Genomic DNA, 72089 nt, shown 5'->3' on the forward strand with positions numbered 1-72089 from the left:
TTTTACAGTGTAGCGGATCTTTTCCAGCTGAGTATAGTACATGACATCCTTAACCCATTGCCCATATACAGGTGGAAGTGGCTCTTTCCATTTCAATAATATCATTCTACGGGCCAAAAGAGTGCAGAAGGCCAGAAGATCAGAGTGTGATTTGGAAAGACTGGCATCACAAGGCGTCACTCCAAAAATAGCTATAAACGGGCAGGGTGCAATTGGAACACCACATATGTTGGATATGGTTTCAAATATGCTTTTCCAAAAGCTACCCAGTTTTGGACACGCCCAGAACATGTGAAATAGGGAAGCAGGCTCTCGTTTGCACCGGTCACATGTGGGGTCAAACCCATCCTTGATTTTGCTCAGTCTAGTTTTAGACCAATGGAGACGGTGAACAACTTTGAACTGAATCACCACATGTTTAAGGCAAATAGATGACGAAGAAATTCTATTGATTATCTTATGCCAAGTCTCATCTGCATTGGCCAAGATCACTTCCCCATCGTTCCCTAAGTGATTGCAATGTGGACAGCCTAAAATTACTTAACAGCTCATAAACATCACTTATAACCCGCTTAGCATTTGGTTTAAAATCAAAAATATCATCCAAAAGGGATGGAGGTGGACAGGACGGAAAGCAGTCAGTATTAGAAGCAACAAAATTCCTGAGTTGTAGATACCTGAAAAAGTGTGACTGAGGGATCTTGAACTTGTTCACCAGCTGTTCAAATGAGGAAAAGATATTGTCCGTGAAAAGAGCAGTCATTGACGTTATTCCAAGCTTTGTCCATATGTTAAATGCCTTGTCCGTTAAGGATGGGGAGAACATGCAATGTCTATGCGGTGGTGCATTAAGAGAGAGTTCAGTCTGTTTAAAGTGCCTTCTGAGCTGATACCATAATTTCAGTGAGTGGACAACAAGAGGATTCGTGGTGAAGCTGGAGATCGGTCCCGCCAGAGGTAATCTGGCACACAGCAAAGACACCAGGGAGGATTGACTCACCGACAGCCGCTCCAGTGTTACCCATGATGATGATAAATTATCATGGTCTTTTATCCAGTCCAATAATGCCCTTATATTAGCTGCCCAGTGATAAAACAAAAAATTTGGGAGCCTCTTACGCTCTGCGGTCTTTGTAATACACTCTGTTATAGGTGGTTTTTTGTTCCAAATGAAGGAGGAGATTGACTATTTAGATTATTAAAAAATGACTTAGTTAAAAAAAATTGGAAGACACTGAAAAAGATATAGAAATTTAGGAAATATAGTCATCTTAATGATATTTAATCTACCACCCAGCGAAAGAGGCAAGGACTCCCACTTTCCAAAATCCTCCTTTAGCTTAGACAATAAAGGAAGATAATTAGTTTTATACAAGTTTTTATGGTTCTGCGTAATCCAAATGCCTAAGTATTTAAACTTGTTATAGCTGAGTTTGAAAGGTGCTAGAATAGACGAAAGTTCCCCGGTTATTGTACCTAAAGGCATTGCCTCGCTTTTCCCGAAATTCACCTTATATCCGGAAATTGTCCCGAATTCCTTAAGTACATCTAAAGGATGAGAGGCTATTTGAAGGGTTGGAAATAAACAAGAGCATGTCGTCGGCATAAAGAGAGACTTTATGCTCGACGTATTCCCTCAACCTCAACACAGTGTCTCAGAGCAATAGCTAGCGGTTCAATTGCGATGGCAAAAAGGAGAGGTGACAAAGGGCACCCCTGTCGTGTGCCACGCTGAAGCTGAAAAAAGGGGGACAGACTATTGTTGGTCCAAATGGCCGCTACAGGGTCACAGTACAATACTTTTATCCAGGATACAAAATTACTCCCGAGGCCAAATTTTTCAAGCGTATGGAAAAGAAAGTCCCATCTCACCCGATCAAACGCTTTCTCAGCATCAAGCGAAATAACAGTTTCCAACCTTTGACATGGCTATAGATTATATTTAATAAACGTCTAATATTAAAAAACGAGTACCTGTTTTTGATAAAGCCTGTCTGATCGGGTGAGATAATGGGGGGAAGATGTTTCTCTAAACGGCGGGCCAACACTTTAGCAAGGATTTTGGTGTCCGTGTTCAGCAAAGATATTGGACGGTATGAGCCACAATCTAAATGATCCTTATCCTTTTTTAGAATTAGGGAGATCACTGCTTGACGTATTGTTGGAGGTAAGGATTGTGAGAGGAAAGATTCTTCAAAAGTCGATTTTAACAATGGATTCAATTGGTTAGAAAGCTTCTTAAAATCAGAAGGATACCCGTCGGGGCCAGGTGATTTTCCAGACTGCAGGACCCCTTTGTTTTTTAAATACATAAAATAATTTCAAAATTAAGAAAATATGTTCTTTTTTCAATCAACTGAAGATTTAGCAACTTTATTAAAAATCAGGAGCTTGAAATCGAATTTTTAAAAGGTTTCACTCCAGATGTTCAGTATAAGTGCTGTTGGCGGCAGTTCCAAGTTTTACCCACATGAATTTGGGAAATTTATACAAAATTGTTCTATCAGACTGAACAGAATGCATCTGTGGACTACGATGTATTGTTTCTCCACGGATGTTTTATAAAGTTACGCTTGGCTTTTCCTGATCCATTCAGGGACAGAGACTTTTCGCTGAGCCAACTAGCATTGTCTGTATGTATTAGTTTACTGTTATGCTTAACAGAGAATTTTTGGCCAACAAGTGCTGGTAATGGCAATTTAAAAAACTGAAACCTTATCTTACCTGATTTCAAGTTGACTGACATCCCCATTCAAGACCAACTTCTCATGCACCTCTGGACTGGCTTCACATCAGCTGCTTTTTTTAGATCACTCAGTAGAAGTCTCTTTATATCCACTTGTGCTTGTACCTCCATCATTCATGCTAGATGTACATAGAGGTTTAAAACAACAATCCTTCTACTTTCATTTCCATTTTCAGTGTTCTACAGTTCAAGCCCTGTGTGCCAAATGCTCTTCCTTAGGTCTCCTCATGACATAACAGCAGAACTTCTGCTCTCAGTCCTCAATTGACACACTGCCTTTGGGCTTGGAGATTATGGGCTCTTAGATTGAAAACTGCTGCTGAAAACTGCTGGGTCATAAGCAACAACCCAGTGGTTATCACTAGTGATGACTGTACATGAAAAGGTTGAACATGTGCCTTCTGAACAGCAGGGGATGAGTGGAGCAGTTGGTTTGGGGAACAGTACTACCGGCACAATTGTGGTCCAGCTGAGGCCCCAGCAGCTATCTCAGTAGCCACCCTAGTTTTGTTTCATAAGAACAAACAATCTTCCAGATTCAGTTTTACAACTTCCAGTATGACTGTTATGTACAGATTACTTAAAGTGGCTACTGTCTACTGCACTCTAGCCCCGAGCCTCTATTGGTCAGGCTTATAAAGTGCTTGTAACATCTGGCAGGTTGTCTAAACTCTACAGGGGAATTCAGTTAGAGAGACCATTACATTGTTGGTCACCTTTCTGACCGACAGTTTGAATTTTCCATTTGGCTTGTCAGCCAACATAGGAGCTGTTGATTCTATATTTATTCCTTTTTTCTCCCATGATTGAAACCACTGTGCTGCTGATACTGTTCAAAGCTTTAGAAAAAGATATAAACCCTTGACCTGCTGTTTCCCAGCTCAATTTGATGGCAGAGGTCACAGAGTTTCTTTCACCAATTTAAATAAACTCACCAGTTTTTCCAATGCAACAGATGCCCAGACAAATGTTATATTTAACTAGTAATTTAGTAATTTAATTACTGACCTTGAATTGCTTATACTCATGCAGTCAATGCTGTGGTAGCGTTATTAGTGGTTATTTTGTCTGTGTGTGAGTTAATCCTACTGTCTTTCCAGTTTTAATATACTGCAAATGACTGAAGGCAAACCTTTGAACGTCAGACAAGTTTTACCATGATTGCAAGTACGTGATTTTGGTTTCTCTTTTTCTGGATTTTATTTTTGAGTAACTGTATGTGTAAATAGTTGCCTATGTATTGTAGACAATTCATATTGAAAAAATACTCATATAAGATCAGAATTTCCGGGTGGATACTACATTCAAACTCTCTCTGGCCGTACACCTTATATGCAAAGTATATGCTGTCGAAGATGAAGGTCACTAAGTAAGCATGTCATGTACAAAAGACATGTAAAGCCTATCAAAAGATGAGTAAAGTAAAATTTAAATGAGATTAATGAGATGCACAGTGGCACGCTTATGCACCCTTGTGTAACATTTAATCGTTATTTTTAATGTAATGTGGAATTGTGAACAGATGAAATCACTTAAATACATTTTGACACATGGATCACTTTTATGTTAGAAATCCATGACATTCACCACATGTTCAAAAGTCTTGATATATTTGTGACAGGGATTAGCTGCATCAGCTATCAGCTGCCATAAAGGGTAACTTTCAGCTTTCAATATTCTGCTCTTGTCTCTTCTTTTCACTTTTCTTTTTTTCCCACACATTTTCTGATACAGAGCACTGAAAATAACTAAAAGGCATCACAGACCATTATGGACCCACCCAATGTGACTTTTCCCCCTTGTTTTTTTCTGTGACTTTCATTTTGCGTTCCGACCTTGCTTTGTAAACCAGGGTTGAAACTCCTTTTGTACTTGCACTGTATGTTGTGCTCCAAAACCCCCTAAAATATAACCTGTTTTTACTCAGGTTTGAATATTCCAGCTGTCTAGTACAAAGTTCATGTAATTTCCAGTTGTGCCCATAAGTAACTGTCCACAGAAATCACTGCGAGGTAGTGAGTAGATGTCCTGTACCGGCCTTCTGCACATTCTACCGAGGCAGCTGTCTTACTTGAAGCAAAGGGAGTAAACTGTCTCAGCATGCTGCAGTCTTATAAAATTTACATATATATATATATATATATATAATATATATTAATATATAAATATATATATATATATATATATATATATATAATATATATATATATATATATATATATTATATTATATATATATAATATTAATTATATATATATATATTAGGTTTTTGTTTTAGTGGAGATTAGAAACTGAGTTGATTAGAAACTGAGTTGATCTGATAAGGGAGACAGGTGTAGGTGTACTCTTGTGCATGGCCACGTGCATATCAGACTTGGATGGTGTTGAAAATGAATCAGGATACTAAGTTCAACCTCATAAGATTGCCATGGTGACTTGCAAGGAAAGTGACCAGGGTTCTGATTCACACATAAGGGCAACATGTTTAGATGCTGTCAAATTAACGGAAAGGAGAGCATGTGGAAAAGTTATCTTGGGCACAGATATTTTCCAGAGGTGAAGGAAATGTCTCCCAGGCTGCTAATTGTATTCTCACAGTTATGCTGGAGGAGAGCGCAAGATGACCACCAGAATCAGTAGGATTCAACAGAGGAAAGACAATACAACATTTTCTAGCACTCCATTCATTAATCGTTATTCATTATCAATAACCAAACTGGTGGATCAACTGTCCGCCCAACGGGGTGATGATGTCTCGATTCTGACAAGATTAAAACTGTTAATCTCACAGATACTTTTGCATAGGATTCCATAGTTAACTAGGTTTTTTTCATGCAGAAACTTTGTGATATATTGTTGTTTCCACCATCCTTCACCATGCCCTGTTTAGATCAGCTTTACTCAGATTGCGTCTATCTTTCAGCCTACCCCGAGGAGCTTGTCTGCAATCATATCCTGCTAGTTTTTTGTTTGTTTCTTAATTTTATGTATGTTTTTCTTTTTTTTACGTACTGCCACAGAAAGGCCAAGAAGGTGAGGCCAAAATACAATTGAACAAATGGAAAAAAGAATACAATAGAGCACATGTTGCCTAATGATCTATTGAGTGAGGAAATAGTGCAAAAGGACGTCCATGGTCTTATCATATTTTATTTTATTAAAAGCAGTATTTTAGTGTGATTTGGTATCTTTTACTGTTATCGAAGGCTTACAGACTATGGAGTGTAATCATCTGATAGTCTATCTAGAATTGAATCAGTTTCAGCTGGTCACACTAAAGACTCTGTTGTTGTACATAAAGTACTTTCAGGCTGTGCCTCTCATCCCTTCTTCCCATGGAGAAACTCTGAGAGTGGCATGGAACATTAACACCTCCATTGCGGTGTTGTTCCCACTCTTCACTCAGCAGTGTGAAACCAGATGGATAGCTTCTCATTGGGAGAGTTTTGCATCGTTGCTGTTTTTTGCTTCAGGATCCCATAAACAGTAAGTGAGGAGAGTAAAAAGACAATAAACATGCTTCTGTCATTCACATACATTTAAAATAAAAACGTTGCTGGTGTTTGTGTGAGTTTCAGAAACTCCTGGCTGTATCACTTCTTGATGTTTAAAAGCACTAATCAATGCATATTTTTATATAGAGTGAAAAGGCAATAAGGTGGTTCTAGGGGGGTAATGATTAGCCACATGGACTCCACTCTCCTCCTCACTAGTTCTTGCCCAGTCCACTTGAACTACTGTTCTTTTGTCAGTTTTCATTATAAACCAGGTAACTAGCACCTACAGCACACCTTCCTAGACCCTGTAAATTATTTGTTTCTCTAAAATGTGTTTAAAATAGAACAAAAGATTTGAATCTTATATCGATAAAGCTGTCTAGAACAACGAGTGTCTACCAGTGACAAAATTTGAAGAAAAGTTTTCTAATAATTTTTTCCTAAAGTTAAGAATAAATCTGTTTAATGATAAGAATTATTAACAAAGCAACTTCTCCCTCAAAAGAGGTCATAATGTGGAAAACTGTTATCAGTAAAGAGGACTTTTAAGAGGCTGAAGTGTCTGTTTAACATAAAAATAGAACAAAGAAAATGGTAGAAATATAAATAGGTGTCAGAAGTATTCAGATGCTAATGAAATGCCATAGGTTAGATGGTGCTTGGATCATTTCTGTGGCTAATCTTAATGGAGGTGCAAACAGCTCTTTTCTTAAGCAAAAAGTCTGTAAAGCTTGAGGTAAAAGTGATCACAACAGTAAGATTTTTGGTAACTGGAAAAATAGAACTGTCATGGTCCTGGGTCTTAGATCCAGATTTTTGAAGTTTTTGGACTTTAAAATTCTGTTTGTCCTCAAATATTTTCTATTTGATTCTTACTTTCCTTATTGTTTACATTTTTTACTTATTTCATTACTTTTTTTTAGTCTTAATTTCAGTTACTGTCTGTATTCATTGAGTTCATGAGTTCTGTGTTGCCTTTCTGCCTTGGATTAGGTTTTCCTTCTTGGCATGCATGTGTCCTTAACCTGCAGACAATGACAATGACAATAACAATAGAGCTTTATGACTTAGATCTGCTGGGGATATCAATTAGCAGACTGCTCACATATTCACAGCATTTTCACACTCGCACATTGTGGCACAGTTCATTAAAACAGGGCATTCATGGGAATTTGGACCCTCACTGGTGTTATTGGTGTACTATAGATAAAAAGCTAAGCCATTGCCTTCACCCACTACCCTCATCTCATTTAACAGCAGATAGATTAGGCAGGGAAATTACCCGAAGTGGAGGGGAGACCAAAACTGCATTAGCAGGTTTGTTTCTTTGTTTCTAAAATATGGTTTACAATTCATTCAACTGAGATTTTCATTACCTCCATTAAAATAAAGTGTTAGTGGTAATTATGCCTCTTTTTATTGGAGACTAAATTCAGTGATTAGGTGAACAGTATTTATTTAATTGTCCAGGAAAATTATACTTGAGGGTTTTTTCTTTTTTTGGAAAAAAAATGACCATATGCTTGATTTACCTGCAGCTGCAGAATAAAGAGATGTAGATACATATTATATATACATTATATATACATACATAAGTATGCATATTTGCATATTTAGAGCCCAGAGAAGCATGTTTTAGCTTCCGGATTATATTAAGAAATTACCCTTCAAAACCTTTTAATTGCACCTCTGGGTAAATACAACTCGAGTTTTAGCTTTGCACACCCTAGAACACCTTCATCTCAGCTCTTATGTGTTCTTATACACAGCTTTTTATAAGATAGGTCTCCCAGCAACAGTATAGGGAGCAAATCTTGAACCCTGAGAAGCCCCACCCTTTCAGGCTTATCACTGGTTCTGATGGAAGTGATGATTTGCTTCCCTGCCTGCTTGATCTCATATCATGGTAGTAGCTGTGGGCAGCATAATAATAATAATAATAATAATAATAACATTTTTATAAATGCTCTGCAGAAATGTGAGTGGGAGAGAGTTGGACCGTCCTGAAATTACTGTGGGCTTGTATTTATATGCCAACACAGAGCACATGTTGTAAAATGAGGTGTGAAAGCCAAAAGTTGCATACCCTTGTAAAGTAACGTGCACTTGCACTGAGTAACATCCCTCTCAAATCCATGCAAATATATTGGATTCGTTTGAGTTGTAAGATGGGAAAATACCCGCTGCTGCAGCTCTGCATGCTATATGTTAGCAGACATTCTCAGCTTATCATGTATGCTGCTCTTCTGAGCTCTTACTGGGCAATAACATATCTGTTTTAGATTTCTCTCTTTTATTTATGCTCCAGCTGTCACAGGGACTTGTCATTTTTAATATTATATAATGCAACTATATTTAAACTGGAATGTAGAGTACAGAATAGTATAGAAATCACTGCACACATACAAATCAGAGAAATCCAATGAGAGCTATTCCTTTGTGCTTTGTGCAGTTTGAAAAGACAATCTCTGAAATCTCCCAGACAGATGTGCTTGGATAGAATTTAATGCAGCTGTGCTTTAGTTTACATGCAGTCAGCAGCATCTCTGGATGTGTCTTCACATTGCACAATGTACTAGAGATACACATTCAGAGGACCTCTCCGTAGTTACATGCTCAAACTCTTGTGCATAATGAGTCAATGTAACATACATTTGAAATTATTTTCATCATTAAGTGTAATATAAAAGAATGCATGTGAAGTGTGTATACACAGGCATGCACACACACTCAGACTGTGATTGATGAAAGCAGTCTCCCCCCCATGACCAAAGACAGCTCATGCAAGCCCATGAGTGTAATCAGTAGTTAAAGGTCAGCATTCGACGCTACACCCACACTCACACATGCGCGCATATAAAAGTATATTAAGTAAGATAAATAAACAGCATTGTCTTACTCTTACTTTGTTTTCTATTTCTACATCATAAGTACTTGAAGATGGGATTCTTGCATTTTTCTTACCATGAAAGCAACATGGTTCATTTTTCATGGTGTGATTGACTATTTGACCTCTAGTGGTGAACGACAGTTGGATGAATTGCCATTGATTTTTTTTTTTTTTTTTTGAAAAAGCTGATAATCTGCCCATTACGGCTTCAAATGTTTCACTTATGCTATGAAATACTTGTGCTTCTGGACTGACCAAATATTTAATGCAGGCATTTATTATTAGATGATGTACAAAAAACTGTACATCATCTAATAATAGATGGATGTAATTTTCATGGGGAGTCATTTTACAAAATAGTTACGAGACTGATCTCCTTGAGTTTGATGTCTGATGTTTAGGGCACTTTCAATAACAGAAATGTCTGCAGTTTAGTCTCTGGCAGAGGGCCTGTGTTGCATATTATACTCCTGTCACTCCCCTTTCCTTTCTGATGTTGTTTTTATCTTCATTCTCTGCTAAATAAAGGGAAAATAACTACAAAACAAAAACAAAAAAAGATTGCTTGTCATTGATACTTCGGTCAGTATAAATCATAAAGGCATCTAAAATGCAGAATGTGTGGCAAAGGGAAAAGATTTTTTTATACGAGAAGCTTAGTATGGTCAGTCACTGGCAAATAATCAATCTAAAGGGCAAAAAAAGCAATTGAAATGCACAAATATAACTTGTAATTACTCATTTTTGGCTTTGCAATCGATCACTAGAGGACGGAACAGGAAGTCTTAAACTAGATATTCCCTGTCTGCTTTCTGTGCAGTTTCTGGATATACCCGAAGCCCTGAGACCTCTTCCCCAGAGACTGACTAAGAAGATTAAATAATGGGATCCTAGACTGGCATGATTTCAGTGTATTACCTCCAAAACTGATGACAGACAGATTATTCTCAGCTTTAAAAATCATTCATTATATTGTACTTCTTTAAAATGACCAGTAAACCCTGTGAGAACTGTTAACATAGCTATAGATTCAGTTTCCGTTTTTTGTTTTTTTAACTTCTGGAAGTTTCTGCACGTGCAAGTGTGTGGTTGTATAGTCGTGGGTGTTTGCTTGGCTGCATGCTCGTCTTGATGTGTTAACGGTGAATAGCAGCTCCGTATCAGGCACAGCAGTGAATCCCCTCTCCTTTGTGGGCCTGTTTTCATGTTGTTTTTCTCAGCAGGAAATGCAATATTGCCAGTGCCTAGGGCTGCAGGGCTTCTAATGCAGTTACTATTGTCTTTTCTCTTATCCACCCACATGTCTCTATCTCTCCATCTCATTCTGTCCTGGTTCATTCTTGTCTCCCAGGGTTCTCACTCGTCGTTACGCAATTAAAGTAGAAACCCTCATAGTCACATCTCCATATTTTGCCTTCTCACCTTTATTTTCTTCTTGCATTTGCCTTCTGTTGCTCTAAATCAATTTCACTTTCTGTATTAGTTCAGATCACTCTCAGATAATTTTGTTTTGTTCATTTCATGGTATCATAGGAAACATGCGTAGCCTGTGTAAAAACATTGAATTTGTGCAGATCTACACTGAAAGGAAAGCATAGAGAAGCTGGGATAAAATGAAATTTATTAGGCGGAAAAGAAGCCATTTTCTGAGAAAGGAGAAGCACATGTGGGAAAAGATGAAATGGACAGAGAGCTTGTCTGTGTTTAATGTTGTTAGAACACCACCATCAGACTCTCTTATCATCCCTTTGGTGTCCCTATCAATCACAGAGTAGACCATCAGCCACCCCTATACATAATGCAGGGAAACAGAGTTGTCACTCAAAGCAGTCACACATGCATCACCATCCATGTGCTCTGTCCATCCATATCAGACACACACATGCACCCACACACACAAGAGTCACAAGGTTAACAATGGTGTGGCACAAACAGGCTCAGGAAAAGCTGCTTCCTCACTCTGTCTGCATCCTGATTTGCTAATTTATGGCCTGAGCTCACCTGGATAGCTCACATTATGCACCTCAGCAGCTTGCAACATTATCACATCTGTCCGTTTGGTCCTACAGTATGGATCAGCAGAGCGTGTGATAAGTCAGGGTGAGTGACAACAAGACTGACGGCAAGGAAAGTTGCAAAGTAGGGAGGAACTGGGTGTGGAATATTTGTATTCCTTCTTCATCCATGAGCTGTTTTAAATGGGCACAGATCATCAGAGCATGTGATAGGGAAAGGCCAGAGAAAAGAAAGTGAGAGAGAAAGAGGGAGAGCGATAAACTGAAAGGTGGGCGTAGCAGACATATAAAGGGCGATCTCTCTAAGGTCCTGTACAGGAAGAGAGACACCACAGCAAGTGAATTAGCTCAAATTTAGTGATGACAAAAGGGCACCCATCTGAACAGAGACAGAAGGATCATCCTTCTCCTAATATTAGCCTGTTGATCTTATGGGAAATAGAATGGCAAGAGAGGGGCCGGAGATTAGAAAGTTAGAGAAAACGCAGCCTCTTCAGTTTCATACGTGGAAATAGATCAGCAGATTAGTCATGTTGAGATATAAATGGTATTTCAGTTACAAAAGACTAAGAGGCATATTGGGTGGAAAGGAATGAACTGAAATGCTTATCCCACACTTCTATGTGTGATATAAAGTTAAGGCATGAGGAACAAAGAAGATACTATGACACTGGCAGTTAAGAATACCAGGGTGTGTGTAAACTGTGTCAACACTTTCTTATTCTTTTCCATAGTGTTGCCCATTATAGTGGGGCAAGCACAGCCTCAGGCTCTGAATCAGAGGCACAGTACTGTATACAACTGGAGGGAAATACTCCATTTGTCTTCACCGTTCAGGAGAGAATGTATGAAACAACAGCACATTAGAGAGACAGTGTTTTAGTAAGCCACGGTGTACTGGAACTGCTGTAGCAGTGCAGGTGGCCAGTTCACCTGCATAAGACACTTTTTATTTTTGTTCTTGTGTTTTTTCTACTTCATTTGTTTACATACGCTGACATATATTTTGAAATATTAACAAAGATTACCCAAGAATTCAGCAATCAGTCAAACACAAACAATAAATGACAAAAATAACACACCATCAGTAAATGTACGACAAAACATAAAAGTACAACATGAAAGTCCACAGTAGAATAAGAAAACACGACAATAAATAAACTGGTTCTTCACAGGAAAGTCATGTGCTGTGCCGATGCTAGCTGGAGAGGACGGTCCAAAACTTGTGTACTTTATTTTTTTGCACCTTCTGTCTTCTAGATGGCCCTGCTCCTCGTCATTTCCCAACATGCATCTCTCTTCCATTCTCTTAAAGAAGAATGCTTTGGCACTGTCCCTACTACTGAAATGTAGGAATAGTGCTGCCCAAGGTCTCATTGTGCATGTAAACCTGGGTCATAAGGTTCACTCTGATGTCTGATCTTTGCATTACATACTAAAATCTTGTATTTTATTATCTTTGTCTATATGATTGGAGCAGAAAAACATGATCAACTTGTCCAATTTTTCAATTTTATTTATACAGTTGTTAACATAGATTTATGCAGTGTGGTTGTGCGAAATGCTATGGCATCATTGTGACGTTGTAGGACATCATATAATAAAAGCACATGAAGTCTGTACTTGTTTGGTCAGAAACATGCACATGAGTAGTTTTGGAGAGCATTTTGTAGGTCATTGGCAGTGCTCCTCTTCCTTCTCAGACAAAATAGCAAATATGCGTCCTGCTGGCAGCCTTTCTATGGCCCTGACCACCTCTCTGTGTGTAATGGCCCATCTTCTGGTATTTCCTCCCAACTCTTGACACTGTGCTGAGAGACAAAGAAAACCTTCTAGTGTCAGCAGGCATAGACATGCCTTCCTGTAGGAGCTAGACTACCTGTGCAACTTCAATAGATTACAGATACAGTCTCACGCTGCCTGAAAAGAGGTTAGTGTTTCCACCCTTTTCCCTATTTAGCCAAGATGGCAACCACTGTGATGAGAGGTTTATAGTAGTCGGCACTTAACCACTCGTGTTGCTCTTCATGTAGCCATTATTGTTCGTATTAATGCACTTACACACTCAAAACAGTGAGCGTTAGTATAGAAGTATGCAATGAGAGACACAGCAGTAATGCGTACAGTGAGCAGAGCAAGTTCTCAGATTCTTATTCAGTCCCAAAAGGTCTAAATGAGATATTAACCATGAGAATCAGGTTCACAAGAATACTTAAATTAAAATTAACATCCCACAGCAATTCACCATGTTTTGCAGTAGCATAATGAAGTAAGTCAAGAATATGGGAGAGAAGAGGAGACAGAAGCTTGTTACCACTATGGGTTTATAATGAAACCCAGATGTTTGCTGCCAAATACATCCCCAAACACACTAAACAAGTATGCCATCCAGGATTAGTTTACTTTTTTTTTTTTTACTAAGAAAATAAATATATGAACCTGAGGTCATTATAGAGTCACAGCTTAACTGTTATCATTTAGTACTCAGAACCATCCAGTATAAGCTTTACAATTGTATGTTAATGTTTTCTAAGAAGAAAAGTTAAGAAATAGAAAATTCATATAGGTGCATTTGAGGAAGAACTAACAGGGAATGTTAAATGATGTCTCTTTAGAAATGTTGATGACATTATTCAAATATGTTTTTATCCCTTTTTAATGAACAGGATGTGCCACTGTGATATATCATCAGCATCTGTTTTAACTCACTGCTTTCTCTGTGGGTTTTGTCCAAATACTCCTTCAGGAGATATATGCAGGATATTACTGGAAGGGATAATTTGTCACGAGAAAACTGTTGACAATGTCAGGACTCTTATCTGCTGTGTCCATTTTATTTTAATTTGTTACGACAAGGCTGTTCTCATTCCCAGGGTATCAAATACTGTCATTTTCTCAAAGCTGCTGTCATCTCACAGGCACATGCGATATTTTCTTTAGTGTCATTATCATGACACACCAGGTAATAGCAATACTGAGTTGAGACTCTTAAAGGATCCATTAGCATTGAATTTAAATGCTTAGTTTTTCAAGGCGTATAATGTTATCAAGTAGTTTTGACCCAAACCACAAACTTTTCCTAAACTTTCTCAAGTTTTTGGTGCCAAAATCTAATCAACAAATAAAAGAAAAAGAAAGAAGGAAGTGAAAACCAAAGAAAACAAAGCTTCCAGACAGGACTGTGGTCTTCTTGTTGAAAAACATACTCATCCTCCCATCAGCCACTGCCCCCAGTGCAAACTCTGGGACTAGTTATAGGTGGGACATTATTTCATCACCCGTTATTGCCATATCCAGTGTGTTAAGTCACTGATGCCATCTCAGGGACGCCAGCAGCACCTGTCTCATAGATGCTGTAAATCATATTACAGCATCTATGTATCATATAAAGTCTGCTCATTTAAACTGAGAAGAATATAATTTAAATATAATAACATGACACAAACTTAGGGAAAAAATGTATGTACTAGTAATATGGGAATTACAATTGATTACAAAAATCTGATTAAACTTTCAGACCTAAAATTCTTTCCTGTCTCAATCACCCCCTCTTTTAGGAAGAGGAATCACTTCTATTCCTTGGAACATACTGTATGGGAGCACATGATAGCAAGCTGAATTAAATGCCTAGGCATTTAAGATCTTTCATCTTTGTTCCTTGTGTTTTCTTTTATGTTTGGAGATCCAGATTTTTAGATCTTATTTAGTTTCCCCTGCATATACTAGCTTGCATGGGCATTTCAACAGTACATTTAGCTTTTAATTTTGAATTTCTTTCAACTGTAGGGATGTGAAAACAGATTTCTTTTGATCTTAGCTCTATACGGAGGGCAAATTAAACATGGATAAATTCCCACCTGGTAAATCAGATAAAATATGTTGAGGGGAGCCTTATAGTAATCAGCTCTATTTGCCAAACATATGGTTCAGAATTTTTTCCCATTTATCGGCAAATATAGGATAGATATAGGATCTTTGAAAGAATGACCTAATAGAGGGTCAGTGTGCCACTTTTAATGATGCGTTTATTTAATTAGATAAATAGGAAAATGTGGTGAACACTGCTGGTGTAGGATGTTATTCAACTATTGTTGTCCTTATATGTAGGATAAATGTGAGCCACAGTATTGTTTTTTGATTTGGGTCATACTAACATGAGGTTTATGAAGAAAATATCTCCTTTTCCCATCTTGCCAAAAAGTGTTCTGTGTTGAAAATATTTAACCTCCAAGGACCTGGCGTACACATATGTGGGCATCACGTTTTGGGTTATTTAGACCAAAATACTTAATTTTGCTCTATGAGGGCCTGATATCCACTTACAAGGACATTATACTGCTAATGTTCTATCAAAATTTTAATCAAATATCCTCATATGTGGCTCTCCTTTTTCTTAGAAACAAAAATAAGGTAAAAAATAAATAAATAAATCTGGTAATTCTTTGTTTTTACATTCATCAGGTCCCAATCAGCCCAAATATCAAAGAGAAATTAAAAATGCATGCCGTGGAAGAGTTCGGTTCTCAGGGGGTTAATTTAAATCCATCAGTTTAATTTAAAGATAAAATGGTACGACTTATGCATCAGAGTAGTTAAATAGAAGTTACATGTGTACATTTTCTCCCTGATGACATCTGAACAACAGAAACTGCTAAAGAAAAGTAACAAAAGATTTTCAAGATAAAGGAAGAAAAAATCTTTAAACCTCACCACCCAGATTTCTGTGGTCATGATGGACGTTTCCTTGACTGTCATATTGTTCAACAGAATGGTTGAGATGGTTGAAGGCCAGGGTGCTGATTGTCACAGTACATTTAGAGCTTTATAAATTCCTTCAAATGTGATCCAGCTCTGGTTGTTTTTCACAAGTCACAATTCTTTCTCTATTTCTTTTTATATTGGTGTTGCACTGAAGATGCTGAGATTGAAAAGGAGGTAGACAGCCCAAACGCAAATAGATATAGATTATAATAGCTCTGATCCCAGCTGCAGGGGAATATTATTATTTTGATTCTTTTTTTTCATACTCATCTGGGTTATGGAGAAAAACCTATAAAGCTTCTATAAAATGAAGTTGAGCCAAAAAAAGCCATTTCTCATCTGATTCTCTGATTGATGCAAGTGTAGGTTTAAAAATGAGATAACAATCAGCTAATGGGTTTCACTGGTTCCCTCAAATATAGAATTGTTTTTACATGAAGAAGCAAATATTAATTTGCTTTTGTTTTACTTGATTTACTTAATTATTTTATTTCACACCTGGTAAATTAGATGTAGTGAAGGTTTTATTCAATGTGGAGATAAATATGTATTTTAGAAAAAACTAAATGTTTTGCAATAGTGAGACACAGAAGCACGCAGGTATATATGTCCTTGTATGTATTCACCTATGAGCATAGACATGAATGCTCAGTATAACTGGCATTGTGGACTTCTTGGTGGCCACATGCAATTACCATTTCCCCCAGTAACTGTGCAACTGCTCTGTGACATCTTAAATACTTAATGTGAAAGAAGGGCAGGTAGAGAATTGCAGAGCTGAATCATTTCCTTAATATTAGCCAGCCAGCTTATAGCACATTCATTTTTTTTCTGGCCATTTAAATACTTATAATCTAAAAGCTTTTTGCATCCAAAAAATAGGAATTGCTGACTGCTGAAAATACATATAAAAACAGTTTGCAAGTGCAGTGACATTCAGTTGAAAGAGACTGTGCAATGAATGTGGATATTGCTGTCAGAGGAACTGCTTCAAGGTTAGTGTTCTCCATGGGAAAATCAGCTGAAGTTTGCACTTAACTTGCGGTACCTACTATATGAGGCGAGCACTTCACAGACAACAGGCTATACATGTATAATGAAGTTGAGGAATTTTAAGGGTTTTCCCTCACACTTTGAATCTGTTTTTGATTCAGTGAGTCCATATTTAATATGCACAGGCCTTAGAATTTGACTGCGGCAGCAGCTTAATCCTTTGTTGTCATTTTTGTTTATTTGTTGATTGATTTTTGACAAACGCAAAATTTACACAAATATACACAAGGGAATTAGACACCGCATTGTTATACCAAGGCTTTGTTTTCCCAGCCACTGCATATAGAGACTGTTGACAAGAAAAAAATAACCTAAAGTGGATTAGTAAGCTGGTGGGCCACCAGAACAGTTGGTGCACTGTTTCATTGATTCTGAAAGTCTCTGGCAGGCTTCTGGAGAATGAAACACAATTTTCTATTATATGAAGATATTACTTCATATGGTGTTTGGATGACAGTGGTGGAGAGATATATGTAACAAATCCATCCTGAATCTCGCATCGAATCAAATATTTAAATGCAAAGAAGTATGTGTGTATATTAAAAGGATGGGCAGTTTGAATAATGCATGTTGGTAAAAAAAAAAAAATGTGCTGGATCGCTTTAGATTGTGTGCAAAAAAAAAAAAAATTGATTGTGTGCATTTATAATGTCGCAAGACTTTCACACATCCTTAGTAACACTGTTACTCGTGCATATGTCCCTTTAGGGCCAGACTGCATTGAATAGTGTTGTAAAGGGAAAGATGGCAGATGTCCCACCCCTACTTGGTTTTAGAAAGACTTTAACAGCAGGCAGGACTGCAAACGCCAAGGACTGGCTTCTTACTGATGTGCTAACATTATCCAGCTTTAGGAAGCTTTTCTATAAAATATTCCTTGAAGGTACTGACTGAAGTTATTTAATAAAAACAACAAGAGGGAAAAAAAAGATTTGTTTCTATGCAACAAATTCTAAAATGGCGTGTTCACAAAGGCATTAACTGTGTAAACCTTTTTCTCTCTCAAGCGAATTTGTCAAAGATCATGGCAGAACAGGGAATAAAAGGAAGACTGTAGGAATATTAAAACCATCTAAACCAGTAGACAGTACATCTATTTAACCAGTCAAACTTTAAAACACCCTATATGTAGGTCAGTGGACAATTGGAAAGTCAGGTTGTGAAATACACATATGACTGTGTGGCCACTACCAGCTCCACCACCATCATCAAGTTTGCTGACGACACCGTCGTGGTGGGCCTGATCTCTGACAACAACGAGACGGCCTACCTGAAGGAGATTAGGAATCTGGAGAACTGGTGCCAGAGGAACAACCTCCTTCTAAACGTCAGTAAGACAGAGGAGCTGATAGTGAACTTCAGCACTAAGCAGGAGAAGAACTACCAGACCCCCGTCATCAACGAGTGCCCAGTGGAGAGAGTGGACAGCTTCAAATACCTCGGAGTTCACATCACGCAGGACTTGTCATGGTCCTGTCACATCAACACCGTGGTGAAAAAGGCCCGACAGCGTCTCTACCACCTCAGATGCTTGAGAGACTTCCAACTGCCCTCCAAGGTGCTCAGGAACTTTTACTCCTGCACCACAGAGAGCATCCTGACGGGAAACATCTTAACCTGGTTCGGGAACAGCACCACGCAGGACAGACGAGCTCTACAGAGGGTTGTGCGGTCAGCTGAGCGCACCATCCGCTCCGAGCTCCCTGACCTGCACTCAATCTACAGCAGGCGGTGCTGGACCAAGGCCAGGAAGATCGTGAAGGACCTCAGCCATCCCAACAACAGACTGTTCTCTCTGTTGAGGTCAGGAAAGCGATTCCGCTCCCTGAAGACCAACACAGAGAGACTGAGGAGGAGCTTCTTCCCGCAGGCGATACGGTCTCTCAATCACACCACCACACAGTACTGACCCACACATATGGTTCTTACACTCACACTGGACATTCTGGACATTGTTTTCACTTCATCACTTAAATCACTTTAAGCATATTTGCACTGCACAAGACATAATGTGGATTGCACAACACTGGACATTATATTCTTCATTTCCATTTAATACTTGTACAGCTGCTGTTATTGTGTATATATTTATTTAGATTTCTCATACATTCATACATAGTTCTATACTGTGTATTGTGTATTTTGTTGTACAGTTATTTTATTTTCAACTTTAACTTATATATTTTATCTTATTCTTTCCCAGTTAAATTTACCCTTCATTCTAATTTGTGTTGTACAGTTATTTCATTTTTAACTTTAATTTTTATATTTTATTTTATTTTATTCCTTCCTAGTTAAATTTACCCTTTTTAATTTTCATATTTATTTCCTATCTTATTCATAACTTTTTCTTTCTTTTTTTTAGGTCACGAGCAGTTGTGTAAGCATTTCACTGCATATCGTACTGTGTATGACTGTGTATGTGACAAATAAAATTTGAATTTGAATTGAATTTGAATTTGAATACCAGTTATAAATAACAGATAACTCTCGATAAGATCAAATAAAATTCATTACAGGAAATAGGATATTTTTAAAACATCAATGCAAGGAACAAATAAAACACTTAGGAATTCAAATAATAAAAATAACATACAATACAACTTTTTTTTTTTTAAATCTCTGAAGGTACATTTTTAATTGAAACAGTTTGGACAACTATCAATTTAATAGGATCTTTAAAAGAGCTGTAACATGTCTTCCCCTTGTATCTGCATTGTGGGTCCATGAAATAGACTCTGAAGTAGTACCAAAGCTTTACAGCTCCTCTGTTTTTTTTCCCATCTGTTTACAAATTCACCATCCTCTTCTCTTTTTTCTCTTTTTCCACCATGGCATTTATCCAAGACCACATCCTCCCTTCTCTGCCTACTGTTTCTCCAATTTGCGATGCCAATACTCAGACACAGACTTTCCAGGGGTAATAACAAATTCTGGCAAAGCTACAGTCCACTTCAAGGACGTGTGTCCTAGCACCTCCTGCTCTGTTTTCCATTTATCAGAAGTCTTTCGTCAGCTGATACAAAGTGATAACCACACTCTGGTCCCACAGATTCTTACTGTATTTGGTTTATGCCTTGGTGGTGTATACTGTGTCAAACTGGAATGGAGGAGATAAAATTAGCTCATATATGACTGTTCTGCTTTTCTCCTATAAATTCCTGCATGAGCCAACAGAGTCTATTTTGTGATTTCATAAAGGCTAGGCTGACCACACACTTTGTTTGAGCTCTGACCAGTCCTTTAATTCAGATTGGCAATATAAGTGCCAGCCAAGAAAAAGACAGAGCTGTATATTCTTCCCAAACACTACTTGACCTGTGGTGTTCTGCTTTTTTGACATTAGTTCAGTACACTATCTGGTCAACCAGTGTCATGTCCCATCTTGTGGGAGAGGAGGAGCACAGAAGAGAAAGGAGAAAAAAGGACATTAAGACAAAGACACACATTAGCACATCACAAATAAATGGAGGCTGTCAAACACTTGGCAAACTGCCTCCTAAGGGCATTTCACGATTCATTACCTCTTTTCTGTCTGGATGAATACAACCCTCAAAAAATGATCATGGTATTCAAAATGTATGTAATATGAAACAAAAAACAACTGCATTAGTCTTCATAGTCAAAATCCTCATGAGCTCATAATCCTAATGAGCACAGGGACACACAACTCAAGGCCCCAATTAACACTTCTACCTTAAAATTAACCACATGGGTCTTAAGGCAGATTTATATTTTACGGGGTGTATCAAAAAGAACCATTCTATTTCAAAAGCCTATATTTTTAAAGTAATGGACATGAAATGGAAATTTTTAAAAACATGTTGGAATATAAAGTTTTTCATAGAAAGCGTAAAAGGTTCACAAATGCTCCAGACGCACGGCATAAATCAAACAATAGTCAAACCCCTCTCATAGTTTTGTGAGCTTGTCATGAGTTACTGCAGCCACTTCTGTTATGCTACTTACAGGCAACCACGTGAACCTTGTGAATCTACTCATCCTAACAGAATTTGTTTCGATCGTTACCAGTGAACAAAGTAAAGAGAGCATATGTCTGTGTGTCTGCTTATGCACAGCAGTAGGAACGTGGATTGGATAACCACATACCCTCAACATTTGACAGTGGCTGATTCCTGTTAGTTAATAAATTATTTAACCATTGATGATGTGATGAGAGTGCCCTATACAGCCATACTGGATACAACATGTCAATTAGCTCTTTGTGGGTGTCGTGTTTTGTTTCATTTTCTTTCGCCTCTCTATTATCACTATCTAATGAAAGCAGTAAATGCCCCAAAAGAATCACAAACAAAGAGATGAGCATAAAGCCAGGACTCAACATGATGCTTGCCAGTAGATAAAGGGTTACAGAAGAAATGACACTGTGTTACCTTCTGCTTGTAAACCTTTTATATGAGGATTAAGAGTCCACTATGTTCTCGTAATATGAAGGTCTGAAAGACCTACTGAGCAGCTGCTCCACAGAGCTGGAGATGGATGTGAACAAGTCACTGAGGTCAATTTTAAAAGTCAAGGCTCAGGTATCATTGCACTGCATTGCAAACATGCTATCACCTTCATTAGTGGCAGGAAATATCAATGACCTGCTCATCTGAAGCCGTAAATCCTTTCAGTATGTTGCAATCAGGAATTGTTGTCTTGTCTTAATCCACCACCCAAAGCTGTCCTTTAAGCACTGAAAACCTCCAGGGAAGATCACTGACTCTTCAAAAGGAAACTTGCCAAGTACATGGTGCTAATCATTGAATGCAGAACAGGAAGTCTCAGAGCACAGAGCTTACCTACAGAGGCTGGATTCAGCAGCTTTGGTGCCTAATGTCTGTCTGACAAGCTGACAATTCATCTCGATGGGCATTAAGGAAGGGAAGAGAAGCAGAGGAGCCATTAGCAGCACCAGATGGTGGAGGTTTTATGATGATGTAACATCTGATTACTCTAGAAGCATAACTACTGGTAATAAATAAATCCAGTTCTAATGTATTTGATATCTAGCTTTCCCTATATTTTTAAAACTGTAATCCGCTTTGTCCATTTCTTCAAGTCTAATGCCCCTCTGAGACTGAGTTGGGAAAATATACTCCCTGCTCAGTCACCAGCTGGTGATAAGCTACTTAATTCAACTATAATGTCACCTGGGCGAAGAAAGAACCAGAGAGAAAACAAAAAATACAGCCTGGAATTAAATGAAAGTAGTAGAATTCAAGAAAGTGAGGTAGCCTACAGAGTTGAAAAGTGCACATTGAATTCTTGAGGTTCTCATTTTCTCTGTCTATGCTGGCCAAAAGTTAGCATATTTGAAAGAAGCTACCAACTAGCCTGCTGCGTTAGCGTGCACAAATTGTATGGGTGCAGATCATAGACACACATATCTGCTAATTTAGTGTGGTGTAGCGAGAAAACTAGAATTTCACTCACTACACTGAAGCAGACATTGATTAATCTGGACCCCAGAGGAGGACATACTGGTTGTCAGAGGTCCACTTCAGTGACTCCAATTAATAGAGATGATGCCTATCAGACTACCAGGCTACAACAAATGCACTTGTAACCCACTGCTGTAGGTAGACCTGTCAGTCAAAGCAGCCATGACCCTAACCCAAATGAAAGGGTTATAACCCCACCCCCCAATAGACCTGGGGGAAATGAATGCATGCAGGATGTAAGGGGGAACTATCCAAAGCGACCAAACCACTTTTGAACCAGGTGTTTTTAATGCCATAATCTTAACAGTGTAAGATGTGGGTTGACTTGCCACTAAAGGAAATGTTTTTGGCTCTTTTATCTTGGCTTAATTTTTCACCCCCAGAGATTTCCACTTTAAACACTTTAAACAGGTTAAACAGGAAGGTAGGATAACACTGTTTCCCTCATGGCACATTCAGAACTCATGAAAAATTAAAACAACGTGGTCACATCTACAGTATGTTTAATAATTTACAACCCACCTGTCAGCTGTACAGAGCAGTACTAAATTCAGTGTAGAAGATTTAAAATGTTTTTTATTTACTGCTATAGTCTGTAGTGACAAATATTAGATTATTTTATTTAAGGAGAAATGTGTCTTCCAAATAAAAACAACAAAAGACAAAAATGAAGAGATCTATTTTAGCAAGGAATACCAGTTTTCAGCACTGCCATGATCATATAATAATAGTTAATAATATTCATAAGGTATAAGAGTTTAAGCAAATACACCTACATTGCTTTTTACATTGCAAGGGACTAGAAAAGAGGAAATGAGGAAGATAGCCATAGGGGAGAGGAACATAAAAATTGGAAGACAATATTAAGACAGATGGAGAGAAATGGCCAAAATAACACAAGAGAGTGTGACACACGTAGTGAGACATGGAGAGTGTGGTGACTAATATGTCACCAAGATTGCCTTGGTGACATATTAGTTTAATCAAGCAAAGCTGTATGGGGAAACGGGGAATCATTCAACAGGGCTGTCGTCATTTAACTTAACTGATGTTGCCCTTTGCTCATTTCCATTCTCCACATGCCTCTGATATATTAAGGAGTACACCGAAGGCAACAGGAGCGAGATCTGACCAAAAATTACCAATGGTTCAAATCCTGCTTTGTAGTCTGCGGTAGCTTCAGTGTACTATATGCAAACGGCTGTTATCCCTCTCTGTGGATCTGTATTTGCAGATCTCTGCATATGCACGTGTGTGAGTGCCTTTCCCAGAAGTGGACTGCCTGCAGCTCATTGGCCACCTGGTCTTCTGTGTTAGCTTTAACCCAATAAGCAGAGAGAGGCTGACTGACAGCGACTCTCTAACCTTACCAGTCAATGCAGGCTGAAAAAAAAACCTTGGGTATATGAGTTTGTGTGTGTGTACTAGTGTGTGTAATAATGTGTCCACTAACTTGACATGGACTGTGCACTCCTCTCATTTCTTTTGCAGTGTGTGTTTTATTGTGCACTTGATGAATACTTCCATTCAATTCCACAACACTTTCAGTTTTTCAGCAACCTAAAGCACAGCCCCTTCTTTTCAACATGAATATATTAGGTTGACATAAGACAAGAACAAGGAGAAGAACAGTAATTCTTGTCATACTTGTCTTTTATGTTAACACTAGTGACAGCACAAAGCAGAGTGACAGCCTAAACAAATAATATGCATGCTTGCCCACTGCTTCTGTATATAAAGTTAAAGTTTTACTGCGAGTTTTGAAAGAACCACTTTAAGGAAAGTGGGAATGCATCTTGAAATATAGCTGAAATAATATAAATATAATAACTACATCAAATTTTTAAAATGGCAGCGTGATATATTCATGTATTCGATGGGCTTTTTAATATGGATTTGGCTAATAGCTTCAAAGGATAATAACTAGGTACGGTAATATGTGGATCTAGGTCCTTAACACACACCAAAGACCACTGATGTCATACAGAGTTGCTGTTTGAAGGACACAAGACAACTAATTTTCTATAGCACACACACATGTGTAGCCACAACACATTACATTAGATTTATAAGCAAGGAAACTGCTTTTTTTCCTTGGGTTAATGGCAGTCTATGTGCAGAGGGGAAATAGGGATGTCATAAATAATTGTTGCCATTTGTGTGTGTGTGTGTGTGTGTGTGTGTGTGCGCGCATGCAGTGAGAGATACAAAATGTAGAAATGTAATATAATAGATTTGTTTCTATGAACAAAGCGACATAAGGAGAGAGAGCTTTTGGTTACAGTTTCATCAGAGCAGGTAGAACAGACTCTTTTTCTGTCCCTGTCAGTCAGTTTATGGCCAGACCCTGGAGACACTCTGATATGCCGAACACACCCCTCTTTTCTAGTACATGTGCTATGTCACATGTCCGTATATTTTAATAATAAACTATGATTATTATTGTTTAATAATCTTACATTAATATAACACCTTTCTGGGAAATTTAAATATATGAAAAGACAAAAATAGAGAATTATGAACTCGGGACATAGGCAGTGGCAACAAGTGACAGCCAGTAAGATATTTAAGATCTCTAATGGGAGGCAATTACAAACAAATTGATGGTGGGGAGCAGTTGTGCAGACACTGAAGCTTGTGCTGGGCTTTGTTGGGTAGTCCATTAAGGGTCCAGATGAGAGGCATTGAAAGTGTGCATTCAGTCTGACAGGGATGAACAGACTCTTGCAGCGCTTTATGAGGTGATGGAAAACAGATTTGATGATGGACTGAGGTGTAATATGGAATAAGAGGGTGGAGTTTATGATCACAGACTTCAGAGGATGAGCAAACAGAGCAGATGTCCACTTTAAAAATATCACAAACCATGACATCACTGTTAATGCTGTTTATTTTTAATATACTGAACAGCATCTAGGTTTTGTGCAGAAAGTTGACTGCTGGGCTTTTTTTTTATCATCATAGACAAGAAACTGCAGGTTATGATGGCCAAAATCTGTCCAGCGGGGAGAATGTAGAAAGGGAGCAAATCATAAGGACAAGGACAAGGACTCAGGGGTAGGTTGGTATGTACTAACCAAAGCCGAACCAAATCAAGAGTATAGAACAATTGGTTTGCTGTGGTGACCAGCTCAGCACCAAAGCAAACAGTTACTGTGTGCATAGGAGAGAAGGAGGAGAGGCAACAGAGAAACCAATTCTTTGTGGTTTAGGTGTGCACATGTGTGTTTCTGTGATCATGACCGGGGGATGACTTTACTGAAGCAGCACCACTGATACACTGTTTTCACTTTGCAATAGCTTTGTTGAGCTATATTCTGAACAAGTAACATGTTGCAAGTCATATGAATTCTGTTTGCTTTTAACTAGTGTAGTAGTTGGCCTGTAGATTATAATCATAGTTGCTATGATCAACTACCATAATAACCATTTGCTGATTTTAATGTTAACCAGTAAGTTATAAAAACCCTGAAGCGACTAAGAAAGTAATCCCAATCCAGTTCTTTTGATACGATTTGTGCATATGGTGGATCATTGTTCTTTTCCCAGTCACATTACAGCATGCCCCTTGGGTGTTACTGCTGTAAAATATCATTCCTGTCAGTATGCAGTGGTTATATCTGCTAACACGAACCATCTTTTTATATGTACTGTATGCTATGGAAGAGTAGTTGGGTACATTAGGGGATTATGTAATGGGGATGTAGGTGTATGTTCACAGCTATACAGTGCCATGTAAATGAAGGCTCGAGCAGTGCAGTGTTGTTGCCTGCCTTATTAGTGCTTCCCACTATCCTCTCCTCCAAATCATATTAATCCAGCCTACACTCCTTCAATTAGAGACTATTGATTAGCTGACATTCTACAAAAAGGTACCATCTGTGATCATGTAATAATGAAGAGCCCAACAAGTGTAGCACTTTGATTTTATGCTATACTGAAAGCACTATCGTACATTTTTATGCATTATTCATTTTGTGAAGGAAGGGTACATCACAAAAGGGTTTTCTATTGGGCTGTACTGTGTGTAGGCTAGCCCATATTTGTTGCTCAGAAACACATCAAGTCACTGGAATATAAGCGTATTCTGACAGTGAAAGGTTGTAGTGAAGGAGTGGCCAGCTGAATAAAATATTCTCACTTCCATCTGATCTATTACAATTCATTTTAGCATTTACAAGTAAGGGGACATCCTAATTGGGATGGGAATCAAGAACCAGTTCTAGTAGTCAAAATTCTTGGAGTCGTTAGTCTGCCTGCCCTTTAGAGCCTGCTTATCGGTTCTCGCAATAATCATTTATTTTTATTGCACAAAAGTATGAGACCACGATGGTAGAGCAGAGACTGCTCCAGGACAGAAACAACTGCATTACACAGATAACATAACTTCGGCTCTTTGCAAGCACCTGCACAGATAGCATGCTAACGCTAAGCTAGCCCACAGCCCAGAGAGATGTTAGATGCTGACCCCAGCCCAGCACCGTGATAAAGTGAGTCGTCATCTGCAGTGAAACTTCAAGTGGTAACAAATGGATGAACAGTCGGGCTGAAGAGTCTGTTTCTACCTGTTCATGTTTCTAAAGTAGAATCACTGTGACGATCTCTTTGTCTCTTTGTGCTGGTTTTCGGCTTTGTGTTCATAACTAAATACTAAGAGAAAGATCACGTGTGTCCTCATTAGGATAGAGATTTGTGTTGGTGTGTGGGGCTGTAGCCTGTATGTTTCTAGTGTTAACTGGTCATTATGAGACAGTGTGTTTCAGATAATTTTACAGAGTAACATGAAAGTAACATAATAGTATAGTAGTATAATTACTATTCCTGGGAGTAATTAAGTAAAGTTCAGAAGTAAAGTTCAGATTCAGAAGAAAGAAAAAAGAAAAAAAAGACCAGAAACCTGCCTCACTGCCACAGGAGTCCGAACTCGTTTGTGTGTGAGTGTGTTTCATTGTATGTGGCTGCTTAGATAAGCAAAGCGTGCGTGAGATTTCATGTAAAAACGAGTGTCTTCTGAGGTAGACTGGGTGGTCTGGCCCACAGGTAGGACATTAGCGGTTTATTTGTGAATATCAATGGTTATTTGTAGAAAATGTAATTTAATGTGTAGGCGTAACGTACTGCTTTACTTTTATGAAAAACTTTGTGTAATATGCGCTATACTTACTTTTTTTGAATAATGACCCTAACACTGATCAAAACAAAGAGGGTAAACACCTCAAACATCCACAAACATTTGACCAGGCAGCATGTAATTAATTTGCATGAATGTAATGTCTTTGACATGCTGTTTAGAGATGGTGGTGACTCTCAATATGGAGCCAATGAGAACTGATAAGGACTCGAAGTGATAGACCGCTTTCTCTTTCTCTCTTCTTCTTGTTTTTCCTAGTAAAGAACTTGCAGCTACGATTTTTGTCAAAGCATTTCACACATACCATCTTGCGTGACAGCTGTGTTTTGTTGCTTCTATGAAATAGGGTACTATTGGTTACCTTTCCTAAGGGCTTCTTTCCTTTGGACAGGGCCTTGGATTCATATTGGATTTGGTTGATAAGCCAATGATATCTCAGAGAGTTTAAGCAGTTAACCTGATCTCCTTGATGCAACATCATGCTCTTTAGGTCTGCTCATACTCAGCTCTATCTGTCTTTCGCCCAAACCAAACTGACTGCAGCTGCATCCCCCTGAGAGAATTTTACTTGGTAATACAAACTGTCCCTTGATGCTTCTGTGACAAGTGCTTCCTACGTACAGTTTTCTTGCATATTATGTTAAAATCCATTTGCAGTCACTTACGTTGTCATGTGCATTTAGCTGAAAGCACTCAGCTATCTTCAAACTCAGTGTTTTAGTAGAATAAGAAATGCACTAGGTCTCAAAGCAGAAGATCATTTTTTTCTTTTCTTACATTGGAGTGAACTGACTCTTTGAGGTCACGACTAATCCAAGAAATACTGAAGGCTTTTGATGTGACCCAGAAGAGGGCATTCAGTCCATTTATTTCAAGGATTGAATTTGATGGACTTAAGAACTATTGGCCATGCAGTTTGCAAAAATGTGCTATAAATGAATCATATCCATTTTAACACACATGGGTATATTCAACAACAGAAAAATGTATATATATATAAATATGTGAATTCTCAAGGTTTAACAGAAGCAAAGCGTTTGTGATTAGATGTGGAGAAGCAGTTAGATTCAATTAGAAAGCATTTTCTATAAAACCTGCTGAGAAAAGAATTAAAGAATTTAAATTAATTATAAAATCTTGCAATGATTTGTCTTTGAGAGAGGGGAAAAATATCTTCTATTCACACTGTTTACTGAAGCTTTAAGTCAAACAATAGCATATCACTAATGAAGACATTAAACTTACTGGGTTAAAACAGAAACTCTGAAATTATATCCTTGGAGCATCTAAATATGAAATTATTATGTACCACAGTTAATGCATAAGAGGCATAATTTTACAGTAGCTGGTATGCAGAGACAGTAGCATACTTACATAGCAGTCACCTTATACATGTAAATATAAGTTGTTATAAAAATATAACCTATTATAATGAGTTTCACTCATAACAGACCGGACAAACATACAGAGGTTTACAGTAATAGCCAGTTAAATTCCTTTAGATGTATAGACAGTATAGACATTTTTTTATTACAAAATAGCATTTATGACAAGTGCAGCTACTTTTTTATTGAAGTGGAAGTGTGCAGAATAATGCAAAGATGCATTTTGAAGAATTGGAAGAATTAGGTTTCTAAAAAATCTAATCAAATGTTTCAGACTCTCCAAAAGCACAATCAAGCACATGAAAGGTAAGGGGAAATGGGCACGAGATTTCCAGAGGTTAGAGAAAAAGTCTGAATACTTCTGGTAGGTTCAGTACCATTTAAAAAAGAAGCTGTCATAAATATTATCTAAACTCAGCATCCAATTTCTGATGCAAAGTTATGATTATTTGCAAATCAGTATCTCTATTCTGTTTTCCACTTTCACAGCTCTCACAGAAATGTTTCTAACAGTAGGCAGCTGGTTTCCTGTGGAAAAACATCTCTAAAAGCCTATTGTATAATACAGTAGCTGCTCAGGATGGAAATAGCACATAGTGGCTATTGAGTGAGTATAATGTAGTTAGGCAGTAAAAGACACGTACTTGTCTTTGGCGTTATTAGCGACAGATCTCAAAGAGAGTGCACATTGGACTTCTGTCATTAAATGAGTCTTTCTATAACTTCTAGGTGAAGTTATCATAAACTGTTTCGTAACAAACAAGTAAACATGTCAGGGAACAAGCTTACATGCTTACGAAGCTTGTTAAATGAGGGAAGGCTATGATTATATCTAAAGAGTTGGTAAGCATCTTACATATTTTGCTGTCTCTGCTACACTCATCTGAGAACATTACAACAAAGTCAGAAGGTGTGTAGATTTCACTGTAGTATGACTTTATCAAACTAACACAAAGAAAGGAAAATGCAGACTGGAATGTGCTTCTGACTTGGTGAAGCCAATAAATGGCAGTTCACTTTTATTCATTTATTTTTAACCCTTTTGGATTATTTTCAATTTCATTAAATGTAACTTTATTTAAATTGTGCCAAACAACAACAGTAGCCTCAAGGTGCATTATATTGTAAGGTAAAGACTCTACAGTACTACAGAGAAAAACCCTGCAGTCAGATGACCCCATATGAGCAAGCGACAGTGGGAAGAAAAACACTCTATTAATATGAATCTTGCACCTCATTTTCTCACACGCATGGTTTCTTGGAATTTGGTAACCCTAACCCTATATGACATGGCTTCATATAAAGCATCTGGATTCCTATTAATTAATACTAATTAAATTCATACTCAAAGATACAGGTTTTTCATATAGCCTGTGGCAATTTGAATTTATTTTTTATACTGGGAACTAGTAATTGATATATTAAATTCTGAGTCTGTCTTATCAGTTATAGTATTCTAAAAAAAACAGAGGGAGGCTATCTGTGCAGACTCTCAGCATGATACAATATACTGCCAAATTCTGTGGCGACTGCTGTGATTCTTCAGAATTCAAATTGACACTGTAAAGAAATAAGAGAAAAACTTTCTGTAAGTTTTCACTCAAAAAAAAACAAAACGTTGGTGCCTTGTGAAGAATTACAACTAGGACTGTGCTGCAGCTGTGTCCCTCCCTGCACCTTCTACCGCTCCCTGTCTTCTCAGCTCACGCTTCTCCATCTAACCTCCTGATCACTTCGTCTCCTCTCTAATCTGTCACACTTGTCTTTCTCTTGTCATCACTTTTTAATCTCAGCCTGGGTTCACCCACTCCTCCTACTGCCTCTGTTTTGACCCCTGCACCTTTTCATTCTCTCCCTTTTCTTGCTTCTGTTTTTTTCACCGGGCACCGGTGAAAAAGTTTGTTTGTTTTTTTAATAAGAGAAACTTGGTAGCACCATAGGTAACACTAGTTACAAATTAATTACTGAATTTATTTCTGCATCCTCATCCTCTCTTTGTTTGATCTTCCAGTCATCCACAGACTGTCGATTCGTCACCTGTTGTCAGATCAATAATGCATCTCAGCACAATTGCTCTAGACATGTCATTGTGCTGTGGTTTAAATTGATCTTGAGTATGTGAAACCACTTTGCATGCAGTTCTCAGCAGCTAATGTGATATTTTTCAAATAGCATCAAGTTGGAATATTCAGATGAATCATTATGTTCTACATATTACTCCCATCGGGTAACAAAAATTACTAAATTTCAGATATGTTTCCAGGCAGAGGGCATACACAGGAACAAAGTCCAAGCTACATAATGAACCTGCTCATGTGTCTGCAGGGCGGGCTACATTTTATAAACTTTGGTTAAATTGCGAGTTTGTCTTATTTTGATTTCCCACCCAAGTCAAGCTGTGGTGGCTGTTCATCATTCAGAGTGAGTTTGGTTAAATCATTCGCAGTCTCCTCTTCTTCCTCCACACTGACCTCTGACCTGCTTAAAATGCACCATCTCCTCTGGGATTCAAAGACTGTTTCGTCATCCTGCTGTGAGTGTGTTTGTCAGAGAGGAGAAGACGGTGGTAATTTGTATCGGAGCAGCAAGGTGACCCCAGAATCTTCATCATTAAGAAAGGAATTTCATACTTTCTCTCCAAAAAAAAAAAGAGACTAATTCAAGCTAGAATTTGAGAAGTGTTAAAAAGGTCAAGAATAAATTGTGCCCCAGTGCTGTTTCAGCCTTACATGGTATTTTGTTTATTATCCTTTACTCATTCTCTATTTTGTATTTAGTGATATAAACATTGATCGCTCTGACATCCAGTTATAACAATATAACAAGAAGGTTTGTTTACTCATATAACAATATGAAAAGAAAATCGAATCAATCTCATAAATCTTGTTAAATTTAGGAGCGCCGTCTTCTCTAAATGACAACATTTGGTATTTAGTCATTATCTGGACTGCAATAATGCGCCATCATTATCTGCTATTTTTTTCATAACATACCAATTTAACTAGGTCACTCTTATAAGTCAGCCTGTATTGATTGTTATTTTAAGATTATTGTTTTGAAAAATGTAGAAACTATGTTACTATTGACTAGATCAATGTTTAGTTTGAGGTTGGAAAGTTTACCAGAAAAATTTAAGTTGTGGATATTCTTTTTTTTCCCAGTAGTCTCCAAGTGAAGCTAGAAGAGTCGTTAGGAAAACAGATGGAGGAGAACTGGTTTTCATAACTGCAGCATGCCTAAGCTCGGTCAAGATGTGGTCTATCATAATTAACCCTGATGGGGTTTGATACTTTCCTTTCCACGAGTTGACAGAGAGATTTATACAGATGGTCCAGACCAGAGATGGGCAGTAACGCGTTACTTATAACGCGTTACTGTAATCTGATTACTTTTTTTCGAGTAACGAGTAAAGTAAGGGATTACTATTGCAAAAACTGTAATTAGATTACCGTTACTTTCCCGTAGGAACGCTGCGTTACTGCGTTACTAAAACCGTGATTTTTTGCGAGAATGTCTCACGACAGTGACGTAAGCGAGTGCGCCGTTAGTGACAACAGCTGTGTGCAGATCAACAATGGATCACATATCGATTGTGGGAGAGAGTATGAGCGTGCAGTATGGAAGTACTGACCTTACTTTGAGTTTGATTCCATAAAAAGTGACAAAAACATTAGTGTCCATCGTGCGTGGGAAGAAAACTTCTTTTTACAGTGAAAAAAACCCCTAAACTTCCAAGCAACACCGAGTAGCTACGACGTAATGGGAAACTCACAGAGACACTGCCGTATCCTTCCACTGACCGCTGCACACCTGCACCAGGGTAAACCTCTGCCTACCCCACTCCTGCTTTACAGGTGAAAATAGAGCAACAGGACCGCTGAGTCTTTGACTTTATTTATGTTCTGCTGTGTTTTACTTGCATCTATTTGAAAGAGTGTAAACAAAAAAAATATTTTATTTTATGTGCTGGAATGTGCAGAAAATAGGTTTAAATGTTAAACTAATTTATTCAACTCAGAGAATGTTGCATATAATTAAATTTTTGTTTGATGCATAAAGTTAAAAGATTAAAACTGATGAAACAAATTTAAAAAAGAGACTTTTCCATTTGATTACATTTTGTATGATGGATTATGTAGAAAAAGTAGAATTGCGCTGAAAGATATATCGCTTTATCACCTCTTCAGGTTGTAAATCGTGTTTTTAAAAAGTAACTAAGTAACTAAGTAATTAATTACTTTTGAAAATAAGTAATAGGTAAAGTAACGGGATTACTTTTTTGGGGAAGTAATCAGTAATTAGTTACTGATTACTTTTTTCAAGTAACTTGACCAACACTGGTCCAGACAAGCGTGCAGTTGTTCATTACTTTTATTTCCCATATATAAGTTACAACAGAACTGAAACTGAATGCTCAAAATAAACAGCAGCTTGAGGAGTTTTCAACCAGTTTTCTCTGAATATCACCTGCTTTTCACTCATTTTCAGTGCAGTTCCTATACCTGACAGTTTCAAAAGAAATATTTTCTTTGTTTAGCTACTTAACACTAACCTATAAGTCATTCAGGCATTAAAAAAGGAATGAATCAGCATCGTGTCTACACATAATAGACAACTTAGAAAAGAACTAATTTCAAATTGTATCCTAAGGCACTTTGTTACTAGCAGAATACTTGGCATATGTTGGCTTAGTATGTCTAGACAAGTGAACAACAAAGTTGAAACATACAAAACTATCTGTAGCAGATGAACAGTGTCTAAAAGTCATGACGTTAAGAATCGGAAAAAGTCCAGCAGCTGAACTTTTAGGTGCTGACGAAGAGTTGATTCATCCGTTCACTGAAGTCTCCTCAAAAATTGTCTCATTTGAAGGACGACTGTCAAGAAGCCATTCATAAGATAGGAAAACAGGGAGAAATAGTTGAGGTATGTCAAATTGCAACTGAAATCAGGGGCAATTTGAATTTTCTCCAAGCTGTACTTGAGTCACTTTCATCGTGATGCGTTTTCTCTTTGTTTTAACACTGACTGAAGGGATTTTTAGACAAGAGGCATGTTTACCACTATGTAGCCTCGCCTATTCTTTAACCACTATGTCTAATAATTCATTTTTATATTTATATTTTAAATAAATAATTATATTAAATAAATATTCTATATTTATAAACTGGCAATATTCCATAATCATATATAGCCCAGTGAAAGCAGAAGCTGTGGATTTGATTCACTACTCCACCAACAATCAGAAGTAACTAAGCACCAGTCTTTACACAATTTAAAATACACAGACACAATCCCACACTGAAACTAATGAAACTATTAATTACTATCCATTTCACACTGGATAGGCAAGATGTGAAACTGACATGCATGTCTATTTTATGCCATGCTTTAATATAAGGTTGAAATGTCTATAGCTGCAGCAGTCTGTGCTATCTGTAGTAAGGTATATTCCAGTTTAACATTTAGTATGACAATGATAGAGAATAATACTGCCTCTCCTTTCTTGCCATCTTGTGATGCATTCTCCTCCAACCATGAACAGCAGGTTATGCCGAGGACTGGAAGTCTGATGCCTGTAAATAGTAAGTTTACATAGCTTCTCCGGCAGATCATCTTGCAAGTTGGTTGCTGATGATTCCTACGATTGCTATCAGACAATGGTTGATGCAACACCAATTACTCTGATGCCCATTAAATGTCAAGTAGAATATGAATTATACCTGAGGAGCACTACGTCTTACTCTAAAGATGGAATGAGGGCACACTACACCACACTGACCCACTATCACCTCTTCAGGTTTTAAAGAGAGGAGGTTAGCTTTATCTGGTTAGCTTGCTAACAGATAGCTGCTGTTTCTGTTGGTAATTGTAATAATTTTTTTAAATAGTTTCAGCTCACAGTCATTCATAGTAGCTTCCCAAGTCCAACATGGCTGAATAATCATAAATATTTGATTCTGAACATCTGTTATGGAATATTACAGGCAGTTAAGCGCAAAACTTTAAGCTTCTATTTCTTAAGGTAAAGAAATATCAAAATCCTTCTAAAAATTGCAATAGTACAAATTCCACAACCTAACTGTGTGCCATTGACCCAGATTGTCTACATAAGTGATAATTTGTTTAAAAGAAAGGAAGAACAGCAACATAGGGCAGAGATGACCAAATGGCTCAGACATTTGACAGTTTGGATGAAGTTATGTGTAAGAGTTTGAGAACATAATCTTATGTAGTGTGTCAGAAAATAAAAAATAAAACAAAAATCATAAAATTAAATAAAGATTATTTAGTGCGTTAGTGAACCTTTAGTGTATTACAGCTTTTAAATTGATATACAAGCCAGAGGTGGTAGGTAGACAATAAAAACTCACATCTGGCCAAATAAGCAACAAACCTGGCTTCATACTGAGTGCTGTTGGAGTTAAGCACATCTTAGAATTCCTGCAAGAATTTTACACTGTGATACAGACTGACAACATGACTGCAAGAACAGAGTGGGTTTCTATATTTGGATTTAGGAAGAGGAAAAACATGGCTACAGTGGCTATGGTTGGCTGGAAGAGTAATCTTTTGCTCTTGTAATCACACCTCTAATTACACTTAACATCTCTGACAACAGACCACAGCAGGAAAAACCCAGCTATAGAATAATAGTTCATTTCCTGTGTATCAGACTCTTCAAATGTCGACAGGAAAGATTAGTTTTGTTCCCACCTACAGTATAAAATCTGTTCAAGCGCTTTGAAAAAGAAACAATAGAGGTCAGTAGATTAAGTTCATCACTTTGGCGCCATTTTAACAGGACAGACTGTGGTGGGGAGTCGTTTTATGATTTAATTGCACTTGCATCACAAATTAATGACTGTACTGTGTGTGTGTGTGTGTGTGTGTGTGTGTGTTGTGTTGTGTGTGTGGTGTTGTGTGTGTGTGTGTGTGTGTGTGGTGTGTGTGTGTGTGTGTGTATTTGCGCTTGCAACAACTAGGCTTCAATTTAGCTCTGTGTTTGACTCAGAATAACACCACTAAGCTGTGAGAAATAATGTCGTTATGATTAATGGAGTAACAGTGAGCTGCAGTGAGACTTTCACAGTGTATCCCATATGGAAAAGATATATATAAATCTTATAAAGTTTGTATCTGTCTTGTGTGAAACTTGTATGAAAAGCATATAAGAGTGAAAACAGATATAAGATCCCTTGAAAAATTATATAATGAAACTTGTATGTTTTGGATACTTACTAAAACAATATATGAAAGTAATGAGAAAGTGGCCACTTTCATGAGTAATCACATATAAGTTTTTACTATTTCTTTTCCATATGGGTAGTCAGACTATTCAACAGCTGCACAATGTACTCATATTCAGGTCATGCATTTAATAATCATGAAGCATGGGTTCGAATTGAGACCCTGCTTTTTATATCACCCATTGCGCTCAAATGAGCAGTAGTTTATACTGCAGGTTTTATCTGTGTGTAACTGGAATGTCCCCACTTACCAGCTTTCCTTGACAGGATTCATAGAGAGATGCTTTCCACCTTTTGTACTGTGCAATGTACAGAATCCATCCATCTAAATTTCTAAAACTATTATTTGGAAAAGAGAAGAAAAAAGGTGAATCCATGAGGGCAGAAGCAATTTGTCATGACTCAGTTACAACAATATAATAATTTGAGGTTCTGAACTCTAACAACCTCACAACCCTACCTAAGCTTTCCTGATTACTTCTACGCCAACCTGCCAAACATGCATCTTTTTTCAACCCTCCTTCTTTTTGACATCTCTTTCACTTTTCGGTCTGTGATGGATTTGCCCATTCAACAAACAACACCTTCTCCTGCACTGAGGGATCACCTGTCATCAGGGTTTCTCACTGAGTGTTTGTTTGGGTGTGCTTATACTGCCAGCATACTCAGCGTAAATAAGCTTGGAGGGGATTCAGAAGAAGCATTTTGTCGAACCCCCTGTGCTTGTGCTAACACAGCAGAATTATACCTTGGTAAGCACAGTTCAAAGAGGTCAGGTTGTTCACAGAGGGCAAATGAAGGCAGGCTCTTGTTGAGAAACAGCAATCACAGAGACTAAATCAAAAACAGTGATCAACATATGTGAGCAGAAGCATTTCAGTAACTGCCGAATCCGTTAATTAGTTATTTGAAAGATGCACGTATGAAAATATATTAGCAAAAGTAATTATAACTGATAATGTTTAATTTATTAAGCATAAATGCTTACATATCCTCCTCAAATATTAATATTTGTGTCTTTTCTGCAGCAATTGCAAAACAGAATGAATAAAAAGTAATAAAGTATTAAAAGAAAATGTGGAGCTGAATATCATCTGCGGTTAGCGGATTATTGATGGAAAGTATGATTTCCTTTACGTCTTCTACAACAGCAAACACGACTTTACTCTGCTGAGTGCACTGGCCTTTGAAATGAAGTTTTCTTCCTGTTTTGCTGTTGGTGCAGTAGTTTACAGCATCATCATGACTTTTCTGCCTTTCAAACGTTTCTGCCTTCCCCTCTGCTTAATCTGTCCTCAGCAGGTGAATCTTGAAAAGCTTAAATGCAATTTTTTTGAAAACTAATCTGTATTTCACCAATTGCCCAAAAGGGAAATGTGACCCTGGCTTCTTAGAAAACACAAATGTAATATAATTTTCTCTCCATTGTTTTGTTTTGTTTTTTAATTTAAAGAAAGAATATACCTGGGGGTCAACCATCCACAGCAATGGACAATGCAGAATAGCAGTTAGGAAGAGAGTGTAGGGAGGGTGGAGTGGGTGGATTCAAGTGTCAGGGATGATTTGTGACAGAAGATGGCAACAAAAGTGAAAGTTTACAAGACATTATGCCATGATGTATGTTTGGTGACAATGGCACTGGCAAAAAGAGAAAAGGTGGGGCTAGAAGTGTCAGAGTTGAAGAGGCTAAGAGTTCTGCTGGGAGTGACCTGGGTGAACGGGATTAGGAATGATTACATCAGCTCAGGTTGAACAGTGTGGAGCCAAAGAGAGACAAGGCTGAGGACATGTGCATGTAGTGGACATACTGAGTAAAGGATGTTAAGATGAAGCTGCCAATCAGGAGGAAAAGAGGAGTGAGAGAAGATTCATGGAGTGAATGAATGGATAGTGTTGGTGTAACAAAAAAGGATGCAACGGGTAGGATGAAATGGAGGCAGAGGATCAAATATGGTAACCCCTAGAATGAGCAGCCAAAAGAAGAAAAAGAAGAGGGATATAAAAAATGACAGCTGGAACCAATGTACAGCACTGTGATACAAATGCTGAGTGGATTACAGTGAATTGCTGGAGGGATTGGTGAGCACTAACCTTATGCTCCAGATAATTTACCACACTAAACCATCTGGGAAGTCATTCTCTGAAACTGAGAAAAAACAACATGTGCAATTTCAAAATAAGTAATACAAACAATACTTGGCAGGTGATTGGATGAGCCATCTGTCTACCACAGTTCTCCTTCATCCAGACAGTCTAGGCTCATGGGACATAACAATCAGAAAAACAAAAGTAAAGTGCAGCCTGCATTTTGATGTGCAGAGTGAGGAGTCAGTTGCTTTTTAGTTTGCATGTTCCTAAATCGGGGGTGTCAGACACTAGATTGAGTTTTTTGTTAGTTCATTATTCCTTTGGGCTTTTGTTAAGTGATTTGTGTTCAAGTTCTGTTGTTGGTTTCATATCTCTTGTAATTTAATATTATTATATTTTTTATTGGTGTCATTTATTACACTCTTCCAGCGGTCTCTGTTTGTATTTTGCTTATTGCTAGAAGTCATTCATTTGAAGTTATCCTTGGATTGCGGTTCTGTGTATCTAGGTTGGTCACTATTTATTTTTCTGTTTATTGAGTTGTTGTTATTCCCTCACATTTACAAGTCTTATCCTGTATTTTGTACAGGTTCTTTATGGCTTATTTTCTTGTCTTGTTATATGAGTCGTGGAATAACCTAAAAAAAACTGAATAATCACTCAGAGAACCCACACGCTTAACTTAAAAGCTTGTAAACAATGCAAACTATATAAACAGGGGTTGTATTAAGTCACTTTAAACAGGTTTATCAGCACTGACTCTCTAATCTGCGTTAATTTGATCCAGTATTCAATGTTGAGGAACTTTGAACACTTTGATGATGGGTTGCTGGATCATCACACTTTGGCTCTACACTGCTGCTAACACATTCTGAATACATCTCACCACAGACTCTGCAAACTTCATAGAACTACACACAAGTGGATGTCAGACTCACCAATCACAGACTGTCCAGAAAGAGGAGCTCACTTCCAAAGTCATGCTCACCCAGACTGAAGCCTCCCCATTACAAAAGTAAGACCTGAATCTGTCAAGATGAGCTATGCTACAGGGAGAAAGTACAGCAGAAAAGGCTGTAACAAGCTGTTAAAGACAACAATCTGATCTTAAATGTCAATTAAACAAAGGAAGTTATTTTTGATTTCCAGAGAGAGAAAGAACGCAGCAGCAGAGCTGCTGAAAGATGTGTAGTTCCTAAGCACAGTGATCACTGAAAACATTGACGAGGCTACATTGCAATCTATGTTTGCTAATAAGGCAGAGGAGCACAGTAAGATGTAACAAGATTCTCAGGAACATACATGTGCATGCCAACTACAGCCTTCTGCTTCGATCACTCATCAGCTCTGCTGGAGATGATTTGTTTTGTGTTTAGTGAGGGACTAAACCAACAATTAATCACCACATGAATTTTATTTAGATCAGTGATTTCCAACTGAGCACACCCCATGGGACTGCAGTTGCCAATGGGGTAGACAGAAAATAGCTGACTTATTTTGAATGAACAAAGATTGCAGCCTACTTTTTCTTTATGCCCAATTTCAGATATGCCTCCCACATATTTATGTTTAAAATAAAAATAAGGGAACGGTAGGGTTACTCCCGTTCAGTTACAACTTAGCTTACTTAGTTCACTGTACCTGTTCACTGTAAATAATTATCACTACACTAACGCCAAGTATCTGCGAATTTAGACACTACCGTATTTTCCGCACTATAAGGCACACTTAAAATCCTTTAATTTTCTCAAAAATCGACAGTGCGCCTTATAATCCGGTGAGTGTTATGTATGAATTCTAGTTGTGTTTACTGACCTTGAACCAATTTTATGTGGTACACAGCGCTCAGAAATCTGTCAAAAAAATGTTTTAGTACAACTTTGGTAAGCTATGAAGCCGCACTGCTTGATGGATTGTCAGAGCATTACAGCTACCGTAGTCAGGAGAATCGCAGAGTAATCTGGGTCCAAAACTCCGCTTCAGGGCCCAAAGTCAAACGAACCCTGCGGCATCACTGAGAGTTTAAAGCTGTCTTTCATATTTAATAATAATTGATCAGTGTTGCTGCTTTACCAGCTGTAACAATTAAGTTTAACATCCTTGCATCCATGAAAACAGAATTTATTAAATTTAACGGAGTTAGAAGTTAGCAGGAAGTTAGCTTGCTAGTTTCCACCTAAACATGATATAGCATGTTCTGACTGAGAAATTTCTAAAAATATTAAAATGTACAGCTCTGCTATCACTTCTGACATAAATGAAGACAGAAAACTAAACAGCAGTGAAATTTGTAGGGTTACTGAAGTTGGACTAGCTGGTATATAATGATGTGCTACGTGATTGCTAGCAACACAACTATGTTAGCATAACACTTGATAAAAGGTAGCGTGGGGGTTCCCGATGGTTAGGGACAAATGCAATCGCATGACAGGATGCTGTAAATGGATCAAACTTAACTGAGATAATCCATCCACAATACAAGGTTAGTCATTAATATACTGCAACAACATAGGAATAGAGCAGCTGCGAGAGAATTCAACATTAATGAATTAATGGTATGGAAGTGGAGGAAGCAAGAAGAATGAGTTGAGTTTGACTTATCTGACTGTTTTGTTCCGCTTAATACGCCTTATGTATGAAAACAGACCTGTTCATTGACAATGCACCTTATAATCCGGTGCGCCTTATCGTCTGAAAAATACAGTATTCAAAAACAAGGAGAAAAGTAGAAAAGTATAGTAGAATGTCTGAGGGCAGACTTTCTGCCATCAAACATTTGATGGATAAGGTGGGTCAGAATCATTGGATGTCAAAAAGCTAGCTGATGGGGCTTGATGGTTATTGATGTTATGGGGAAGAAATATTCAGATAAAGATTTGAAAAATGTAACATCACAGCGCCTTCCAGTGTAGCTTCTGTAATTGAAGTGTAGTCACAGTGGAAAGGTGGTAAAAGTCTGAAATTGTGTTTGGCTGATAGAATAGCTCCACCTGTCAATGATGCAAGAGCCCTTTGACCCAGCTTTTAACCCATGACCTCTCTTAGATGTGTAGTAATTAGTTTTCATGATCACCTTGGGCTGCTTTAGCCTAACTGGTTCTGTGCAAGATGCCTCTCGAGTTCAGGGGGTCAGCAGTAATAAATGACAGATTTTATCTGAATTAAACTGCAGTGCTTATGTCGTCAAAGGCTGACTCATGCTAAATTTATACTTCTGCAGTTTCAAAGTGTCTTTGTGTATTAGTGTTGCTGTCATCATAAAGGTATTTTTAGTATTATGTGTTTCTTTCTTCCCGATTTGGAAATGTGTGAGCAAATCAGAACCAATAATAGAGCTGTTTGAAGAAGTATTAAAAGAGGAGTTTTGCCATTGTCAATATTAGCTTGTTTTGTATAATGTTACAAAAATGGCAAAATGACTTTGGGGATTCAGTGAAACACCGTGAGTGCATCCTAATGATTATATTCAAGAGTCTAAAGTGCAGCTGTAAATGTCAACAAAGCATACTGCCTGTAGTGTTATTGTGCATTATTGTCCCCTGTGCACGGCTTTCATAACAGTGGAAAAGCATAAAAATTGTGTCCTTTTTATGCAGAGCTCACTTCAGAGGAGCTTGTGTTGAGTCTACAAAACCACCAAGTTAACTTTATCAAAGTTGTATCCCATTTAATGAAGCTAAATATGAAGCTGCTAATTATGAGATATTAGGTGTTTACAAAGAAGGTGGCAGTGTTGCCTCTTCACGCTTTTATGACCGCTACGCCTTACTATTATAGCAATCACCCACACTTATATAAGCACCAGGAACCTAATGATGCTGTACACACAACTCTAAGTCCACTAGCAACAAGCATGCTCGCTGCTTTGTTCTGAAATGACGCATTTCAGCGGTTTATTGTGGATCCAAATACCTCGTCTGTTGTATTTGAGAGGTTCTTTACAGCCATTTGCAGCCATCAGAGATTTGTATAATAGCTGAATTTAGCAGATGGATTTTACATATCAACCATAATTCTCCAAATACAACAGCACAGATCAGCCAGGTGGTTTTAATATGAAATTACACTTAAGTTCATAATTCCTTACCCATGTGGCATTAAATATATTTTTCTATATTTACTTTATTAAGTTTTTAGAATGCTGACAATTTTTCTCGAAATATTCATGGACATTTTCACTGCATGTATATTGCATCTGCTTTTGTTACGGCTCTTAAAACAGTTTCAGTGCATTCTACTACACACAGCTACCATTTTGCTTTATTGTTGTTTATTGTATACATACATATATTCCCTGAATCCTCCCTTCCTTACGTTGCAATAGGCCTAGACTGCTGAGGGCTTTCGATGATGCATTTCTTCACTCACTATGCATTTATAATTAATATATGTTTTCTTTGTATTAAGAGGCAACCACTGTTGTCATTTGATATGTATATACACTGAATTAAAAGTTGTACGCCACTCTGCGGTTGTTATTAATCTGTGACTTTCTTCCACAGTGCATCTTTTCTTTAATCCCATCATCCTCCCCTGACCACCAGCCGGTCACAGCAGATCGCTGTCCCTCCCTGATCCTGGTTCTGCCAGAGGTTTCTTCCTGTTAAAATGAAGCTTTTCCTTCCCATTACTGCCAAATATTTTGAGGGGACGATTGATGTGATTTGCCACTATATAACTAAAAATAAATTGACTTATGTTGCCTATAGATTATCTATATGCCATGTTCCATAGATTTTAAACTAGATGTCTTAAGCACATTTTGTATGAGTTCGCTGAGAAGCAGGCAGACATCACAAGTCATTGGCGACTAGTGGTTATTAGCTAATTCACTACTTTTACATTTAAAAGTAGTTTTTTTTTTTATTTTAAATTGAAGGATTTGCGTCATACAGGGTTAAGGTTCATATTTTTCCTCTGAGTCAATTTTGTTCATTGAAATCTTGTTTATTTTAATGTCATGTTGGGAGAACCAGCATACATAATTCAATGAAATCTATTGGCTGAGTTCTTAAAACTGATGCATTGATCTAAAGAATTCCTGTGTATTGCTTAGTGATCATTGTTTCAAGATGCAGTGGTGAATGTAATGGTCCACACTGGATTTCTCTGTGGAACCAATCTTTGTAAAGCTGGGAGGGAAATCCCCCATCCACTTTATACAGTAGACTACATTACACCTCTGGTTTAATGTCCTTGTTCTCAGAAGCTCTCCATACAGATCAACAGAAAGAGAAAAGAATGCAGGAAAAACAAGTCGACAAGACAGGGGCAGATGTTCCAGTGCAACACTTCTATTTGACAAAAACAGCAATAATGAGCATCAGTGTAAACAACAGGAGAGATAGCGATAGAGGCGAATGAAAGTTGCTCACAAGGGAAACTCAATGACTGAATAAACAGGAGGTATGGCAAGAGATGAGATAACAGCTGGGCGATGATGTGGATGGGTGTGTGCATATGTACTTACGCATCAGATCATATGTCTAGTTCACTTTTGGTTTAACTATCCATTGCTAGATGCCTATAGTTTTCATTTTACATATTTGAGTCTTACTTAATATTACTGTATACAAAACTGGTTTATTATACAAATCTAATTTTAAAAAATAAAGGTAAAATCTTAAAGAACCATATTTTGGGTAGTTTATAATTCTCTCTTTTTTATATAAATGCAAGCCTTTAACTCTCAATGGTAGGTGGTGATGTGTGGGCATTGCGGAATATTTTTCATACTTTGCAGGAGCAAAGATCGTTATCGTTCATCTGATGCGAATAGAGCAGCAATCTTTGCATTAATTTGTATAAAATTGTTTTTCTGTTTGTCTTATCACTCATTCACCCAGAGGTCATTGCAAGTATTTTTAGGAGTTGGCGTCATAACAATGACAATGAAAGACTGTTGTGCAGATCATAAACGGCCTTGGAGCCCAGCTCATTCAGTTTTGCAAACTTATTGTGCTGCTCACCTGCTCAAGTTTTAATACTTATTTTCTGACTCTCCTGTATTGAATCGTGACTTCTTTTCCCTTCGGGATGTTAGAGGTAAGCTTACTGAAGTTAAGTTAAAGCAAAAGCTAGTACAGGCAGGGGATAAATTGCATTTGGCAGGTGAGAGAACCCTAAGACCCTAAGGTGTAGCATTGCAGTCTAAGGGGGGAAACACTAAATAAGTCACATAACAATTTGTATTAGATTTTAATTTTTCTACATGTTGTGATCAGCTGACTTTTGCTGCTGGTGTTCATTGCGCTTTGCAGATTTATTCAATTTAATTCAATACGATATAAGCAGATATTTTAGGTATTATCATGGCTGACTTCCAACCCATAGATAATAAAACCTTTTGATGAGTAAATCTAAGCAGCATTATCATGTTAAATACATAGATTACATTAAAGAGACATTAATGTAACACTGCTCATGTATTTCACAACCTGCTCTGCACTAGTTCCACATACTGTAAACTTCACCACAATGCTAAAAACTAACCACTACACAGGACTAACATCACTGTGGCTGACAGAGTTGGACCTAAATGCAAGACTCACAAGAAACATGAGGGATAAACTAAACAAAGCACAAAATTATGTGAATCCAAAAAAGACAAGTACACACAAACCTAGAAATCAACAGGAAAAACATACTGCAAGGGAGAACGTGACAACGACTCAGGTAATATATACAAACATGGGATAATGAGAGGATAGGAAACAGGTGGGAACACAGCTGTAGCTAAAATAATGACTAGTGAGGAAGTAAAATTAGACTAAGATTAAAGGGAAGAACAGACACCAAAATAAAACAGGAAATGATGGACACTGAGACCCGGACTAAGAAACACAAGCTTGTTGGAGACAGAACCCTAGGCATGGAGACCAGAGAGAAGGAACATAGTAGAAATACACGAGGGGGTTAACAGTTTCTCATAAATAATACACAACAGAAAAACCCAACATCAGCGAACAGAAAGCGAGTAGAAAACCATGAAACCAGAACCAGAGAATACATTTTTGGTGTATTTTAACAGATAGCTACTGTAGTGCAATTATAAGACACACACACTGTGTGACTGATATATAACATCTTTTGCCTCATGTGTTGATGTCCCACTTCCACATGATCCTACTGTTATCACTCGCTCTGCATGCCAAACAAACTGCAATGGAGTGAACACAGAGAAACTTGGCTTTATCACATGCATTGTATACAGTATCTTATATTAAACATGGTACAGGCAGGTATAAAGACAACATATTGCTTTTACTTTAAACTTTCAGTACCAGAATTTCATCAGCCATTTTCACAATGTGTCATTAGCCCCTTTCAAACATGGACTCCTTGTCCTTAATCCAATAGCATCTAAACGTGCTGGTTTATTTTATGAAAGTGCCCCCTGGTCACTTTTACAAATAGCCCACGGTGCAAAATGACAAAATCTTCCTGACAGTTACGTTTATATATTGGTTTCAATGCTAGCACTGTGCACATCTTTCTTACATTTTAAGTTTTTCCGCTCACAAAGAAATATAAGATTGCTTTGGACAATTCCCAAAGTATTATCATGAGGACAAAAAAGAAACATTTGTGACGCCGTCTTTTTCAGTCTTTACTTACACACAACATTGTCATGCAGGTATTTATGTACCAGGCAAACATCAGTTACTTTATTCATTATTCAAAATATATTATCCCTGACAGAGACTGGATCGATCAGGATCTGCCAGCAAATGCACTGCACTTCAGACGTGAGCTTTTAAACTGCCTTTTAATAACTGCCTAACAGGTTTGTTTTTTTTTAAAAAAAGGCTGATTTGTGTATTTCTTCCTATTACTGCATAAAATTTAGTAAGTGACTTTGCTCTGTGTAAATACAGCTGCAAACTGCTATGGGACTGAAAGGAAGAAGCAATGAGAGAGATTGACTTTTAAGTGACCTTTAAGTGACCTAATGACAGAATAGCATCACTTTAACAAAGCCCTTGTCATGTAATAGCAAGCAAAAAGATTGCTAATGGCTCTGATCCATTTAGGTGTCCCAAGTAATCCATATCAGCCGGTTGGTGCAATACCAAAGTTCCAGAGTCCACTATAACACTGAAATTAATTACAGCCCTGCAGCCATCATTGACATTATTAATTACACCTGTGCTTCTCTCACTGCCACACTTAAAATGGAAAAAGAATCTTGCCAAATTACAGCAATCTATTTGCTTTTTTTATGCTTGAGAATTAACAGAAAATAAAAACTTGTACCTGAAAGTGTTCTGTACAACATTTCTTTATTGTCTTTTTCTGGGGGTTTTTATAGTTTATTTGATTTTCATCTGAATTTCGAAGAATCCACCAGACGCAAAACAATTTCCATTAAACTACACAGAACTGCATCTTTGTGTTCTGTTTAGACATTTTGTTTACATCCACCAATCTGAAAATTTAATTAAGACATATTCTATCAATGTTTACTGCAGCTCAGGTATTTAACAGATGGCACAGTTCTTCAGATTTATTTTTGAATCAGTGTAAATAGAAAAAATGTCAAGGCAGAGACTGCATTTTCACTTAAATATACAGCACAGCTGCTATGTCACTCTTAGCTGGCCTCTAGTGATTATTAATAAGGTATTAAGCTTTAATTCCTTTAGGGAAAGGGACCTGTGGCCTTGCAGTTATAGTTGATGTGCCCACATTCCAACCTACTGTACAGTTACTCAAACCTCCAGGGATAAAAGGTAAAGTTCACTTTAAGGTCAGGGACCTCCAGCTCTTCTTTGTCTTATAGAGCTGTCATGGCTCATTCTCTCTGTGTGAGCTTCTTTCTTTTAATCTTCTCCTTCAATGTTCATCAACTATCTTCTTTCCTTTGATTGGGTGTCTTAACTTTCACTCTTTTTTCCAATTCTTTTGCACGCTTCTATCTCATATATGATATATATGGTCTAAAAGTGTTTGAATTATTTGTTTTCTATAATTAACCTGCAACAATCTTGAGACATTAGACTGCCTGTGGTTCCTAAAGCCATTCTGATTTTCAGTGAGTGATAAAGTGAACTCAGATTAAAACAGCCTGATTTTGACATCAGACAACAGAAAGCCTTATTAACGTCATACCAGGGATTAATAATATAACAGAATCAAATGGCATCTCACTATGCAGAAGAACCATGTTCCAATTACTACAGTAGAGTGATTCTACAAAGCCACACTTTAATTAAACTGATTTATGGTGACAGGAAGAAATAACAGGAAATCATTAATAATTATGGAGTTTGTGAGATGTTGCAAAAATAGATTCAAGGATAAAGATGAGTGGCTTTTTAGCATCTCTTCTCTGTAGGTAGTTAATAGTACAGATAATGCTTCAAAAGCAATCTTCTTAGAAATCTTTCTACATATCTGTTTAGTGCAAGATTAACCATACAAAACAACTTTCTTTGTGAAAATACAAACATAAAAAGAATCTCTCTCCATGACCGCCATCAGCCTGTTTAAAGCGGAAACTTTGCACTCTACTGTATGTCCCGAGGCCAGACTTCATATAGGAATAATGCATCATGCAGGCAAATACCGCACGCAATGTTTACCACATGAGCGCACACAGAACAGCATGAAGAAGTTCATGCACAGAAATACAAAAAAATTGTGTGGTGAGCAAAACAAAGCGTGCGTGTACTGTCTTGCAAAAATGACAGTAACGAGTCATAATATGATATTATTACAGATTAAAACCTTGAGATCTTGATAAATTGTTATGCACACATTCAAACAATATATCTTGTAACTGTAGGCGGAAAGAGTGAGCAGGTGTTAAATAGATGTGATTTTCTGAAGATCAAGTTTGCATAAAATTTACATCACTAATGTAAGCAGAGCTAATGCTACATTTGATATTTTCTAAAATGATGCAATTTAAAATAATTTGAAAAATTAATCTGTTGTTGAATAAAAGATGACATGATGCAAATCCCCTTCAACACTGGTTTTAACCCAACCATCTCCTTCAAGCTCATTTTGCTTTTACGAGTCCTTGGATTTGTATTGTAAATGTCCTTTCTTTTTGGCTAGAAATACTTATCCAAGTTATTATAAAGTTTATTTTTAAGAACTTAAGAATTATGTGTATTTCCTCTTTGAGGAATCTCAATTTGATGTTGCTTTCTTTGCTACAAGTCCGGGAGCATTATGCCAAAAAGATTTTTCCAAAGGCAAAAAAAAAATATTTCCCAACTCTTTTTTCCCCAGCACTTACAACTTCTTGTGGTCATGCAATCAGTGTATTCTTACAAAAACATAGCACAGACATTGTATACAGATGACACATATACCAAGACACAATGTTGTTTCCTAGTAATGGAGGGCAAGCAATTTGCATTCACAGCCACTGGGGTATATGAATACATCAGTGCTTTGCAGAATCTGAGAATTCAACATTAAAAGGATTTAAAGTACCCTTACCATTATTACCCTATAAAAGATACAGATTATCACCTGTATATTATAAATAAGTGCTATTTTCTATTACTGGGATCTTGCTTTAGTGACCTTTTTTAAAAAATTCAAGTATAGTTGTAAGCAGGCCCTGGGAAATCTGGCTCTGTCACCTACTGACCACAAGTCCTCTTTCTTTCTTTCTTTCTTTCTTTCTTTCTTTCTTTCTTTCTTTCTTTCTTTCTTTCTTTCTTTCTTTCTTTCCACATGTGCATCACAGATTTTCAGTTACTCAGTATATTGCAGGAGCTCAGTAACCCATCAGTGACCCTCTATTTCTGAGCCCAGTCACTCACATTGACCTTTTCAGTTCGTCAAAGCTCTGCCATCTCCATCGCTCCTCAGCTTTCATCTCTTCCTCTTCCTTTTGTGGGCACATTCATGGCTGGAGTGGCGCTCGAAACCCTGCGTTTGAGGAGGAATATTTTATAGCATGGAGATTTTGAAAAGCCAACAAACCAGTTTCACTTTCTATTCTCTTCTTCATAGAAAGGTCATACAGAGATCCTAATTTAAAAATATATATATCTTAAGTATTTACTTAAAATAAGAAGGAAAATAAATCCCAGTTGCTTGATACTGGTTCACTAGAAATAAAGTATTTAAATAAATAAATGAATATATGAGTTTTGAAATTTGACTGATATCTTTTCTACTAATGTCTTTCTTTGAAGTCCAGTATTCAGGCTTGAAATGTGAATCCATTTATCTGCCTCCATTAAGAGACTAAAAGAGGTTACATAATTTGTGTAATTATATCATTAGGGTAGAGTCAAGATGTGAACCTGCAATTGTACAATACACAGTTTTTCCTGTTTGCTGCATCTTTCCCATATGCAGATACCCACAAAAAGATATAGCAGACATTGCATGAAATGTTGAAGGACAAATGGCGAAAAAGGAGCATAGCGTAAATGCAAAGTGTCTCGTGGGGAATACAGATACACTGAAATGTGCATACATAATGAATTACTGTTGAATTCACAAGAGAGTTGGCAAGACTCGGTAGGGTTGATTGCTGTAAATGACCTGAGAATGAAAAGCATTAAATTAGATTTGCACCATCTAAAGGCAAGGGAATTGAATGAGTAAGTAGGCGGGTTTGGTTAAATGATGAAATTCCAACTACCAAATATCTCGTCCTGCTATTTTTTGTTCCATGTTATTTTCTTTCTTCCCTCTGAATCCTCTGTTTTCATCTATATTTTTTAAAGGTCTTGTATTGCATTTAGTCATGTTTTCATGCATCTTGCCCTCAGTTCCACAGATCTCTTCATCCATCAATCACATGTGCATATTACACAACATACCAACATATACTTTTTGTGCACTCAGCACAGTTCAGAGAGAGTGAATGAAGCGAATTCAGCTGAGAAATATGCACACTTCTATTTACATCAGATTACACCGAAGGGAGCACAGCTAGAATTTTCCATCCACCTCATAGTGGTTGTAACAATTATTAGGAAAATTTCCAATGCACAAAATAGCTTAAATCAATTTTTATACTGACGTTAAGTTTTGAGTGCTTAACAAGCACTAAGCATGAATTGATCCAGAAAACAGTAAGACAGATCAATCAGGAAATTGAACTGTGTTCAATATTGGCATGACTTGTGTCACGGCTGCACAGCAGTCGTGTGGTGAATTGAGAAAAGGATCCAAGATGCAGGCACTGACTGGGGTGCAAGTGAATGTTTATTTGCAGAGGTGATAAGGTGACAAAAACAGGAGGAGCAGAGCGGGGAGTAAACCAACCTAAACTGGGGAAAACTAAAGAACTCAACTTAAACCAAACACGCACGGGAGGAGGAACAAAATACACAATGAAAGATGGCGGAGAGACGCAAACTGAACATCGGGTTACACAGAATGATGCAGACAGACATGGAGTTAAACAGACGACGCGACAGAGAGCACAGGAAAACACAGGGCTGAAATACACGGGGAGTGATCAGGGAATGGGCCACAGGAGGGAGACACAGCTGGGAGCAATTAGGCTAACGAGACAGGGGAGAGGTAAAACTGAACACACTGACATGAGACATGAACTTTCAGAATAAAACAGGAAACTAACAGACACAGAGAACCAGACAGGACACTGAACTTGACAGGCAGACTCATGAGCAGACACAATAACATCATGGACAGACAGAGGGAACACAGAGAAGTGGGAGCAGGCAGGCAAAGAACAGAAACCTAACAAATGGCAAAATCACAACAGAATACACACTCGGAATGAACAAAAGCATAAGGAAACACAAAACGCTGAGTCCTCAGACTCAGGACCATGACAACTTGTACCATCTCAAATGGTCTATAATCAATATGTTTTATTAGCCACATGACTTCTTATATGTGAAAGAGGTTGCATCTAAATAGAAAGCCCCAGAAAGTTATTGACCTACTCTGCGGCTCCTCTCAGCCCTTGTAAGCTGTAGCTTGTGTTTAAGCTCATTGATTTTGTTTATTAGCTCACAACATCCCTCTAGCCATTTTCATAATATCATTTATAACCACACTCAGCAAACAAAAATGTTTTCAGCGAAAAAGGGGGTTTAAGAGCCAAATGTCCTTTTTACCTGCCCAGCTCCAAGTGCCAGGCAGACAAAACTAGCAATTAGCTGGTACACAACTGGTTTATGATGTGTTCATTTGGCATTGATTGTTCTTCGTGCATAGTAATATATATATATATATACAGTATATATTTATATGTTTCTAGATTTATGGCTGAAGGACATGTGCCAGCCGTAAGACTTGAGCATTTGTCCTGTCAGGTGGAGGACATATCGTTAATATTTCTCAGTGAAGGAGAGCATCTGTCATCTGCTGTGCAAGCTGCCTGACATTACACCTGCCTAAAGCAAAAACCAAACAGAACACAATGAAAAAAAAATCATAAATATGAGCTGGCTTTGTGAGAGGGCTGGATTGTGCTCAGACCATTAAAAGTTACTTTAATGGTCTGGGCTTGGTGAAATGCTCATTTGTGACATTTCTAAGCACGTGTGCTTCTGTTCATAATAAGCACAGCCTAGCCAGGTAACCATGTTCTGTTGGCAAGCACAGAGTTGGTTACCATGTTCTACCTGTACAAACCAGAGAAAGTGAGCAGCAGGTACAGATGGCCAGTGGGAGTACATGGCACCATGCTGGAGACACACAAATGCATGCAAACAAACCATAGGGCCAAATTCAGATATTAAGCTCCTCTCAGCCTTTTTTGTTTTTTCAGATTAATCCTCAAATTTCAGCTCTATAATTACATTATGCACATGAATACATGGAAATAGAGGTGTTAAGTAAATTATTTTATTCTCATGATGCAGAGTGTGCCTCCCTTTATCCTCTGTTGAGCACGATCAGTTTTGTGGTGTAAGACAGCAAATCTGCATATTAATAAAGACAATAAAACGTGAATCAGGCACACAACTTAAAGTCTGTCATTAACTTTGCATGAATGTTAAAGGATAATCTGAATGATCCCCATTTTAGAAAATGCTGGGCTTTACCAAACATGCTGTCGCTACACACCTCCATCTTTCATCTCACACAAGTCAAATGAATTTTTAAGGAATACTCAAAGGCAATTTCAAGCCATGTGCACCGTGCCAAGAAATCATGCAAATGGGCAGAGCTGTATTGTATTCGGGGGTTGTTGGGGGTTTTTTTGGGGGGGGGGCAGACAAGTGTGGAAACCGATGATGGGTGGAAATACACAGAGCAATTAGATGATGTTAGAAACGTGTCAGGATGTTGCCATTTCAGGTATCATCAAAGCCAATTCAGACATAATATTATTCTGTATGTGACTGGCAGCAAAATTTCAGTGTGATGGTTTATAATTCAACAAGGACGATGAACCCAGTACAGTAACAACATCTCCTCTTTTTTTTTTCCAGCATTCCATCAATGGTCATTTTTTAAACCAGTCCATTTTGAGTCCAGTAGTTATAACATTAGCATTAAACAAACATACAGTATATAAAATCTATATAATCTAACTGGGAACTCACCTGACATCCAAACCCTCATTATAGATTCTTATTCATTTACTCAAATGATTAAAGTCATTAGTCTGTAAAGCATGCACTCTTTCCAGGTGTCATAACCCTGATACGAGAGGCCCTGAGTTTCTTTGCTGGTTTAGCGTTCTCTTGAGATGAAACCCAAGGATTTAATACACAATTACTGCAGCAATTTAACATCACATTTCATATTGCTACTATCTTTACGAAAGGTGAAGTTGTGCTAGTGTAGAGCAGACAAATAGCTTCTGAGTACTATATACTGTTCGTCAAAATCTCTAGTCTGAAAGACAAACTGTTCATTTGTGACTAAATCTTGAGCAAATCCTCAGTCATTTAATGTGAGAGTCAAAACTGAATGCAGCATTGTGAAGACTAAATGATAATTATTGCAATTATTAATTTAAAATTGTTTTCTCTTGGGCCCATTAAAGAGTTTAATCAAAGCATGTCCTGATAAATTCCCTGAACACATTTCTCAGGGGCGACATCCTGTGAACTAATTTGACATTTGTGAGCTTGCCATTTGATTCTGTTGCATTATTTAACCTTGATAAGATGTAATGAGGTCTCCTGTTGTCTAATAAGAGGATCAGGCTCCTTTAATCTGTTTCAATTTGATCCCTCAATGAGAATCTGAAACACATTAGACAGCACACAATATGGCCACTATCAGGTAGGAAATGTTTATTAACCTGTGGACAGCAGGACATGAACCCTTACATGCAGATAAGTGAGCAGTTAGTTACCCTCTGTCACCCTGTGGGGACATTTTGCTGGCATTTTTGGATCTGTTTGTATCTTTAGATGGACAGATCGCTGTATGTTTGTTTTGAGGGATCACCTCATGAGGCTGGACTCCTCCAGGATGACACTGTCTGTATATAAGGTGTCAGTGATTGCTTTGATGGGTGTGTGATTTACCAGATGTCAACCCAGTACACCTATGGGATATATTTGACCAGTGTGTTAAGACAACACTCTCCACAACGATCATCAAAACACCAAGTGAAGAAATAGCTTTTCACCCACTTGTGTTTATAATATATATTAATTTAAGTATGGCAGTCTATACTGTGTCTACTTTCAAATGTATTGAAATTTGTTCATCATATTCTGTCACTTCTGTGTCCAATATTTGTTTACTAGCTCTGTCTGGCGACAGTTTTGTACTCTGACCTTTAACAACGTGGTTTTTCTTTTTATAGTGGAGCAGGCTGTCTCACAATTATGACCAGAATACCAAATAGTAGATTTATAGTTGTCTGTGCTTCTGTTTAAAAAAAAATCACTTCATCTAAATTTGAAATAAAATTTTAGCTAACATCCTGTGTCACATCAGTGCTGGTAAGTGCATGTCCTATCTCATTTATCCTGTCCTTCACATTTCCCACTCTCCTTTTCTGTCAGTCTGTCTGTTTATAACACTGTCAATTTGCATGTGAAGGTGCAGCATAATATCTATATTTATATCAGTCACAAGCTGTTTTACCTCAAGACACAAACCTCTTCTTTGTTGTTGACTAGATAACTATTTCAATGGAATAAAAGTATCCATTCATCCTAAAAGCAGGGAAAACAGCTCTTAAAAGGGTACACAATTGTAATTTCTTTTCACATTTATTACAAGTCATAGCAAGAAGTGACACTTATGTGGTGCATTGTCAAAACATGAAATGCATTTTACCTCATTCAGTACTGAATTATCTTCTGATAGTAATGGTCAAGGAAAGTCCAGTGTTTTTACTGACTTTCTTTTCCCTTTCTGATGTTCAAACTGACAAACTGACTACAAGCATTAAATCCAAAGAAAATTCAATTGGGAAATATTGCAATGATTACTTTTATTTTACAGCAATTCAACAAAAACAAGCTTAGTAGTATATTTATAAATGGAAAATATGCTTTAAATATGCCTGTGCAGGTCATTCTGTGTAAACAGAATCTACAAACAAAACATAATTATACTGGAACAAAAACATATTCAGAGGGCTGGTAATAGCGCCATCACATTAGAGTAAAAATAGTTTAACAACCTCCTTATGACTTAGGAAAATCAGTGATTGCCCAGGGATTCCAATGGATTTTTTCACATTGCTAGTAATTGTGGTGACTAGTCGCTCAGAGGTTGGTCCTGCAAAACCCTCAACATCCGGGCAACAACTTTCCATTTCAAGGTGATTGGACATGTTGACTGGTGGGAGAGCACAACTCAAACTGACTGCAATCACTCCCAAACAGCTTGTTGTGTAATTTATAAACACAGCTTGCCAACACATTTTGAATCAGTCTACACCGATGACTGTAACTCATCAATGCATCTCTTTACAGACTCAACTGGCTATTTGCTTGTATAAAAGTAAGGTTTACAAGCACCTTTATGATTTTGGAGTTAAAGTGCCATTCTGCTGCAACTATTTTACTAGTGGAGAACTATCTAAGTAGTTAATCTGAATTTCTATCAGTGTAGAAAGTGACAGATTTGTGACTTTCTCCAACGTCTCACACTTAATCACTTTATTATCACACACAGAATGGATGTAAAAACTGACTTGACACCATCTAATTCAGTGATAGCAGACTAACGACAGACTGATAGCAGACTCACGACCAGTGTTGGTCAAGTTACTTGAAAAAAGTAATCAGTAACTAATTACTGATTACTTCCCAAAAAAATTTATCCCGTTACTTTACTGATTACTTATTTTCAAAAGTAATTAATTACTTAGTTACTTAGTTGCTTAGTTACTTTTTAAAAACACGATTTACAACCTGAATAGGTGACCAATACTTTTTCTGCATATCCATCATACAAAATGTAATCAAATGGAAAAGTCTCTTTTTTAAAACTTGTTTTATCAGTTTTAATCTTTTGACTTTGTGCATCAAGCAAAAATTAAATTATATGCAACATTCTCTGACTTGAAGAAATTTGTTTAACATTTAAACTATTTTCTGCGCATTCCAGCACATAAGATAAAATATTTTTTGTGTTTACACTCAGTCTTTCAAATAGATGCAAGTAAAACACAGCAGAAAATAAATAAAGTCAAAGACTAGCGGTCCTGTTGCTCTATTTTCATCTGTAAAGCAGGAGTGGGGTAGGTGGGGGTGTGCTCTGGTGCAGGTGTGCCGCAGCAGTCAGTTGAAGAATCCGCGAGTTTCTCTGTGAATTTCCCATTACGTCGTAGCGCACTCGGTGCTTGTTTAGGGGGTTTTTTTTCGGTGTACAAAGAAGTTTTCTTCTCACGCACAACGGACGCTAATGTTTTTGTCACTTTTTATGGAATCAAATTCAAAGTAAGGTCAGTACTTCCACGCTTTAAACGCTGCACGCTCATACTCTCTCCGGCACTCGATATATTATCCATTGTTAATCTGCGCACAGCTGTTGTCACGAACGTCGCACTCGCTTACGTCACTGTCAAGAGACATTCTCGCAAAAAAATCACGGTTTTAGTAACGCAGTAACGCAGCATTCCTACAGGAAAGTAACGGTAATCTAATTACCGTGTTTGCAATAGTAATCCCTTACTCGTTACTTGAAAAAGTAATCAGATTACAGTAACCCGTTCATTACTGCCCATCTTTGCTCACAACAGATAGCAGACTCCCATGCTGATTCTGTCAGATTGCTGTTTTATCACCATCCCTGTTTTCAAAGACAGAGAACATTTGAAATCAGCTGTTTTTAAGTTGTTGCTGTAATTTTAATCTTGATAAGGCCTCCAAACACTATTTTCTCTAATGTGACTGCAGCAAGTAACATTTACTTAACTCAGAAAGGGTATGTATGAATATGGTGTGCTCGCCAAAAGTTAAATGCAAAATATAACATTTATTTTGTTTTTCATTTTCTACCCGTGTACCAATACGTTCTAATACTTCTATATTAGAAACATATATCCTTCTGCTATTTATGCACCATTCAATTTCAGCAAACAAGCAGTTAATTTGTTGCACAAACATTTTTAGCTTCCTTTTGCACCTACCATCTTATTTGAATTTGCTCCTCTAATGTCTGCCAGTCAAATAAATGTGCATTGCTGTGCAACTAACCAACAACTGTACATCAAGACAAGCAGCCGTGTCATCAGACAAGAACACTCTTTCTTCTGAAATGAGAATGAGATTGTAGATTTACTCTGCAGAGCGGAGCATGTTCACTGGTGTTGAAAATACTGTCACCATCAAGACAGTTGATGTTCAAACCCGTGGATATCCAGGTTGTATCACATGTTTCTGGTTTATTGCCTAGTTTCAAATATGTCAAAAAACTAAAAGGGTTAATAATTTTCTGTAATATGTCACATTTCAAATACAGACTTCCCAACACTAGCTGCTTTGTACACATGAACACACTCGCTCTTCCTTTACTACAGTTATAGGGTGTCCCTCATGCTCTCATGCTTCCTACGTTTTTTTACTAATACAACATTTCTACAACCAAAGCAATTATGTATAATTTAGAAAGTACATATCTTTTTGACTTATTATGAATCCCACATTATTAACAAAGATTTGACTGAATAGTCTTCCAACACAACAAGGTTTGCAAAGTTTGTTAAACTGATTTTGCCCGTCCTTTAGTAGGGCGATGAATGATATTCAGGTTTTAAAATCTTGTTCAACCGACATGACCTTCTGGTTCCAAATCAAATAAAATGCAGTAGCATTTATAAAATGTGCGTTTTTTATCACAAGAATGCAGCAAGAATAGGCTTCTGCTATAAAGTGACCGCGGGGGCTGTTATGATTATCATTTGAAGGTTTTTAAGGCTATTTAAAACCTTCAGGTGGGTTTAAACTGTTTATAGCAATAACTAAAATTCCACATTGGGTTTTCATTTTGGTTAAGTGAGTATTCATAACAACTGGATCCAAATTTAATTGGAATCAAGTTGACCTTTGTTTTATTACATGCCTGCTAGTGTATATATTGCTTATTTGATTTTTTTCTCTCCAGTTCCATTGTTAGTTTTGTAGATAGATGTTGCATAAAAATGTCTTGTGGCCCATGGAAAAGATAAAAGTTACACAGCTGGTTAACTGGGGGTGATACTGCCCTTTATTGTCATTGTACATGTACAACAAAATTATGGTTGGTTATCTCTAACCATAAAGTATAAAGCAGCTAATCTCCTGGTGTCATTTGTTACAGTAAAGACTGTTGCTTTGTATATTCAGTGTATTTGTGTTCAGCTTGCATTTGATTGCCTTGGCTTGCCATTTTGGACCCCTGCCTTAGTCCCTAGTTCACCTGCATTCTCATTCCCATTAGGTTTGGAGATTTGCTCAATCTCCCAAGGCTCTTGTCTAAAAGTTACCTAGACTCTCAAAACCCCTGGACCAATGGATTCCTTGTACTTCTATTATTCTGGCCTATGAAAATATTTTAATTGCTGTCTGCTCTCTGTTGATTTCACTGTACTCTCTTATTCGTATCTTAAATACAGAACAGGATTAACAGCAGAGTGCAAACCATAATAAATGCAAATGTATTTTGGGATTTGATGCCACATTGATGTTTTGCTTCACAGCGGATGCCTTCAGAAGCGGATATCGTAGTAGTTAAGTTAATAAGAACATAATGTCGAGGCTGATTCACACATCTCTCAGGCAGCATAGCCTGCAGCACTGTGCTTGGTATCCTATATATACGTAAATCTTCAGTGATGTGTTTTTCCTGTTGTTGTAGAGAGTTTAAGGATGAACTGTGACTTCGGTTACCTCCCAAGACAGAAATTACAGAAAAAAACAAGAAAAACACCATAATAATCAGACATTAAAGGGAATGCTTAAAGAGAACAAATACAGTGTTTTCACCTGAGGGATGTATTTGTCTTATTTTATTGTGAATTACATTTGTTTGGAATAGTGTATAACCCAACAGTCTGCTTTTATGTAATTCCAAAATGGTTTTTTATAGCTTCAGGCTTAACAAAGGGTTAGAATACAGAACATTAGTGACAGAGTTCTGTGTTGGTTACAATCGCAGAGATTGAACAAGGAAAAGTCAAAATGATTGCAGACACAAGCTGTGGGTGCTTTGTTGTACCTTATTATACCACATAATCTGAACTGCTCAATAAGATAAAGGGAACACTTGGTAATCACAGTATAATATAGTCAGTTAAACTTCAGGAATATGAATCTGTCAAGTTAAGAAGCATAAACCATTTTATTTCACTTTGTAAGTGACAACATGTTTAGTGGAAAGGCAACAACGAGACGATCTGCGGTGGCCACAGTTCATTGCTTTCTCCTTAAACCCTCCGTCTGATTTTCTCTCTGATTTTTCTGGTGTCCTTGTCACCAGTGGCATGACGTGAAACCTGCAGACCAATCTGATTGCACAGGTAGTCCAGCTCCACCAGGAAGTCACATCCATCTGTGCCATTACAAGACAGTTTGCTGTGGCTCAACGCAGTTTCAACAGTGTGGCAGAGATGGACCACACGAGAAGAGCTTGACAGGGGGAGAGAAGAAAATCAATCCAGCAGAAGGCCTAGCATCTGCTTCTTTGGAGAAATAGGTAAGACACTGACAGAGTCCTACAGTATGACTTGCAGCACGCTTCTCATGTGTAATTAAACATTTGTTTAACTGTAATAAATGTCTCAGTGAAACACATCAACAACTATTTGCATTTCTGTTTTTTGCTTTTCTCTTGAAATAAAGGTTAGGGTTATGTTTTGAAGCTGGGGTTGGAGCTGTAAACAGTGATGAATTAGACTTCTGGGGGTTAAGAGGCATATCCTAAACAATTAAGCAGGAGTGTGTAAAATTTATTTAGGCTATATATTTACATAAACAGATTGTTCATGTTTTAAGACTTTCTGTTTCATGCACTCAGTTACAGTGATTGTGTGGTTTAGAGATATGGCAGGATTTAAAATTATGGTAATTTTTTAAAACTTGAGTTCTTCCAGGGCCATAAAAACTGAGATACAACCAAGGCTTTATGAGGACATGATAGTGATATAAAGCAAGTTGCGCTGCAGCCAGGTGTTCCTTCCAGCTCTAAACAGTAATGTCACCCTACAGTTACAGTTACACATTCAACACATTGTTTTTTCCTTGTCATTCCAGATGTCAGTACAGATACTCAACAAGTATCAGCAAGCACAAAAACTCTTTCTGTGCAGTTTTGCAAAAAGTTTTGCAAGTTTTCCGGTCTGTCTATGAGCTAAAGGTACAGTTGTTTTATTTTCCAGGGAGACAACAAATCTGAATGTGTGATAAGTTACGTCAATAACAGTGTCTAGGTCATTACTCAAAAAAAAAACGATAGAGTACTCATGGGAGAAAGTAATTTGTTACACTGCTTGTTGCATCACTTCATCTTTACTTGAAACACGCGGTCTCATAATTACCAGTTAACAATATAACCCTTACACTACAGTCCCGCAGTTAATGAAGTGCACCTTTAAACCAGTGGACTATATGTTATTGGAAAAAAGCACAAACTGAAGATTTAAAGCTTTCTAAAGAGCCGTTTGATGTGTTGCAAACAGCAGGGTGTATACCATCACAGCAGATGGATCTGTAAATACTTTGAGCCCAACTTCACAAATTGAGCAGGATGAATGTGGTAATTCAGAATGCTGCTTCTCCGTGGACCTGGATTGGGTTCCTTGTGTTATTTAGGAACATTTATCCTAATCTGATTAGGATTAGCTCAAAAGCAATGAATGATTAATGTAGATAAAGGAAAAAGAATCCTCCCACTCATCTATCCAAGAAAATAGCTTTGAAGGACAATATCACTCATTTAATGTCTACAGCGTCTGTAGTGTTGTGTCTATATCAAATGTATTTGGTTTTGTGTGGTGGTATGTGGTATATGTTGTTCTGTTCCCATTTACATGGCCACCTGGAATCCCATAGTCCTTTGTTTTCAGTGCCAGACTCCCTAGAGAACCACTTCACAGTTTTATTCCTATGTTTTTCTGGCACCTGGCGACACACCGGGATCCCTTTTTTCTACCTTTATTCTTAGTCTCCTCTTTTTAAATTCCAAGGGCAGGTTCATGGCTTATATGCTTTTACATGCATTGGGTGAATATGCTTCTCCTCTGTACATGAGAGCTGGGGATTTATTGAAACCCGAGCCTTGTAAAAAGGATCTGTTTGTGTAGGTGGCCAAATCCAAAACTGCTAATTCAAATATTTATGACTGATGTATTACTGATTGAAATTATGTTTTCAGAAAATCATCCCAGAGGTGCCTTAAAATGGCTTGTCTTTGTATAGCGCTTTACTAGTCCATAGGACCCCAAAGCGCTTTACACAACCAGTCATCCACCCATTCACACACACATTCACACACAGGTGATGGCAAGCTACATTGTAGCCACAGCTGCCCTGGGGCGCACTGACAGAGGCGAGGCTGCCGGACACTGGCACCACCACCAGTAGGCAATGGGTGAAGTATCTTGCCCAAGGACACAACGACCGATTACAAGACGAACTGCCAACTCTTGAGCCATGATTGCATAAGGAACAAGCTTAAAAACAGGGTCTTTAATTATTCATTCATTGTTGTAATTACTCATTTTTGGCTTGGCCTTTTTGCCTAATTTACATTGTTTTCCACTGGCACTCATTAAGTAATTTATTCAAATAAACACTTAGTCAATTATTCTGAAGCAAAAGAAAATGCAGGTTAATTGTATTAACTGTAGGCTACAAGTATTATTAATTATTGAAACATGCAAAAAAAAGTTCCAAATGAATCTCAGAAGGCCAGTATTTAATCGAAAATCGTGTCGTGAAAATGAGGCTTTTCATTACCTCTTTCTAGCACACGATCCCAGAGAGTTATGTTTAAAAAAAAAATGTAGCGTCCTTGAATTTACTGCTCAACGTTTGAAACCACGTTAATAGAACAGAATGTTTTTCCCTACAGCAATATAATCACAGAAATCTTAACAAAGTGAGAGACAGACAAAATAGTAGTAATGTTTTTACTACTTAAGCATTTTGTCATGTGTTACGTCCCTCTGCAGCCTCTAATCTGCTAGTGTGTTCAGCTGGTGCTAATTGGCCACACCTAGTCAGGTGTGGATAAAAGCATACCTGAGGCAAGCTTCCCAGGAGCTCACTTGTCTTTGCCTTGGTGGCATCAGCCATTTGAGCCAACCTGCTATTCCATTTAAGATAAAACCTCTTCTCACCATACTCTGGTATTCATCTCTTTTTATGTTGCGGCTTTTGAGCCGGGTCGTAACATGTGGGGCGATCGTGGCTCAAGAGTTGGGAGTTCGCCTTGTAATCGGAAGGTTGCCGGTTCGAGCCCGGCTTGGACAGTCTCGGTGTTGTGTCCTTGGGCAAGACACTTCACCCGTTGCCTACTGGTGGTGGTCAGAGGGCCCGGTGGCGCCAGTGTCGGCAGTCTCGCCTCTGTCAGTGCGCCCCAGGGTGGCTGTGGCTACAATGTAGCTTGCCATCACCAGTGTGTGAATGTGTTGATGACTGAGTGTGTTATACAAATACAGGCCATTTAGTGTGGGAAGCATAGTGCCATTTGCAACTTAAAGGCACATAATTTATTAAGAAAGTCACTATCTCTCTTCATCAACAGGGTGAATGAGGCTTTTACATAACCTGACAAAATTCAGCAAAACACCTAAGGAGACTTGAAGGTGAGTTTAGGGATGTCTGCTAGATAAGAAAGACTGAGACATAGAAGATAGCTCGTTTTACATGGCATGCAGAGTCAGAAGCCCAAATAAATGTCACGATCAAAGTTAGGACAAAGTAAAAGGTAAACTAAAATTAACCAACAAAAAAGTACATAAAGTTAATATGTAATGCGTAGTTACAGATTAAAATTTCAAATTATAGTGAAGTGTAGTTCAGGCCACCGTGTATCTACAATATTGACCGTCATTGGCAGAGTGTCCCGTTCCTGTTCTGGATTCAAGTATTTTTAATTATGTGTGTGTATTTCACTATTAATGTTTGTAGCTGTGTCTCACTAATATTAACCTTTCACATCAGCTCTGTATGAAACTATTTTCTATGAAGACAAAATATTTCCAACTCCCTGTTGCTTTCAGCTGGCTAAACAGAGGAAAGCGTTTACTCCAAAAATTTAGAGTAAAATCAGAAATAAAAGTATTTATTGAAAAGACATAAATTTTCACTCTTTAGATGGCCTGGCCTGTATTTATATAGCGCTTTACTAGTCCCTAAGGACCCCAAAGCGCTTTACATATCCAGTCATCCACCCATTCACGCACACATTCACACACACATTTAGCCTTAAAAGCCTTCAGATTCAAGGTCAAAGGTCAAGCTCTGTGAAAATCTTGTAAATACATGTTAGAATTAGGTACTGTAGGATTTTCAGAATGATACCATAGGGGCATCTACTAGAAGGCTGAGGGGTAACACTGGCAGAGAGTATTTATTTAGGAAATGATAACAGGTTGCACAATGTATAAAGTTAGAAGATCAATATAATATAGTGCTTAAGTAAAGGTGCCTTTTAATACAATTTTTTGCATTTACTCTTTAGAGGGAAATACTGTACTTTTCACTGCATTTCATTTATCTAATAGCTTTGTTATTAATTACTTTAAAAATTAAGATTTATGTGCAAAAAACATGTGGAAACAAAAAAACAATATGATGTTGTGTTGCGGATTAAAAAACCTATAGTTTATAAAACAAAGTTTATAGTTTATTATAGCAAAGCTGAAATGTTAGCTTAAGTAATCAATCTGACAAATGAAAAAATCATTCCACATTTTTCACTATTTGTAAATCTGCTATTATTTGTCACTGGAGAAAATAATGAGCAGATTAATCCATGATTTGTTTTTTAAAGAAATAACAATCATTAAGGACATCCAAATTCACATTCAGCTCTACCTATAACAAAAGAAAAATTATACTTTTATAGTAAAATCAATTATGTAATGATATCCACTGATCAGGAATTGCATTTAACCACCTAACATTGCCTTCCTAATATTGTGCTTGACCACCAAAACAGCCCTGACCTGTCAAGGTATGGACTCCACTAGACTCCTGAAGGTGCGCTGTGATATCTGGCACCAAGATGTTAGCAACAGTTCTGTAGGTGGCGTGGCCTCAATGAACTTGTTTGTCCAGCGCATCCCACAGATGCTCCATTGGAATGAGATGTGGGGAACACCTCAAACTCACTGATATTATCCTCAAACCGTTTGTGAACCATTTTGCACTGTTGAAGGGCTCATTGTGTTGCTGAAAGAGGCCACAGCCATCAGTTAATATCATATCTATGAAAGGGTGCACATGGTTTGCAGCAATATTGGGGTACAGGAGTAACTTGTCAAAGCAACATCCACATGGATGGCCAAAGTTTCCTAGCACAGCATCGCCCAAACCATCACACTACCCTGACTGGATTTTGATCTCTCCATACTGCATCCTGGTGCCAGGTGTTCCCCAGGGAAATAACACACATGCACCTGGTCATCCACATGATTTAAAAGAAAATGTGATTCATCAAACTCCATAGTTCATTGCTCATATGCCCATTGTTCTTTGCTTGGACCGCTGTTAATAGATACTGACAACTGCAGACCGGGAACACCCCAGAAGAGCTGCAGTTTTGGAGATGCTCTGCCTCAGTCGTCGACCCATCACAATTGGCTCTTGCCAAGCTCACTCAAATTCTTGCGGTTGCCCATTTTTCCTTTTTCTAACACATTACATCTGCCAACAAAATTTTTACTTGCTTCCTAATATATCCCACCCACTGACAGGTGCTGTGATGAGATAATCTTTGTTATTCAACTCACCTGTCAGTGATCATAATGTTTTGCCTGATTTATGTACACAGAGCCAGTCACAGAGCCATTTTTATGCATTAAGTACTTTTAATAGCTTAAACCCAGGAAATTGATCAATTTTCTCCTCTTATGAGCTGACTTAATGTCATTAATGTCAGAACATCTGTCACATTGTTCTACTTCCCTGCTGGCAGCCGTGTGACTGCACTGGGATCCTCCAAAGAGTTTTTGAAGGATTTCTTTTAATTACAAACCATAACATATGCATGGTGTCAAAAACATCCTATGGCACACCTGGGCTTACCTTATATCACATCGTTTGGTAACCACTGTTCTAATCCACACTGATTTAATAGAACTTAACACTTATGATTTGCTGTAATGCAACACTTGGATGTGAATCTTTAACACTATGTCCAGTGTATCAGTACGAAAAACGAAATCATAAAAACAAAACACTGTAGGTGTTAAAAAACAGCAGTTGTGGGATCAACACCCTGATCAACAGAAATATTCTCGGCTGTCTGTCTGGGTCTGTGCTGGTTTCAACGCAAGCAGCAGGATCTCTCAGACAACAAGAGAAATCACATTTTCTCTCTTAGGTCTGTTGCCCCGGGCCTTAGCTGGTCTTTGAGAAATAGATTGCTGTGGACAAAGACGCTCTTTGCGAGCAATAGTCTACTGCGTTTGGCTGTCTCTGCTTGTTGTGTCAGCTTTGAATGCATCCTCGTGTCCACAGCAGTAAAGACATTTGGCACTGGTCAGCGGGCATCACACACAGAGAAAGAGAGCAAAAAACAACTTCTTATATAGTTGTGGAAAAATTTTGAAACACTCAGTGAAAAAAAATACTAAATACTGACAAAACTTGTAAGGTAATACTCATATAAATTGGCCATAAAACCAACATAATAATTAGAAATGATATGTGTGCAAAGCATTTCACAAAAGCAAGACAAGAGCTATATTATTTACATTAGCAAAATCACTCAATTAAGAAAAATACAAAACCAAAATAAAAAGATATCCAACAATAAGATTAAACATAAACAGTGTACATTTATTGTACATGCCTGCATTTCTGCATTACTAGAGTTGTAAAACTACACTGGTATAGAATTAAGACAATTATCAGAACATAAATTATTGTGATTTTTCTCTCTCCAACCCTCAAAATGACAAAATAAGGATACTCTTACAACATAAACTGGGTCATTTAGGTGCCTCTTTTGTCTTTCTTTTTCCTTTCCCCGATCAACTGTCATCCATCTCCTTTCCAGCTGATCTATACTGTCCTTCTTCCTTTCTCTCCTGTCTGTACACAAAGCAATGCCCCCAGGAAATAAATCTGTAAGTGAAGCTTTGCTTTGAAAATTAACGTCTCTTATTGAATCAAATGAAGCATGGACTCAGGGAGGAAGGAAAAGGTCAGCAGACTGAGAACATTTAATGAATATTGAATCCACCATTTTCTCTCTTTTTTTAACAAACACACACACACAAATAGGGGCAGGAAAACACGTGCATATAAGTAAAGATATGTATTCAGCATCAGAATGTTCACAATCTTTTTCACTGTTATGATATCTTCTCATCTCAAAAAGCACTCTTACATCTATTCTGACAAACATGACAAACATTGTTCTCTTGTGAGTCATGCTTGCTGGCTTTCACATCAGCAGTGAAATCATCACAAAGAAAATGCTAACTGTTGAAATTCAGGGAAAGAATGTAAACTTTTAAAAGACAATAACAACTGAAATACTTTGTATGCTATATGTCATAGTTCTGCCTCCTAACATCATCCCACTTCTGTCATGTTTACGGCTGAACACATCTGACCAGTAAAAAAATATCTAAGCATCTGGAGTCCCTCTGTGTTTATATTAATCGGCTTCACAGACAGAACTGACACAGCACATGCTATTATTTCTGTTTCATCATTACAGATGTAGCATTAGTTTCCATTAATTGTGGCCCACTGTTGAAATTTTTAAAAAAAATTCACTAAGATACCATATAAAAGGTATTCCTCTGCTACTATCTGGTGTTGCATACTTCATGTATTTAAATATTTCAATAGGTTAGTTTTGTTGTTGTGTTTTTTAGACACACTGGGTGGTTTCTCAGCAGACAGGCCCTTTTCTATTCACTGTATAGTAAAATAACTTTTTTCTCTTGTTGTCAGGGGGAAAAAACAAAACATCAAAACTCAAAGTCTCGATTGCTAATTGTACTGACAGACAACAGACAAAGGATTTAATTAAGGTTGGAATCAAAAGATTCAAGGTTCAACATTCCAGACTTTTTATTATCATTATGCAATCAAAATGAAATTAAGGCAATTACAGCTTTTATGCGAACAAAATCATATTCTTGTGTTTACTTATTATATTCTTATTAAAAAGAAAGAACGAAAGAAAAAAGGAGAAATCATAACAACAGAGATAGGAAAGATAATAACATTTAAAAACAAAACACCCGATTGACCCTGGAATTGTAGACATCCATGTCCATTTTATTGTGGAGGTTTTGATTCTTTATATTGATGAAAACTTTAAACCTAACCTTTACGAATTATTTTATCTGCAGTTTCCTTTTTTTCTATCTTTCTATCTTTGATAACATCAGTGTTAACCATCAACAAACGTTCATAACTAGTATGCTAATTCTTAATCTTGTAATTTGTTTTTGAGGAAATGTTTTCTTCATGTTATGTTTGTCTGCAATGGCTCCAGGAATAGTTTATCCATAATAGTGTACCAAGCTGGAGCTGAAATTTAAAAAGTGAAATATGGCTTAAATAACAGCATTTGCTGGTGTAAATGAATTGAGTTTTTCAGATCAGTGAAGCTGATTGTATGGTGGAAGGACACATTACTGGCAGCACTTTACATGTTAGTACATGTGCTATTAGTGGCACCTCAACCACATCCATTTTTAAATTTCACGCTGACATTTCAGGCTGGAAACTACATCAATGATGTCAGAGGTCGCGGGCCAACACTGACAAGCTGAACATTCCAACAAAACAGGTTTTATTTTACTCAAAATGAGAACAAACAAAGCTCTGCACTGCAGACATGAGGAAAAATCCATATCGCAGATTTTATGTATCAGCCAGTGTCTAAAGTTAGCACAGACATTTCTGAATTACTTTAATGCAATTTGCTATAAATAGGCAGTAGGCACCAGTAGAAATGGAGAGAAAGTCTGCAATAACAACAAGTAACAGGAAAGAGGGCATGATGATGGCTCAAATAGTAACAAATATATGAAAAACAAAGTAAAAGCCCAAAATATAATGTGGTATAGTTCCATACATGATTCATGTCATTGAATTAGCTGCAGTTGCTTTACAACAGAGCTCTCATTTATATGGAGCTATGCAGATGAAGAAGAGACAGTCCAACAACATTTTGAACATGAGTCCTGCTCAGACAGAATGCACCAGGTGCTGTGCTTGGACACAGACATCTGGCAAATTTGCACAAGATCTGCTTCATAGTACAAAGATTGCTGCAAATGCCAACCAAGATGGGGGTTTTGCACTCCCCTTTTTTGTCTTTTGGGTTGTCTTACTCATCTTTTTCAAAAGCTCAGGTTTGGCTGGTACAGAGAAAATCAGATGAAAGACAAATGCTGACTTTGAACATGTTTCACTAAATATGCATCTGATGTGCATGTATGGACTGCATGACAATAATTCAATCATTCTTTTCAGTTGAACCTAAATAAAATTCATTAAACTTCATGTAGAATGCTGTGCAAAATCTTGAGTTGCCTTTATTTTCGTTATATCTTGCATCCAAAGAGCCAGAATTTCTTGCAAGTTTATTTATTAGCTCTCCATGTTTTCTGATGGTCTTTCAAAGTTTTTCTTTGGATGTTGCCTGCTTTCTAACTTGTGTTTTATTTGTTTGTTTGTTTTTTTCCTAAGCCCTAACCCTAACCTCCATCTGTGGGGAAAGAGCGAGACACCTGCCTGTCCCCTGTGCTCTGGAAGAGGGACCCTAGAACACCTCCTTAGCAGCTGCCCAAGGGCCCTGGCCGATGGTCGGTATCGTTGGCGGCACGACCAGGTGCTCAGAGTAGTTGCTGAAAAGATTGCCTCAGCAATCAGCACCAGCAAGCATCATCATGCTCCGAGGAAGGTAATCTCTTTTATTAAGGCTGGAGAGAAACCCCAGGTGCGCCCACATTTGACAACTGGCCTCCTCAACACAGCCTCTGATTGGCAGCTACAGGCTGACCTGGGTAAACAACTAAAGTTCCCTCAGAACATTGCAAAAACATCACTCTGGCCAGACATGATAATTATTTCTGAGGCCTCAAAACAGGTGATCATGCTGGAACTCACAGTGCCCTGGGAAGAGCGGATTGAGGAGGCCAATGAAAGGAAACGAGGAAAGTACCAGGAACTAGTGCAGGAGTGCAGGGGAAGGGGCTGGAAGACTTTCTATGAGCCCATAGAAGTGGGTTGTAGGGGCTTTGCAGGACGATCACTCTGCAAAGTCCTAGGCCGGCTGGGCGTGGCTGGGGCAGCCAAGAAGAGGGCCATCCAGGCTGTGAGTGAAGCGGCAGAGAAAGCCACAACGTGGCTGTGGATCAAGAGGGCTGATCCGTGGGTAGCTACTGGTACGCAAGTCGGGGCCTGATCACCCCCGGCTGGGTCGCCTGGGCGAGGGTGTATGATGTTGTGAGACCCGAAACACCTGATGACCCTAGGATACATCACTGAAGATGCGTACCAGTGCATCCAGGAGATGTGTCTTTATAGTATAGCCACTTAAAACTGCTCTATTAATCATTCAAGCATATAAAGGCACTTAACTCAAGAGATGAACCCGTGATTTGTCAACCTAGCAAATAACCAATTTTAAGTTGTGTCTTTAGCCACTTTTTTACTGGCAGCCTGTCACAAAAACATATTATTTATTCCCATTCCTTTAGTAATTTTTTTTTTTTTTTTAAAGAGAGAGAGAAAAAAAACACATTTGACAGACATAGAGTCGTATTTTGTCTTCTACCAACAAGGTGATTCCTAAAAAGCTACTAACTGAAAACTTGGCATATCTCAGGATGGTGTGTAGTGTGTCCTTTTGAGGAAATTGGACAAGTGGGGGACAAAAGAAGTAGTGGCAGATGAACAGTATCTGAATATTATTAAGGAAATAGGAAGAACTGGCACAAGACGTGAGCGATACATCTGGACCTTGAGTTGATTCGTCTGTGCTTTGCTGAAGTCTCATCAGAAATGGCCTCAGTGGAAGGGTGGCTGACAAGAAGCCAGTGTCGAGCAAATGAAACAGCAAGAAAAGCCTCACGTAACAGTGGCAGTTTTCTTGGTTCTCAGGAGGATATGAACACAAAGTTGTTTTGTTTTCTTGTTTTTTGTTTTTAATTGTCAGAGGTTTCAATAAACACAATTTTCAATTATTTCATGGTTTCAGCTTTACAGGGTTAAAGTTCAGGCTTTGCTGAAGAATAAAGGCCGTCATATTAAATATCGACTTTTAAGCTTATTAGAATTGGCCAAAATTTTTTTTTGCTTTATATGCTTTTTTTCCGTGATTGCTTGAACATATTTGAAAACATTTCTCCACCTCTTTCCCATTTTCCTAATGAAGCGTGGCTCAAGTGTTTTGCACAGCACAGCAAGTTATCTTTATGTAGCACAAACTGACTCAGCAATATAGTCTTTTAATTTAGACATCATTGAGGTTAAGATTCTTTTTTTATTTCATTTTCACCTCCTACAACAGGATTCAAAATAAAGATGAAAATCCAAGTAAATTTCTTTTCCAGAGAATGTGAAAAGACCTGCTAAATCAAAGGGTTCATCTGGTTTGCATAGAGTGATAATTAAAAGAAAAATATATAATTAAAAACAAATAGCGGGGGGAATTAACTCTATTTGTTTTCTCTGTCAGCAAACGTAGTTGAAATTTCAGTAGCCATTAAATATGCATTAACACTTAACAACAGTTTTTACTTCACCAAGAGTTATTTAGAAAAGCATACTATATAGGACACTGGGTATTGTTCATATATAAGAAAATTATTGCCAGCTCTGTTGAAACAACCTTGAAATAGTTGTCGACAGATTTTAATATGTTGAAAGTTTTGTTGATGAGGAGCTTTTCCAAGCAGAGCTATACTCCACACTAATGCGATGCCTGCTCCTGTTGTTCTCTGTGGTTGTATTAGCACAAGTAATAAGATAATCGAAGCCTGTTTATTGCAGTGGCTTGGTCTTAACGACTGTGTTTGTTTCAGGTCACTGATTGAATATACTCTTTATTTCATTATGACTTTCCTTAACACCCACAAGACATCGAGCCCCGCTAATCAAATGTCTGCTAACTGAGAGTTTTTCCCTTTTTTGTCGTTTCCTTTCTCCTTTTTGCTTTCTCCATTTTTCAGTTTGTGCTTCACTTGTTTCACTCTTCTTTTTCTCCTGTGTCTCACTGCTTTCATACAACATCTCAAACAATTTCTGTCTTTCCACCTAATGGAAGCTGAAGGGAGACAAAATGATGCCATCATCAAGCATGCTTTATATAACAGTCGTGCCACTGTGGCACTCCTTGTTGTGACACAGCTTCCCACTGGCCTAATGTCTCTCTCCCCTTCTTGAGTTACCTCTCCAGGGACTTTTGCCAGAGTTGGGCCAGAAATTCTGACCCAGTATCATATTTTTTAATCTATAGACATATTGTCTTTGTGCCTGTGCCCATATGGCCGATTTCATATTATTCAATTTTCAGTTCAATTAAAGAGAGCAACAGAGAAAGTGAGAGAGAGAGAGACAAATCAGAACAACAACAGTCACCTCCAGATGCTTTATATTTTAAGGTACAGATCCTAGAATATTAGGGAGAAAATCCAACAATCAAACGAGACTCTTTCAGGAAGCACTTGACGACAGTGGGAAGGAAAAACTCCACTTCAATAGGAAGAATCCTCCTGCAGAACTGGGCTAAGGGAGGGGCAGTCATCTGGCACGACAGGCTGTGGATGATATGAGGAAGCCAGAATAACAGACAGACTGTAAACAGAGCCAGAGATTCATGATTACATGCAGTGTGGTGTGGAAGCACATAGTGACTGAAAAAGGTCCACCCACTGTATCATGGGAAGCCCTCAGTAGCCATGACCTATTGCAGCATTACTCATTCAGGTTCACTTGATCCAACCCTGACTATATGCTTTATCAAAAAGGAACATTTTAACCCTAATCTTTAAAGTAGAGAGGGTGTCTGTCTCAGTGAATCCAAACTGGGAGCTGGTTTCACAGAAAAGGAGTCTGAAAGTGAAGGCTCTGCCTCCCATTCTACTTTTAAATATCCTGGAACCACAAGTAAACCAGAAGTCTGCACGGGAAGTGCTCCACTGGGACAATATGGTACTATGACATCTTTAAGATGGATGGTACCTGATTATACAAGGCCTTAACACAAGGATTTTAAAATTGATTCTGGATTTAACAGGGTGCCATTAAAAAGAAGCTAATAT

Source organism: Haplochromis burtoni, unplaced genomic scaffold (genome assembly GCF_018398535.1).
Source record: "Haplochromis burtoni strain Fernald_Lab_line unplaced genomic scaffold, NCSU_Asbu1 Contig_452, whole genome shotgun sequence".
NCBI lineage: Eukaryota > Metazoa > Chordata > Actinopteri > Cichliformes > Cichlidae > Haplochromis > Haplochromis burtoni.